General features: G+C 35.0%; 2 protein-coding genes and 2 long non-coding RNA genes across 5 annotated transcripts; 2 read left to right on the forward strand and 2 right to left on the reverse strand.

Moving 5' to 3' along the window:
- The first annotated feature begins 10,970 nt into the window (after positions 1-10,970).
- Positions 10,971-14,278, forward strand: LOC110007148 (uncharacterized). Its single transcript, XM_020666468.2, has 2 exons — positions 10,971-11,356; positions 12,750-14,278. The coding sequence occupies exon 2, from the start codon at positions 12,783-12,785 to the stop codon at positions 13,884-13,886; it is 1,104 nt and encodes a 367-aa protein (XP_020522127.1). The 5' UTR covers positions 10,971-11,356; positions 12,750-12,782; the 3' UTR covers positions 13,887-14,278.
- A 2,218-nt stretch (positions 14,279-16,496) lies between these two features.
- Positions 16,497-18,052, forward strand: LOC148781361 (uncharacterized). Its single transcript, XR_016059379.1, has 2 exons — positions 16,497-16,587; positions 17,835-18,052. It is a non-coding gene; the product is annotated as an uncharacterized LOC148781361 (long non-coding RNA).
- Positions 18,053-18,165: 113 nt separating this feature from the next.
- Positions 18,166-55,811, reverse strand: LOC18432933 (RAP release 2, galactose-binding-like domain protein, putative (DUF1997)). Of its 2 annotated transcripts, XM_006843032.4 has the most exons (7): positions 55,335-55,558; positions 54,946-55,136; positions 52,350-52,395; positions 50,190-50,272; positions 49,977-50,093; positions 19,156-19,245; positions 18,166-18,381 (listed from the first exon to the last, which is right to left on the reverse strand). In XM_006843032.4, the coding sequence occupies exons 1-6, from the start codon at positions 55,495-55,497 to the stop codon at positions 19,174-19,176; spliced, it is 672 nt and encodes a 223-aa protein (XP_006843095.2). In that variant the 5' UTR covers positions 55,498-55,558; the 3' UTR covers positions 18,166-18,381; positions 19,156-19,173. The 2 variants fall into 2 exon arrangements, with proteins under 2 accessions (XP_006843095.2, XP_020522107.1); XM_020666448.2 differs by lacking the exons at positions 18,166-18,381; positions 19,156-19,245 and adding an exon at positions 19,313-20,410 and having other exon boundaries at positions 55,335-55,811.
- LOC110007143 (uncharacterized) lies at positions 29,261-30,681 on the reverse strand. The gene is made up of 3 exons (XR_002280707.2): positions 30,579-30,681; positions 30,360-30,486; positions 29,261-30,104 (listed from the first exon to the last, which is right to left on the reverse strand). It is a non-coding gene; the product is annotated as an uncharacterized LOC110007143 (long non-coding RNA).
- Positions 55,812-72,089: the final 16,278 nt, after the last annotated feature.

The raw sequence follows: 72,089 nt of genomic DNA on the forward strand, positions 1-72,089 counted from the left end.
TATCCCTTCTTATAATATTATGGAACCAGATGATGTCATTCAATATTTTGGAGGGGATAATATGAGTGTAGAAGATGAAGAGATTGATGAACCCTCACGCACGCCTTTGTGACGTTACGTCACTTTAGTTGGTGGTGATACAAAATTCGGAGGCGGGAGGAGAAAATGGAAATGTAATTTCAGCTGTAGAGACATCCCTTTCACATGTTCATACGTAGGTGTGCGTACTCATTTATTAGGCCTTTCACCTGGGGGAGAAGTCTAAGGGGATAATTCTTTGCCCAAAAATATTAAAAGATGAACGAGATATGTTGAGGCTAGAAGAGTCTGAGGCTAAACGTTTATTTGGTTCGAGTCGAAAAGACAGCATGATGTCACTTGATCAAACTGTATTCACATCATCATCGTAGCATTCATGGATGACACAAAATGCTACAAGTTCAAATAAACGGGCTAGGGGCAGTATAATTCATATGTTTGATGCTCATGCGAGGGAGGATATCTATGCTGTTATTGCTCGATGTTTTTATGCTAATGGAATCCCTTTTAATGTCGTGAAGGGTCCTCGGTTTCAAGAAATGCTATATGTAATAAGCAATGCTCTCAAGGGTTATGTGCCCCCTAAATATGAGAGATTGAGGACAATTTTGCTAGATAAAGAGTGGAGTCGGATTCACTGCGAGCTAGCTGCATTGAAAAGTGAATGGCAAACTTATGGGGTTTCTATTATTTCTAATGAATGGAGTAATGTGAAGAATCAATCCTTGATAAACATAATGGTTGTATCAGGGGGTAAGGTTATGTTTGTGAATGGCTATGATTGCTCCAAAATTGAGCATACTAGTCAGAATATTGCGGATATACTCTTGAAGGCCATTGACAATATTGGACCTTATAATGTCGTTCAAGTCATGACTAACAATGCATCGAATTGCAAGGGAGCTGGTTCAATAAATCAACATCATCATCCCCATATTTTTTGGTCAGGCTGTTTAAGTCACACGTTGAGCCTTCTCATGAAGGATATTGTGGATAAAAAAAAAAGGCACCTAACGGTTGATTTTGTTAGGGATCATTGCAAAGAGGGCAAAAGGGTAGTGACATAAATACACAACCACACAAGGCATTTGTACATATTTTGAACTATTTTGAAACTCGAGCTTCTAAAGGCCAAGAAGACCAAATTCAGTTATTACTACATCATGTTAAGGTGCCTTAAGGAAGTGAGGCTCGCCGTGACGTCCCTTGTCTTGGGCGACCATTGGGAAGGACTCAAACGTGGTCTGGGAGATGCGGAGCATGGTGAAGTTTGCAGAATAGTGATGGATGATAATTTTTGGGCAACAAACAAAAAAATATTAGATTTCACAAGGCCAATCTGGAAGATGATAAAGTTTACAAATAGTGATGAGGCTGTAATTGGAGATATATACGAGCGTATGGATATCATGTTGAGAGAAATATCAGTTGCTCTATATGATGATCATGTGTTATGTTAAAAGGTCAAGGACTTAGTGGTAGCCAAATGGAACAGGGCTAACCTTCCACTTCATTGTCTTGCTTTTCTTTATAGCACTAAATATTATTCTCGTGTTGTCAGTACCAACACCTGGTGGGGAGAGGAGGGTGAAGCCCTATCAGGATATTGAGGTGTCTGCGTGCTACCATGATGCTCTTGATGCGATAGTAAGAGATGAGGTTGAGCGAAGCAGGGAACGACAATAAATAAGTGATTTTATTGGTAGCAGGGGGAGTTCTGCCGACGTTCATAGTTGATAGAGGTACAATGTCATCAGTGTCGTGGTGAGACTTGTATGATGGTGGGGCCCCAAAGTTGTATTTAGTTGCAGTTAAGGTGTTGTCCCAAAGCGCTAACTCTTCATGTGTCGAGAGATGTTGGAGCACGTACAATTATATCCATAGTGTTAAGCTTAATCGACTGAATGCTGATCGATCTAAGTCATTGGTATACATTCATTGCAATGGTAGGCTACTGAGCAGATTGAGTATTGATTACGAGACCAATTACAAGAACTGGGATGCTCATCCTGAAGATGACCACCTTGTTGATGACACAGATGCCTTAGCTGTGATTGATGAGCATTTCGAAGCGAAAGATGATTTGGCTTCTCCCCCACCACGTACTAGACCGTCCCTTCCCCCACCTACTATAGAAGAGCACGATAGCCCTTTAAATCTCCATCAAGACCACGGTTCGCAACCCCATACTCCAGTGCAATCTTCGATTGCGACCCACCCAATCGAGGTGAAGCTTCGCCTTCGACGACTGTCACACAGAGACTGCGAACTGTCCGAAAGGCTCCCAACAGGATAAATATCTAGTTGTGTTTCTCTCTCTCTCTCTCTCTCTCTCTCCCCTCTCCCCCCCCCCCCCCCCCCCCCCCCCATCTTGGGTCTATGTAACATTTGAATGAATTCGTGCCTAAATAAGATTGATGCTTTTATCTCTCACACTCTCTATAGATTTTTTGATGATTGTTATTTCTTTATTGTATTGTCATTGTATATTACAATGACATTTATTATTTACAGCCTGTGTATACATTAAAGTAAGTGGGAATGAAATAAGATTACTAAAAATTGCCTAGAATTTCCCCTACATGCTTGTATTTCAATTCGCGATGAGATGGAGGGTAAATGGATTACACCACGTGACGGGTAAACTTACCTCACGCGGGAGCAAAATTGTCATTAAGTAATAGCAAATATAACAAACGTTGAATTCCCTTGCCTGGCAATGGAAAATAGATCGCACGTTGAGTTGTCAAGTGCGCTCGCGCCCATGTTCAATCTATGTCTACCCTAACATACCAATTTCATATATCCTTGGGTGTCGTTTCTAACTTTCTATAGGGTTGCAACCTTAAACAATCCAATTAAGATGCACCACCAAATTTTATCACGTCATGCAATTTTGGTGTAAAACATTCTTAGGATTATCTTAAAATCCATTTTTATATCTAATTAAAAAAATTTAAACTCCAAAAATGGTTAAAATCAAGTAGATCTATAAACATTTGAAAATTCTTAAAATGGACATTGTAGATAATATGTTGTAAGATGCACAATTTCTGGTACTCAAATTTTTTTATTTTTTTTCATACACTCATACATATTGATGTCGAGATGATCAATTAGAAACTTTTTCAACATTAAAACAATCGTTTCGGATGGATTTTGGGGTGCATCATTAATTCTACATTTTATGGTTGCAACCTTATATAAACTTTTTCCTATATCTTTGATTTTATAAAATACTATATGATTCTCAAATGAGTTCTCAAATTTGGACTTAAATTTCTTCAATATAAGAATTTTCCAAAAGAGAGTAAATATACAATATACTAATGCAGGCCATATCCTCAAAACGTTTCTCTTCAAAAAATAAAGTGGCTTGAGATTGACTTGCCTTTAACAACGTAACTTACATTAGTTGCTCTAAGGTACTACTTATATATATATATATATATATATATATATATATATATATACTTTTTTTGAAATTTTGAATAAATTTATTTTACCATTTTATTACTTTCTAAAAGAAACTTCTTAAATAAAAAATAACATTTAAATATAAACATTAATATTTAATATTTTTAGTAAATTTTCATTTAATTATTTTAACCCAAAAATAACAGTGATGTCTTTTCCAAATTTATGCCTAATAGTAACCATATATGCTTAGGTTGCATCCAAATGGTACCCAAATCCTAGACAATAAATTTTCATGTATACAAATGCCAATGTAAAGCTCATTTTCATATTATGTATGGGATTTGGAACAATATTAACATTAATCATTGATAGAATTGGAAGACTTTATTTCATACTAGATTAATGAGATTTAATTAATCCATGGACATCCAGAATTGGTTGTACATGGATCTAGCTGCATGGGCCATTGCTAGATAGAACAATGGTTTCTAAATTTAACCAAACCGAGTTCGCATTTGTCTGGGAACGGGCTTCCGTGCTTAGTAGGTGCACGAATCCTTGTGTTTGGGTTCTTCATACAAGTGGTGTTCTGCGATAGGGGTGGGGACCACTATTGTCCAAAACATGATCCTACTATGAATAGAGCTAAATCCTAGCCAAATAGGATTGTAGTATTTTTGAGATGGGGGCGAGACTCAACATTAAATGCGATTTCATTCTTGTTGTCGATGGTACCGCAATCCTAATAGACATGGGATCGCGATCCCATTTTACATGGAACATATTCCCATAAAATAGGGATCTCGATCCCAATGTATCAGGATCTTGCTCCCTATTAAATGGGATCTCGCTCCCTATTTGAACAGGATCTCGGTCCGTAACTACATGGAACGTGTTCCCGTTAAATAGGGATCTCAATCCCAATATATCGGGATCTCGCTCCCTGTTCAATTGGGATCTCGATTCATAACTTCTACCCTCACCAAAACTCGCTCCCTGAGCTCCGGAGCTATGGGCAGCCGTCGATCCAACGCTCCCGCTCTCGAAAAGGGAGCCGTTATCGATAACTATGGTTTCTATAAGGTTTCAACCTTAAACAATCCAATTAAGGCGCACATCCAAATTTTACCATAACATGTAATTTTGGTGCAAAATGTTTTTAGAATTATCTCAAAATCTATTTTCATATCTAATTATAAAATTTTAAACTCCAAAAATGGTTAAAATCAAGTAGATCTATAAACATATGAAAATCTTGATAATGGATGGTCTAGATAATGTGTTATAAGATGTACTATTTTTGGGACTCAAACTATTTTTTCAAATCTTTCCACAAAGCCCACCTTGTTTCCGATGTTCTAGACCCAACCTTGTTTCCACAACGCATTAGTGTCCGATTTTAGTTTTCTAGACCATCGGACAGGTCTAGAACATCGAACTAGTTTTCTAGAACACTGATGTTTTTTATAACATTCTAGAAATACACAGATCTAGAACATTCTAGAAATACAATAGTTTTCTAGAAAACACAGGTCTAGAACATTCTAGAAATACATTAGTTTTCTAGAAAACACAGGTCTTAAACATTAGTATTTCTAGAACACATTTCTAAAAATATAGGTTTTCTAGAATGTTCTAGAATGTTATATAAATGTCTAGAAATGTGAGACGTTGGGTTTTCCAAAAAACAATCTAGAATGTTTAAGAAATGTCTAGAACCCAGCAATTCTAGAATGTTCTACAAATGTTCCTCTCTCTCTCTCCCCCCGTTTGAGAAATGTTCTAGAAATATTTTAGAAATCATTCGTGAATGGCTTCTAAAATTTTGAGTTTTAGAATTTCTGGAATGTTATGGAAATCAAGATTTCTAGATTTTCAGATTTTTAAAATTTCTAAAAAATTTTAGAAATCAGTTTTAAAAATCTTTAGAACATTTTAGAACAGTTTAAGATTTCTAAAAATCTAAAAATCTAGAATTTAGAAATTCTTACATCTAAATTCTAGAATTTAGATTTTGGAATTTTTAGAATGTTTTTAAAATTTCCAAGAATTCTAAAAAACTTTAAAACTTAAAAAAATTCTAAATTTCGTAAACATTTTTAGATTTTTCAAATTTTTAGAACTCTATGATTTCTAAAATTTCTAAAAAAAAAATTACATTTCAAAAATTTCTAAAAATCTAAAAAAATTTAGAATTCTTAGAATTCAAAAAATCAAAAATTCTAAAAAATTTAAAAATATTTTATATTTCTAAAAATCTAAAAATCTAAAATTTCTAGAACTTCCAAAATCTAAAGATTTTAGATTTTAATTCTAGATTTCAGAATTTTAGAATCCAAAATTAAAAAAAAATTAGATTTTCAGATTTTAATTTTAGATTTAAGATTTTAGATTTTAAATTTTAGATTTTAGAATTTAAAATTAACTTTGGATGTAAAATTAAGGAATTTAAATTTTAAATTTTAAGTTTTAAATAAAAAAATTCATTTTAGATCTACTTTCAAATTTAGAATTTAGAATTTTCAATTTCAAATTTTAATCTAAATTTAAATTATAGATATAAAATTTTAAATTTCAAATCCTAGATTTTGAAATTTAAAAATAAAATTTAAATTCTAAAATTTAGAATTTAAATTTCAGAAATTCAATTTACACTCTAAAAAAAAATTTAAAATTTAAAATATTTAATTTGCAACTAAAATTTCTAAATTTTAGATTTAAACTTCTGAGATTTAAGAAAATTAGATTTCAAAAATCTAAAGTTTCTAATTAAATTAAAAAAAAACACAAAAAATCCAAAACTTTACATTTCTTAGAAAGTTTAGAAATTTAAAAAATTTCTAAAATCTAAAATCTCAGACTTTAGATTTTAAAATCTGAATTTTAGATTCTAAAATCTAAATCTAGTATTTTCGATTTTAAAATCTAAACCGTAGATTTTAAAATCTAAGATTTTAGAATCTAAAATCCAAAATTTTAGCCTTAAAAATCTAGATTTTAAAATTTTAAATTTCAGAATTCAAATTTTAAAATCTAAAATTTATTTTTAAAAAACTAAAATCAGAATCTAAAATCAGATTTTAGATTTCATTCTAGAATCCAAAAGAAAAAAATTTAAAATTTAAAATCTAAAATTTTGAAATCTAAAATCCAAAATTTTAAATTTTAAATTTTAAAGTTTTAAAGATTTTAGATTTAAAATTATAAAGTTTTAGACTTTTGAAATTTTAGAATTTAGATTTTAGATTTTCTAAAATTTTAGAATTTAGAGCTTTAGAAATTTTAGATTTTCGAATTTTAGATTTTAGATTTTAGATTTTAGAATTTTTGATTTTAGAATTTTAGAATTGTAAAATTTTAGATTTTAGAACTAAATCCAAAATTTTCGATCTAAATCTAAATCTAAAAAGTTTAGATCGAAAATTTTAGATCTAAAATAATCTAAAACCTAAAAAAAAAAACTTTAGATCCAAAATCTAAAAAAAGTCGAAATTTTTTTTAGATCTAAAATTTAGAATAAAAAATATAAAATCAGAAATCTAGAATTTTCGATCTAAAATCTAATATTTTAGATCTAAAATTTCAAAAATCTAAAACTTTAAAACTCTAAAATTTAAGAATTTTAGATGTAAAAATCAAAAATTCTATAATTTTAGATTTTAGAATTTCTAAAATCTAAAATTTCAAGAATTTTAGATTTTGGAAATTTCAGAAATCAACAATTAAATCATTAATTTTATATTTTAGAAATCTAACACTTCAAAACATTCCATAATTTTAGAAATCTAAAATAAAAAAACTAGAATACTAGAAATTTAAGATTTTAAAATTTTAGAATATAGAATCCAACAATTAGATTTTTGCGTTAGAATTCAGAATTTAGATTTTATATTCTAAAATCTAAGAATTTAAAATGTAGAATCTAAAATTTTAAAATCTTCAGATTTTAGAATTTAGATTATGATTTAGAAATTTTAAAATCTAAAATTAAAAATTTCAGAATCTAAATTTTTAGAATTTTAAAATCTAAAATTTCATTTTAGAATTTAAAATTCTAAAATTTTAAGAATATGAAATTTTAAAGTTAAAATATTCTAAAATCTTTAATGTTTAAAGCCTAAAATTTTAGATTTAAGATTTTAGATTTTAGATTTCAGAATTTTCGAATTTCAGAAATTTAAAATAAAAAATAAAAAAAATTTTTGATTTTTAGATTCTAAAATTAGTTTTAAATCAAAAATTTATAAACCTTTACATTTTAAATCTATTTCTTTTAATTATAGATTTTAAATCTCAAATTAAGTTTAGATTTTAATTTTAAGTTTTAGATTTTAAATTTTAAATAAGATCGAAAAATTTAAATTTAAATTATTTTTAAAATTTAAAATTTACATTTAAATTTGCATTCACATTTACATTTATATTTAAATTTAATTTTAGAATTTTTTTTAAACCTAAAAGTAAATTTAAAATCTAAATTAGAAATTTAATTTTCGAAAATTTTAAAAATTTCCCATTTTAGAATTCTAAAATTTCGAAAAGTGTAGAAATCTAAAATCTTAGATTTTCGAGTTTAAAATCTAAAATCAGATTATAGATTTAGATTTTTAAATTTTATGTTTTAAATTTTAAAATCTAAAATTAGATTTAAAATTTTCGATTTTTAAAATTAAATCTAAAATCGAAAAATTTTAGAATAAAAAATTTTAAATTCTATTTAAGAAATTTAGGTTTTAAAATCTAGAATCTAAGATCTAAATTTTAGAATTCTATGATTTCTAAAAATTATATATTTTAGATTTTAGATTTTTTTTTAATATCCAAATTGTTTTAGAAATTTCTAAAAACATTTTTGGATTTCTAAAATTTTTAGTAAACTTTAGAAATTTCTCTGATCTAGAAATTTCTAAAAAAAATAAGAATTCTTTGAATTTTAGATTTCTAAAACATTTTAGATTTTAAGAATTCCAAAACTTTTAGAATTTTTAGAATTTTTGAAATTTTAAAATTCTAAATATTTTTAGAAACTTTTAGTATTTTCTAAAAATCTAAAATTTTAAATATTTTCAGTATTCTATAAGTATTAGAAATTTCAAAAATTCAAGAATTCTAAAAATTTTGGATATCAAATTTATGGAATTCTAAAATCTAAAAAGTCGAGTATTTTTTGAGTTTTCGAATTTTAAAATTTTAGATTTTAAATTTTTTAGATTTACAAATTTTAATTTTAGATTTTAAAATCTAAAATTGTTAGATTTTAATTTTGGATTTCAAAGTTTAGATTTTAACTTTAAATTTAAAATTAATTTTAAATTAAAATTAAGAATTAATTTTAAATTTCATTTTGTATTACAATTTTCAATTTAAATTTTAGATTTTAAATTCTAAAATAAAATTTAAATTTTAAATTTTAGATTTTAGATTCAAATCTATATTTAAATTTCATAAATTTAAATTTTCGATTTAAATTTTAATTTTAATTTTAATCTAAATTTAAATCTAAATCTAAATTTAAATTGAAATTTAGATTTGGATTTAAAATTTCAAAATTTAGAATGTAGATTGTAGAAAATTCTTAAATCTAAAATTTCTTAAATTTTAGAAATTACTAAAAACTATTTTAGAAATCTAAAATCTATGATTTTATATTTTCTAAAATTTCTGAAATCTAAAATCTAAAGATAAATCTAAAATCTACAATTTCCAAATTTAGATTTTCGAAAATTTTGAATTTTAGGAATTTAAAATTTCTAAAATCTAAAATTTAGTTAGATTTTTAGAAATTTAAATTTTAATTTAGAAATTAGAATTTGAATTTAATTTTTAGAAATTAAGATGTAAATCTAAATTTAAATTTTAAATCTAAATTTAAATCTAAAATTTAAATTTAAAAATTGTTGGAATTTCTGAAAATTGCAAAAAAAAATGAAAAATTTTTAAAAATTCTCTAATTTTTAAAATACTTAAAATTTTTAGATTTTAGAATTTCTAAAAATTCTAAAAAAATATAGAATTTCTAAAACATTTTTTTAAATCTAAAATGTTTTTAGAATTCTGAAAATTTCTAAAAATCTAGCAATTCTAAAATCTAAGAATCTAAAAATCTAAAAATGTGCTAAAACTTTTCTAGAAATCTAAAGAAATCTTAAATTTCTAAACATTCTAAAATATTCTAAAAATATAGCGAATCTAAAAATTGGTTGAGAAATCTTAATTTTAGAAAAACATTTTAGAAATCTAGAAATCTAGATTTTGTGAAGCCATTCTAGAAATCTAAATTCTAGAAAATTCTAGATTCTAAAACTCAAAATTTAGAAGCCATTTTAGGATGTTCGAGAAATGTGGTACATTGGGTTTTAGAGAGAGAGAGATGGAGTTTTGAGAGTCCCTTTTCTTCTTGTACTTGTTGATTTGGAGCTCAGCTATCTCAATCATATCCCTCTTTGAGAGAGAGAAAGAGGGAGGGAGAGAGAGAGGAGAAAGAGACGATGATAAGTTGGGTTTTAGAGAGATATGGAGTTTCGAGAGAGAAAAAAAGTTTAGATAGGATATTATTTGTGTTTTTTTTAGTCAAAATTTTACGATCAAAGGGGTCTACGGGGTTATAAGATAAAAAAGTTGAAGACTTTTTGCTTACAAGTAATATTTTCAATTCTAAAATATTATAAGATATAAAAGTTAAAAATATAGGATAAAGGACTATTTTCCCTAAAATAAAATAGGAAAGAGAGAGAGGGGCAGGCCCTTTATGCTTCTCCTACAACATAAAACTTATATACTTCCCATATCCAACCATCCATTTTGAATGGACGGCTTAGATGACCCAAATTAAAATGTCATGTCTCGTTTTATTTTTAATATTTTTTATACAAAATATTTTTACACCAAATTTTGGGTGTCCACCTCTCTCTTAAACTCGCACCTACAAAAATATTAAAAAATATTCCCACCTAAATAAAACTGACCAAAATGCACTTGAAAGTTTCAGAAGTATTTTGGTTATTATATTTTAGTTAAAATATTTTTTTAATATTTTATTTTGGTTCGACCTAATGAAATGATGACACGTGTAAAATTTTGTATTCATATAGCTAGTAGAAAAATAAAAATAAAATATTATGAGGCGTCATGTCTAAATTGAACGGTTAGTGATTCGATCTAAATTGAACGACTGGATGGAGGGGGAAGTATATGTATTTCATCTAGGCAGCAAAGAAAATTTTATAGCTAGAGGTGAAACTAAATTTTTAGGCTGTTACAAAGTTTTCGGTGCTAATGAAATATCATCGTTTGACCATATATAGAGGTACGCCTCACTTTGGTTTTTTAGAGCCTCAACCGTATACAAGCCGGACCCTTTTTTACGAGGGATTATTTTGGCACCTTTTTTTGAGCCGGTGCGCTTTACACGACGTCCATCTTTGAGATGGACGTTGAAGGATCAGCGGGCTAGTAGAAAACTTTTCCTTTATTATTTGAAAAGATTCTAATTGATCCAGTTTCCTGAATTTTGCCCCCAACGTCTCCCGTTCCCGCCACTAGACCACTAACCCTAACGTCTCTTTTTCCCTCCATTAAACCGCAATGCCTCTCTCTCTCTCTCCTCCATTTGGGTATCTCTCTCTCTCTCTCTCTCTCTCTCTCTCTCTCTCTCTCTCTCTCTCTATTCTGCTGCATTAGGACTGCGACTATAAGTCTCTTTCTCTTAGGCTCTCTATTCTGCTGCATTAGGACTGCGACTATAAGTCTCTCTCTTAGGATGCAACAGGAGACCACCCAAAAACCAGAAAACACACACTCTCTCTCTGGCCTCTGCAGAAGGGGCGGCCCCAAAACGCCGAAGTCCATCTTCCTCTCTCTTCCCAAAATCGTGTCCCTCTCTTTGTGATACCAACAGGTATGTTCTTCCAAGGAGTTTTTCAGTTTTTCCTCATGGGATGAGCATTATACTAGAAATTGGGGTTTTTCCTGTTAAATTGATTTTTCTTTTAATATTTCGATCTTCTTAGTTTAGTGTTTCAGGTCTCATTTACTGTTTTATTTTCTCTTTTTTGTGAATTATTCACAATCAGAATGAAGTTAGATTCATTATTAACCAGAAATTGGCTCTTATGTTCAAAACCAGTATTTAGTGCTTTGAAATAGCCATTTAGTGAGTTGCAGGCAGTGTCCTGAAATTGAATCAGACCTGAATTACTTGGGCATGTCCGAGTAACTCGAGTATAGCCCTGAGATTTCAATAACCACCGAACATTGACCACAGTTTCTTCTTGCACATTACTTGCCATATTTTGTGAAATTTGGATACCATCTTCAATATTGTTCCAGTTGACTTCTCCAAATGCGAAAGTTGGATTTCTAGTTTGAACATTCTAAAGTTGGTATAATTATTTTTTTGTTAACTGAGATCTGCTACTTTCGAAACCAGCATTCAGGTCTAAATCTCCATAAGTGTCTTGATTTCTTTTTAAGTGAAAGAATTCCTAAAAATTTCAGAAATCTGAAATTATTTTGTAGAAAAACAACAAATCATTTCATAATCGCAACTCTTTTTTTGTGCCAATGCCAACCACGTGTCCTCTATAGCTACTCATGTATCCTAGAAATCCATTTTTTTTCTTTTATCGGCTGAGCTACTAATTGAGGTCTCTAAAACATGCTCATAACCAATCCAGTAATGATCTGCGAATGTATATTAAACCAATTTCAGAGGATTGTTGCAACAGTTATGTTTCCATTGCTTTACAAATCTAAAGATTATGTGAAAATGTCACAGAAATTTCAGGTTATCCAAACACATGCATCGACTGCCTTAGGAAAAACAGGGTGTAGCCACTTGAAATTCTTTTTTGAAGCATTTCCAGATGCAGTCTGTTGAACTCAAATCCTTGCATACAATTTATAGTTGATTTGAAATAGCCACTTGAAAGCCTTTTATTGGAAATAGCCATATTAATATACAAAATGTGTATTACATGGGTGTACGGCAAAACTAGCCTAGTAACTCGGCCGAGTCGTGCTACACTGGTTGCAGGTCTTATTTACTATTTTATCTTCTCATTTTGTGAATTATTGCAATTTGAATGCAATGAGATTCATTATTAACCAGAAATTTGGAAAATTTCTGGAAAATTGGGTCTATACTCTATAAAATATTAAATTGGCAAATTGTGAAAACATGGAAATTTTCACTGAATTTGACCGGAAATGTGGTGAATAGTTTAGATACCCTGTTCTATTCAAATCCTCCATTTCCTAAATTGGTTTGTTTTTTGTTGCCATCATTCCAGGTTCATTACTGGTTCTTTACTTGATTGTTACTGATGACTCATCGAAACAAAGAGATAACAAGGATCTCTGACAAGAATAAGAGACATGTCTCTTTCTCTAAAAGGAAAGGGGGCCTATTTAAGAAAGCTGGCAAACTCGCATCACTGACGGGCGCTGAAGTGGGTATAATGATAATTTCTGAGGGAGGCAGGTTGTTCACCTATGGAAGCCCCTCAATAGATGATATTATAACCAAGTACCTGCAGGGGCCCCAATTACTGAATGAGTCTCACAGGAAACACTTGCAATGCTTAAGCACCCTACACTCTAAAATCCAAAGCCAGTTTGAAGATGCGACAGAGCTATTTAATGATCTCCAGACTTTAAAAGAGAAGTGGGTAAAACTGGACATGCATTCTAAGGATATATTTGAAATGGAAATACAAGAGTTGAAAGAATATGTTTCCTTCCTCCAAGTGTTGCGAGAGAAGGCATTCATGCTTCCAGAAAATGGTGACAATAATGTTAATTTGGACTGTGTGGAGTCTAGTTGTCAAACTTTGTATCAAGAGAATTCACATGAAGACTTGACGAGCACATCGAGTTTGCCAAAACATCTGATTCATCAACAAAGAGTCAAGGACATGAATATTCATTTGTGTAGTGGAGAATTTGGGCCAAAACATTTATATCCAGAATATGAGAATGTCGAGATGGGATGCTCATTTGGTTTATCTGAGGTCAGTGATCTGGATCATCATGGAAGCATAAATGCCATGAATGTTTGTTTCAGTAATGGAGAGTGTGGGCCTCTATTTTTGTGTCCACAAGATGAGGGCATAGAAATCAGCAGCTCATTGGATTTGTCTGAGACTTGTGACTGGAATCATCTAGGAAGTATCAAATATATGAATTCTTTTTTGTGTAATGGAGAGTTTAGGCCAAAAAACTTATATCCACAAGATGAGAACTTCGAGATGGGCTGTTCATTTGGTTTATCTGAGATCAGTGATCTGAATCATCATGGAAGCATAAATGGCATGAATGTTTGTTTCAGTAATGGAGAGTATGAGCCTCCATTTATGTGTTCAGAAGATGAGGGTATAGGAATGAGCAACTCATTGGGCTTGTCTGGGATAGTAGCTGGAATCATCTAGGAGCAACAAGGATATGAATTCGTATTTGTGTATTGGGAGGTTTGGATCTCAAATTTGTATGAACAATTTGAGAATGTTTTAATGTCTAATAACCAATATTCATGCTTTGTTTTCTTATTCAGAATGGAGACAGATTCTGCTCTGCAATGTTGGGCTTGATATGATTCAATGTGGCACAGTGTGCTCGTTCCACAATGTGGTGAAATTTTGTGTACTTTCGTAGGATGGTGGTTTATCTGAAAAGTGGAGTAGTGGTACAGGACATGTACTGAATATTTATTTACAGGACATGCGCTGAATTTTTATTTATTTATTTTTTTGACATGTTAATGGTGGGAACATCCCAATTTTGTATACTCATTTCCAATAAAGATAAATTCAGGTTTTGTTTACATTTTCTTTATTCAAAAAATATCCTATTTGTCAAGTACCTCAATATGAATCCTCTCTCATGAGATTGTGTTTTATTCTGCATTAGGGTTTTCTCATGCCATCTTAGTGAATATCAAAATGTTTCAAGCATTGTTAAAGTAAATCAGATTTATAGATTGGTCTAAGATCGGAATGTCGAAAGGATGCGTGTCATTGCATATGTTGTAAATGAGATCAACATACATAACAATGTGCCTATGGTCAGTAACTATATTCAATGATTAAGAGCAACCTCCGGATATTGTAGTTCTCATTTAATGAATTTGAAGTTGAGGTGATCAGACTTTGTTTCCACTTCAACAGAAATCTTGACTTGTGAATATATCATCAGAGGACCTCAAATTCACTTTGTTTTTCATGAATCTTTAATTCAATGAAAATACAACTGGTTCAACAGACCCTTTGATATCAATTTTATATAAATTTCCTGAACTGCTGCTCATGTTTTTTATATGAATTTAGATTGTGCCAAAATTAGATCAGTAAGTGAATCTATTTGTGTCTCAACCAGATTTCTAAGATCTGTACCAAGCATTAAGAGCAGATTGTTATTTTCATATCGAACCAGTGATTCATATGAACTGATCTATGTCCAATAATTGTAGAGATTCAGATCACTTTTTATCTGAAGATTTGTTGTAGAAAGTTATATATGATCTGAATGCCTTTTATCTGTCTCTAAAATACTATCTCTAGTACCTTTCTCGTGTCCTACTTTCCTAATGGTATATTGGTCCTCTGCAGATGTAGGATATCGAAAGTCAGGTTGATAAGGGATGAGGCTTGGGCACCAATTTTAAATTGTACACAATAATCTGAAGCTTGTAATGCTAAATGCTCAGTTTTTTTACAAAATCCAAAACTTTACTTGAGAACTCGCTGTCATTATGAAGAACTATAATCCATGAAGCACAAACAAAGACATTTGCAGCTTCAGGATCTTGAGTCAGAAACAAAGAAAATTCAGGGCCTACCCTGATTGCAGAACACTAAACCTGAGAGTTATGTTTGTTGAGGTAATGAACAATGGCATTTTGGACTGATCATCCCACCGTAATGGGTAGCACAAGTTTTGGGTGCCAAAGACCATCCACTGATGCCTTTCTTTATTTGTGACTAAAATACTTGGGTATCTACAACTCATATGAACTTGTGGTTGTTATTTTGTTTATAAAGAAAATTAGTTTATGCTAGTATTTGGGTTTCAATCAGCTCATTTCACACACACTACTGTCTAATGTCAAAAATGGAAGGCCGGGGAGGTGCTAGCAAACTTTTTGACGCTAGCATAGTATAGAATTTGGAAGTAAGTGGGATTGTTTAAGATTGCAACCTTATGGAAACCACGCCCGTTCGGAAATCTAAGTCTCGAATTAAGATGTGTCCGTTTTTGCCAAGAGACCGATTTGCAGTTGAGAATGGCCCGGGGCTTTAGCGGTAGTAATGCTGAGTCTCATGGTGAGATCCTGACTCCATTCTCACCAAAAAGGTAGGACCCAAAATCCCCACTTGCTTACCCAAAAAAAGTCGGTTTGTAGCTTCAAGTATAGAACGACTAATTTTGTTCTGCTTCCCAATTGCGCCCCTTGTCCTTTTATAGTCTGAAGTCACACTCTGCTCCAAATGGCTTGTGTCGACCACAGTGTACAAATGCTTTCCTCAGGGATTTTTATGCCTTGAAATTTTTAAATGATATTTTACTCAAATTTTAAAAATTTCATAAAGAAAAAAAAGAAGGAAAAATTACATGCATATTATATATAAATATGGTAACTAGAGACGCTTATATTTTCATCGAAATATTATGCGCAAGTTCACCAATCCAATATTTAAAACATCCGAACGATGCCTCTTCTTTTTTTTAAACATTGGACGCCCTTTATTTCCTAATTTGCCCAAAAGTTTGATGATAAGAACTTCATACTAACAAATTCCCACATCCTTTTTAAATTTTGTTAGAGGTGTTGGTTGTCCAGTACAACCTTTGATATAAGCTGTTTGGTATTTGAAATATCGAACTTATACCTCTCCATGTTAAACATCAATTTAATATTGAACTAATCAGTTTTCTTATCGATCCAAGGTTTTTCGACATTGTTGTGTATATATCGTCTGAAGCAAGCCGAAGCCTTGAAGTTTTTGAACCATTTTAGACCAATTCACACCGAGACTTGATGTTTTTGGACCAATTCACAACGTTGGAGCCGTCGAACCGCACACCAAGCACCAAGCCCAAAGATCAGAGGCACTCACGAGCATTCGAATCTAAGTATGTTTCTATTTTTTAATTTTTTTTTTTCCTTTCTTAAATCTTTGAATCCCTAATCCTAAAATCCCGTGACAAGATTCCATAGGCTTCACAGTTTTATAAAAATTCTCAAAAACCCCAAGCCCTAAAAGGTTGGTAAAGATTTTTCTAAATTTTGCAAACCAATCTTCATGGAAATTGTGAACAATCAAGACACTAGATGCAATTCTCAATTTAAGCGAAAATCCTTGAGAATTCATGCTCCTCTATTGAATCATGCTCTTTGAATATTCAATTTTTGTGGGTTTTAAATTATTAGAAATTGAAATTTACATTCAATTGATGAGGACTAAAAGTTATAGAGTGATTTCTTATGAGAAATTTTTTATGAAGGGTACAATTGTTGTCATGAAAACCACCAAATAGTATCAAGATTTGGGTTTTACTTATGGTGAAAGATTTGGGTTTATTATCAAGATTTATAACAAATTAAATTGCTTCCAAAGATTTTTTATTATTTTTATTTCTTTTGGCTGCGTACCTACATTAGATCTCCTGTGATGGTGCTGATTTTTCGCTTCATTTATAACATTGCATATATATATATATATATATATATAAGAGAGAAATTTCTATACTTTGCCTTAATTTATAACATTGTATATATATAATTTTAAAGGAAAGGTTTCTATACTTTGCCTCCAGCATAGAAAATCTATGCTTCCCCTACCATCCAGCCATCCAATTTTGATCAACAGAACCACTCACTGTTTGATCTTAGATGCGACGTTTCAAAGTATTTTATTTTTAGTTTTTTTTTATACAAATTGTATGAATATAAAATTTGGTACATGCTAACTTCTCATTGGAGCATACCTATAAAAAAATATTAAAAATAATTTTTTGATAAAATATAATAACTAAAATACCTCTTGAAACTTTTAGAGGTATTTTGATCATTTTATTTTATTGAAAATATTTTTTATATATTTTTCCCTAGTGCAAGTTTAATAGAGGATTAGACGTGCAAAATTTGGTGTCAAAATAGTTTATAGGAAAAAAAATTTAAAAATAAAATAATGTAGAGATGTGACATTGTGATTCGAACAATCTTAACCCTCCATTCAAAATGGAAAGTTGAACAAGGGGAAGTACATAAGTTTTGAGAAGCATAGAAAGCTTGTCCTAACTTTAATTGTACGTCTGAATTCAATTATTAATTTCTTGTCACATAATATTGAACATTGTGTTCCTTATTTAAAATGCAGAACAGCTGGGAGTCTTTTTGCCATTCGGTTGTGAACTCTATAGGTCTAATTACAAAAATGCCAATGATTGTTCTGCCTTTGATGCCAAATAAGAGCAATTCAGGTATTTTAAAAAAATTATTCCAGACATATATGAAATGAGAAAAGAAAAAATCTGACCACTTTAATGATATTGTAAAAGGTTTCATCCCTGTTAATGATATTTCCCTATTTTTATTTCCCTGTATGGCACAAAATCTGCACAGTAACGACCGGCCCTCTTGGGTCTATAGCGCAATCTATCTCTTGGCTTTTCTTAGTGCTTTTTATTGTTACTACCAGCAAGCCAGGATTGAAAAAGCATTTAGATGTAAAAAAAATTAAGAGTACCATACACGAAGCTAAGCATGGTTGGTATGTACAATAAGGGGAGAAGAAAACAAAAATAGACAAACCCAAAAGTCCATACAATAAATGATCCCATGCAGAAGGAAATAATGTCATTGTCCCTCCAATTCTCCCCTATGAAGTATCTTATTGATACCTAATAAACAGAAGAACAGCAGACCTGCAAAAAGTATCAAAATAATACAATTGAGTTTTGATCATATGCCATGACACAATAGAAAAAGTGTCAAAATAGCATCATCACAAAAAGAAGAAGTGTCAAAACAATAGAACTCTGTGAATATCATACAACGAACAAATAGAAAAAAACCTTCACTTACAAACTTTAAACTTTAGAGCAAATCATACTCAAACCCGAAGAACCGAAGAGAAATGTTTCCCTGGTTTTATTTCAAAAATCAGGTGACAAGAAAAGAAAAGCTCCCTGAAATTGGTGCAGTCTTCAATAGAAAATTCTTCGGTCCTGTTCCGCTTGAGAAAAACAGGGACGTTTTGCTGTTTATGCAACATCCAGTCATAGTTCTTCTCTTCTTTCAAATACTATCATTTTCTTTTTTTTTTTCTTTTTTTCTGTTTCTTTAAAGCAAATGACAATGGCACGAGCTGTTTGATACATCTAATCCTATGACCTAAATCTCCACTGTCATGTTGCTACCCCAGAACTATGATCACTTGGGTATCCTACACTGTCCTAGCATCCCTCAACTAGTGAATGTTAGCAATGGACAGTTGGGATGTGATAGTCCTCACCTGTAATTGTTTGATGGACTTCGAGTCAAGGGGTAACACACCCCAACTGTCCTTTTGTTGCAATGGATGATACAGGGTGTGTTAGGAGACTAAACGCAAATGATAGCATAAAATACTTGTCCTATAAACCACAAAAGTGAAAGCAAAGGGTATTAAAGGCACATAATAAGAGGAGGCATGTTACAGCATTTATAATGAAGCTTCACATTTCTCCAGTCCCTAGAGGCTGCCGAGAAGCATCACCAGAAGCCCAAGCTTTGTAGTCTTTCTCAAGCTGAAAAGATCATCAAATAATTGGATGGAATAAATATTAAATCCAGGCAATAAACAGGTAAAAAGTACTAAAAAAAACCACGTCAATATCCACCCATAAGCATTGTTGTAAAGGGAAATGAGCCGACATTTTCTTTTAAAATGCCAATGGTCATGTGGTAGACTTTCATAAACTACATTAACATCGATATGTGGATGAGGATTGTTGGCTGCCACTTTTTCCTGATGTGGAGCTCTCAATTGAAACTCACCGAAATTTTCACCAGACACTGAAATTCAATGAACATACATCATTTCTTTTCCTTTATCTGAGAAGATCTTCACCTCTCTCAAATGTTCACATCCCTCTCTCACAATCTCCTCTCTCTAAAACCTCTCTCTGTCTAAAAATCCATTAGGTAATATAGAGAGAGAAGGTCTAGAGTATTGTCAGTTTTGAGAGGGGATAGCAGGGTTAGCTCTACTTTTTCTTCTTGTCCTGGTTGATGTTCTGATATGGAAGGTTCAGGGTCCTTTTGGGGTTCATCTGGTTCCATATCTGGTAAAATTGGTGGTGGTTCAGGAGGTTCTAGTTGGGAATTATGTGTAAGCCATGGGGTGGAGCCAGGGGCAGAAACTGCAGACATAAGGAGTTGCAAAAGAATGAAAAGAGAGACAATTGTAAAATTGGGGAATTCAGTGAAAGCAAGAGAGGGAGAGGTGTAGAATTTGATGTGATTTGCATAAATTTCAGGTTTATAGGGTCGCTCGAAGATGTCAGAGGATAGGGTTAAAGAGACATCCACCAGAATAACAGACTCTCTGTGGATTGCACTCTCATTCTAGGTTATAGTCTCTCTCTAAGGAATTAATTAGGACAGGTTTGCAGTCTCTTTCCCCCAAGCCGCCCCCCCTCCTCCCTCTCTCTCGGTTGCAGCCTCTCTTTCTGTGTAGGGTCCAGTCTCTGTAAGGAATTATGACCCATCAGGCGACAGCTAGGTCATGTCTTGAGCACTCTCCTCTTTCCCAAACCAAATTTAACCTATCACCTGAACCATAGTAAAGCACCGAGGCATCTATGCTCAAGGCCGGTTGATGGATCTGCGTCTTTCTAGCATGGCCACAAGCTTGTCGTTTTTTGGCCCCTTTTCTCTTTGCCCAAACCTTGATTCATTTATCTGCAGAACCTGTGTATGAAGTGCGAGAGAAAAGAGGCAAGGAGCGGAGAGATATAAGAGAGTGGGGATTTGAGGTGAGAGAGAAATTGCAACTCATGAGGAACTTTTTGCAGATAAAAAAAGAAAGGTCATGACATCTTTTAATTTAGTTTGTGGTTCTGGGGTAATTTTGTGGGTGAAGTTCCGTTTAAATGGGCCATCAATATAGACCATCTTAAAAACAATTTTGTTTTTGTTTTTGAAAAATAACTGGCCTGCAAAACTCCCCCAAACCACAAGTGTTGGCTATTCAAGTCTCTTCTTTTCTTTTTTTTTGGTAATTAAAAAAAGTGAGTATGTCAATGGGGATTTGGTCCCCTACTTTTTGGTGAGAATGGAGTCAAAGACCTCCTCATAAGGCTCAGCAATACTACCACCAAGGCCCCAGGCCATTCAGTGGGGATTTGGGCCCCTACCCTTTGGTGAGAATGGAGTCCGAGACCTCACCATGGGGCTTAGCAATACTATCGCCAAGGACCCAGGCAAGTCTCTTCACAAGTGAATAGTTTTATTTTATTTTTTTATATTTTTCTATGACAGAAAAAGAGGAGACCAGATGGGCTCACTGAGAGCTGCCAATTTCTGGGGCCCAACTTTTAAATTGGTTATTGGTTATTAGTTTTGACCATAAGAAGAACAGGCTTTTCATGTGGGTCACTCGAAGTCTGCAAGCTCTGGACATTGACTTGCAAAGTGTTTACAGGTTTCTATCAACTTCCTTCTAGGTATAATTTTGATGAAATACTACTGAAACTCCATTCACTGTTTTTGTTACTTGATGATCAAAATAATGTTCAAAATAACAAACATTACACATTCATGTCGTATCCATAGAGGCACCACATGTCCAAACATAATAGACGAATATGAGAAGGCTGGATGCCAAGGTCATTAGTATTCCACACCAAGATACTTTTTAGAGGTGTTTTGATTCTTTGTTATATGAAATCATGAATGATAATGTTTTTGCACTGGAATATCTTGTTCTCACTCAAGTAGCAGAGATCTTGCTTGGGTTTTAATAACAATTCAAAAGGAGTTCCAAAATGAAGTCATAGGAAGACTCAAGAAAGGGGTACCATATGTCCCACTAGTTTTATCATTTACTCAAAAGAAACAAGTCCCATTAGTATTCTTAAGTAGGTCATATATTTTGACAGGTGCACAAAGTTACAGCTTGGGCAACAACATTCTGTGCCACTGCTTGTGCTTTTATAATCTAATGAGCATAGTCCTTAACTACTTCTGATATAGTCATGGTACTTCATGCAATTCAAATTTAATGTTAGTAGCATAAACATAGTTGCAAAGTTACAAAACTATAATGTGCTCATTTGGAATTCATGAAGCATTTAGAACTTACATTGTAAAGCAAGAAACTTCAACATCATATTGAGAAAGGCAACTATAATATAGGCCAATTTTTTGTCCAGTGCCAAATATTTTAACAATATACCTTTCTCTGTATTTGGCCATTTTGCACAGAACTTCTCATTAAACAATGAAATTGCAATTCATGGTTTTGGAATTAGTTTTAAGTACACTGCAACTATTAATATTTCCTGCAACTATTAATATTTCCAAAACGAAATAATACAATAAATGAAAAAATGTTGATCATACAAACCTTAAAAAACAAAGAAAAAGAAATAAAAGAAAGGAAAGTAATGAAGTGATTAATAACATATAGTTTCAGAACGACCATGAAACCCTCAAAGGTAAAAAGATGTGTTGGTGAGTACAGATGAACAGACTACAGAACAGTGTATTCATAATGTAAATGTATATTAACACTGCCCTCAAAGCATAACATCAACAGAGATGAGCAAAAAGCTGTTATGTCTCATGTTAACAAATTGTTAAGCAAAGATGAAACATGTTCCATTAGCATTATATAAATACTGATAACAAAACCGACTAGCCTGTTTCTAAAATGGCACTACATCTTAATTTGCATTATCCTGCCATAAGACACAATGATAGAAGCAAGCTTAATCTATATAATCTGGTTTCTATAATGACAGTTCGACTTTAACATGCTTCACTTTGTCATAAAACACAATATTTGAGCACAATTTTCAATTTGGAGTTTCCAAAACATCATCCGATTATTCTCTTTACTGGTGAAGAGCTGTGCTATTTTTTTGCCAAGCAGTGAAGAGATGCGAAAGGGCCAGAAACTTAATTTGGATGTAATGATGATATTTCCCTTAATCAAGATGATGACCATGCTGCGGTACCAGATTCAACATTTGTCCTATGTTAATTTTGAGTTATAGACTAATCATCCTCTCATTTAAGGGAGGCTTGGGTACCATCCTTAAGCCACACAGGTGAGAGTCAACATGCAAACATTTGTAGCTTCCTGGAGCTCCTTTTCTGTAAGAATGCCTTAGGTTTGGTAAAAGTAGGAATAGTTTCTTCTTTGGATTAGGTTTGAAGTCCTGTACTCGTAGATCTATGACTGGTTTTATGTATCTTTCTTGGAATATCAATTATATCGAGAAGGACAATAAACAAGAGAATGTCTTCAAAGCTAGCAGAAAAGAGGAGATATATGCTGTCTCACATATATAAATTTACTAAAAGAGAAAACTCCTCTCATATGCAAAGATAATGTTTAGCTTACATGCTCCTCCCAGTGACCTGGGGTTCACTTGGCTTCTCCAAGATTTTTCTATTCTAGCAACATGTGTGCCAAACTGGGGTTCAATTGTCATTTCACTAGGAAGAAGATACAGTAGGTGGTATAAATTTCCTCAGAATATAACAGCATCACATATATCCCCATGGATGCTTTGGCCATTTTGATCCCATTTGTTCAATTAACCAGAGTTGAATTCCTCATGTACTATAAATTAAATCTACTTTTCATCATCAAATGAGCCGCAATCCCAATCCCGCCACCCTCAAATTGTAATATGTAATTGCTGCAAAAAGTGTAGCATTCTAAAAGACACAAAAAGAGTATTGGCTAAGAGGAACAAGTGCTAGAGAAAAAGGAATAATATGGCTGAAAGCATAATGAAACTAAAGTACAATTGCCACACAAAAGGAGAACATGAATTGCTGACAATATTTTCTAGGTGTGCCCACAATTTATTTGGCACCGAGCACTCAGACACGAATGCATTATAGAGATGGATGAGGGGAGCATACATAGAACTCTGCATTTTACAGTATCCAGGATATGGATACAGAAGGGATTATCCTAATCAAAGACATTTAAAGTTATTCACATAATATTCTAGGTATATCATATGAGAAAATATAAGATGAGACCATTTACTTTTGATACAAGGAGGTCACACTTATTCTTAGCCATCAAATGTGTGTGATATTGATTATGCACAATGCTCAATAAAAAATTTCTAGAACTTTGTGCATTGTTCTTAGTGTCCAAATTTTAAATCTAGTGACTATAAATTATTGTGACCTCCTTGTACTAAACATAGATGGTCTCATAATATACATTCCCATATCATATTACATGGCTATATAGACATAAGTTCTACATATGCTGCTTCATGGTTTACTTATATTGTTTGTTTATAGCGGTATCATTTTAAACTTGCAAGTACCCTAGGAGTATCAGGTGCTGCACTTGATGTCATAATGTAGATCAGTGTTTAGAAACATGGCTGGGGATTCGTACTCGGCCCCTAACCAAGATGAGTTACTAAGGTGCAATGAACGAAAATCCGGCCGCCTTGCCACCTAGGCAGCCTGGCCGACAAACTGCCAAGGCTATCTGAACAGACATGCCTAAGGCGAGCGCCTAACCAGTCTGGGCACCCAAAAAAAAATCAAAACAAACTCAAATCCATCCAAAAGGAACTAAGCCCTTCTCCCTCTCTATCTCTCTCTCTCTCTTTCTTGGGTCCATGTGCGCTCTCTACATATGAGAAGAAGAAGAAGATGGACTCCAAGTGTTCGATGTGCAGCCTCTCTCTCTCTCTCTCACACACATGCACACACACACAAAGATACACATGGACCCATACACTCCCTCTTTATATGTAAGAAGAAAACAAGAAGAAGATGACCTCCAAGTGTTCGATGTGAGCTCTCTCTCTCTCTCTCTCTCTCTCTCTCAATCTCTACGTATCCTCCAAGTGTTCAAGACCTCTCTCTCACAAATACAGATTCATAAAAAAAGATAAAAAGAGTCTCTCACAAATACAGATTCATAAAAAAAGATAAAAAGAGGATGATCTTTAAGAATTTCATGCGAGACCTCACACACACACATACGTGTGCATGCTCATGCACGCACACACACACACGACACACATTCACAACACACACACACAAAACTACATATGGCCCGCACCCCAACAATCCCTTCCCTTAGGGCCGGCTTTGTGTCTGGACATCGCCGCCTAGCCAGCCGCCTTGTTGCCTAGGCGGCCCAAAACCTTGACCGCCTAGGCGGCCGCATCCACATTTTTTTAACCTTTCTTAGGTGACTCATCTCAGACTCAGCCATGTCACGCCTGAGCAAAGGCAAGGCCCAAAAATCCACCAAAAAATAGGGGAAAATGATAAAAATACCTTAAAAAAGAAAAAAGGAAAGTAAAATCCTAAAATTCACATAAAATGCTAAAAATAAAAGCGTACACATCATGAAATGTTAAAAAGGTCGATGTTATTCACCTGAAAAACAATAAATTCATAAAAAATATGGGGAAAAAAAGGAAGAAAATAGCAAACTAGAAAAATAAAAAGAAATAGAAAAGTAAGAACTAATTATAAATCAATTATAATTAATCTTGTAAAAAACTCAAATATGAATTTAAATTCACAAATGAATTTTTTTTGAGAAATAAATTAAAAAATGAAATTTACCGAAACGTTTAAGCCGATCTCCCGATCTTCATGCTCAATACGTATCGATGACTCCGATCCTTATGAGTTTATACGGCTCATATCAAAATCCCCGAACCTTCAGTTTTGAGTTCAATCTAGGGAGCTCTTGACAATTTGGACACAGTAAATCCGAATCTTAAATCTATCAAAAATCTAAGATTTTTGTGTTTTTTGTGGAAAAAGAAGCATAGGCTTGGATCAAAAACCTAAAAATAGGCATGGGTTCAATGGTCTTCAAGAATCAACCCAAATTTGTGAAGAAAACACGAATCTTTCAAATTAAGTCAAGCCCTTACTTTATATCTCAAAAAACTCTAAAATCTGATTGTTTTTCTCTCGAATCCAATGTTTCTAATGCATAGATCAAGCAAACCTCTAGCTAAGGCTCGAATTTTGGCAACAATGGGGGACTCTAGGGCTCAAAATCAGAAAATGAAAAAGGATGGCGGAATTTTGTCCTCCTATTTTATATTTAATAGCGTACAGTACTCAGGCTACCTCCTTGCCCGAGTACTACACCAACTTGCTTGAGTAGTAGAGTCAGCCCAAGTCTATACAATTTAGGGTGCGTTTGTACATACTCGCCCAAGTACTATACAAGGTAACCAGGGTGCTTGTCTGACTCACTCGAGGCCGATTTGACTCAGGCTAATTCTCGAACACTTGTGTATCAAACCATCAAACAAATATCTAATTGTTTTAGTCAGAGGCTGCCCAAGCGTCCTTGTTTACTTGAATGACTTATTATGGCAAAGTTCCTATTCCTCACTAATGTCCAAAAGCAAGGCATTTAAATTACCAAAAGATTGCCCATTTTGTGTTTCAGATTTAGAATCAAATATGTTGACTGCTATTTTGTATAGTGAATAAGGAAATCCAAAGACTGCCAGCCTGACCGAACCTGGAAATAGACCCTGCCCCAGACCTGTTAAGATCGGACCATGTCTGGGTCCATTGGGCCTGAACGGGTTCTGGCCCTAGTCAACCCAACCCAGACCCGACCAGCTTGCAAGCCTAATTATGTTGGTTACACTTAATTCTCAATTCAACTGCTCAAGAAATTTTGAGGTTATTTTATCAAATTGTAACAAAAGATCTCCCAAAAATGATCAGCAAGTTGTAGGAAAAAACAAGTAATAGAAACTAGATGGAACATTCCTCAGAAGCTAACTAAACCATGATATCAAGCAGAGCCACCATATGACCACATCAATTTGAATAAAGATGAATCTTCCTCAAGTCTAACTAAACCATGACATCAAGCAGATTGCTTGGTAATCACCACCATATGACCACATAAAATGGAATAAAGATGAATCTTCCTCAAGTCATCATATCTGTATGTATAGTCATCACGACAGGCCGAGACCAATGCCTTGACTAGTCGAGTCTAAAGCAAAAATCTAGTTTGGTCAAAAACAGGTGAAGATTAGTTTTTGATGAGTTTTAGCCAATCTAGCCATCCGATTTTGGCTAGTTTGATCAATTGAACAAATTTAAGAAAGTTTTCCTGATATATTTTATAGTTCAAACTTCTATTCATATTTTTCTTTTACTTTTTTAAAACCTAATCCAAGAAGTTCGACCAGGAGTTGAACCGGTTTTGATTGAACTAGACGCTTTGCCAGTTCGGCAGCTAGTCTGGTCCTCATAACTATGCTCAAATGTATCTTTCTGTAACTACTCGTGCAATTCCATTCAGTTATACACACGAAATTGCGTGGGTCAATGAGGAAGTTGAGGCCCATTCACTTATCCATGGTATTCACCAAGGTCTAAAAAATTGGTGGCACTATCCAGAATTAGGCGATCTGAATTGGGAATCATCAAGACCGCTCCGGATCCGCATAAAAACGGGAACGGTTCGAGTTTTTTCGATAAAAAAAGTGGTTTTAAAAAAAATCACCATTTCATACGAATTTAAGGTGAGTTTCACGGCCTGAACAGTGAAAATAACACGTGATTTCCATTTTTTCTTGTATAATTGATCCAAGGCAGGCTTTGCAGAGCATTATTGGTGACTATAATGCATCTAAACATTATAAAACACAGGATTGAATCACGGTTTTTAAAAACACTTCAGTGTTCAAAACATATCTGCCATTTGATTAATTTCAGGCGAAATAGATAGTTTTTGTGATCAAAATCAAAGGGGTTTTGAAGTTTAAAGTATTATTCAGAGGATTGTAGTTCTATTTTTTCTGATTAAACAATTATTTTGCTCGATTTTTGAAGAAATCGAGCTCTGACAATGTTTCTGAAATTATAGTGTTGATTTCAGCAAAATTATATCAATGGCTTTTTGAAGCTCATGATGTTCTTCATATTATTGTGTGAGTTATTTATGTTATTAACAAAGTTTTGTTCATCAATTTTTTAAGAAAGTGTGACTGATTCACGCGTACCAGAAGAACCCTAAATTTAAGAAAATTTCCACCATTTGATTAATTTTAGGAGAAATAGATAGTTTTTGTAATCAAATCATAGGGGTTTTGAAATTTACAATGTTATTCAGAAGATTGTAGCTCTATTTTTTCTGATTAAACACTTATTTTGCTTATTTTTGAAGAAATCGAGCTCGAACAACGTTTTCTGAAATTGTTGATCTGTCGAATTGTTAATTTCAGCTAAAATTGGGCACCATTTTGGATGATATCAGATGGTTTTTGAAGCTCATGATGTTCTTCAGATTATTGTGAGTTAGTTATATTATTAACAAAGTTTTGTTTATCGATTTTGAAGAAATCGTGACTGATTCACGCAAACCTGAAGAACCCTAAATTTCAAATTGAAAATTTCAATCAATATAAGTTGATTCAAATAGATTTGAGGTATTTATTAGGATCCTCATTATTTCAATTTGTATATCCATTAGTATCATGATTTATCATTTGGTTTTTTTTTATATGAATTTTTGTTGAAAATTCTCTATGGTTGTGACTCAAGTTCGCGTTCATCTGCCATTTGTGTAATTATAGACCCAATTTTGATCGATTTTCTGTAAATTTTTAGGCGTTTTGAAGCAACTGATTTTTTTATTTCTACTTTCTTGTAATTATAATCAATGATTCAATTTTATGTCAGGAATGTATATTATCATGTAATAAAAACTTGTATTTTTTAATTTTATCATCAATTTTTTTAATGCAATAGAATGTATGTTCTTGAATCTAGATACATAATTAAATTTTTCTTGATACATCAAATGTATGTATGTTCTTGTTTCTCTCAGTATAAAATAGATTTTTTTTCTATTTTCTTGTAATTATAATCACTGATCCAATTCTATGTCATGAATGTATAATTATCATGCAATAAAAACTTGTAATTTTTAACTTTATCGTCAATTTTTTTTGTTGTACTAGAATGTATGTTCTTGAATCTAGATACATAATTAAAATTTTCTTGATACATCAAATATATGTATGTTCTTGTTTCTCTCAGTATAAGAATAGATTTTTTTCTATTTTCTTGTAACTATAATGAATGATCCAATTCTATGTCATGAATACATAAATATCATGCAATAAAAACTTGTATTTTTTAATTTTATTATCGTCAGTTTTTTTTTATTGACTAAAATGTATGTTCTTGAATCTAGATACATAATTAAAATTCCTTGATACAAAAAATGTATGCATGTTCTTGTTCCTTTCGATATAAGAATAGATTATTTTATATTTTAACAGTGGTTTAAAAAAAGAATCGGAGCCCCGGATCGGTGAATCGGCGATCCGGATTGGAATCGGCCGAATCAGTCAGATTCAACCTTAAAACAAATCCAAAAAAATTATTAAAATCATTATAAATGTTGTTTTTTAAGAATCCAATAAGAAATGGGGCACTCCATTAAGAACTTTCATTTTTTTGCATCAACATGCCAATATTGAGATGTTTTTTCCCTGCATGAACTATTGTTAACCATTACATTTACATCACACGAAAGGAGAAGCATAGAATTATCATGGATGAACTATATCATCATAATGGACTACAATAAAGCATACAATTCATAAAATAGGACTTAATAATAAAATAAAAGACGACGTCATTCTCCATCTTGATCACGTTGATACCATTGATTGAATTCGTGTGACATTTCATTGACTCGATCTAGGAAAGAATCATCCAAATTAGTGGGCATATGACTATACCCAAATCTTTGAGTATTAGTATTTTGTTGCGCTCCTAATCCAAAATCCTCGAAGCTTATCCATCCTTCATGCACACCTACACTGTCGTACTCGTCCTACCCTCTTGCTGCTGGGACTCGGTATGTGAATAATTTGGTTGGGATAGGTTGGCCTCAAAATCATCACTCTCATTTTCCCTTATACCCTCTTCCCACTCTCCCTCATTAGATGCAATACCACCAACATCTACGACGAATTGTGGATATGTTGGCGAGCTCTTCCTCTTTCATGAGGCTCAACACCTTCTTAAAGATGGTCATCACCGATAGCCTCAAAGAACGCTCTCTTGTGCAACATTGGCTCCTATTCCTCTACAACCCATTGTTTTGCTGTGTCTGTGATAAATATTGGGTCCAAGTCTATCGGTCCCTAGTCTTCAAGCTTCTTTCTTATTTGTCGCTTTCAGAGGTTTAAGCTGTAATGAACGTAGACAAGTTTATGAAGCCTCTCCGAAGCGAGTCGATTCCTTCTAGCAGTGTGCAACAATTGAAACGTACTCCAGTTTCGCTCACACCTATTAACAGAACAAGTCTGGGAGAGCACCTTGATTGTTATCCTCCTTAGGTGAGGTGCATCACTACCAAATATCTCCCACCATTCAACTGGATTAAAATGTAAAAAGCATTGTAAGGGCAAGAACAATTCATAAGATTAAAGATATGAAAGAACAAAATATTAGTTAAAGGTTAACCTAGAACCATTTTAGTTTGATAATTTTTAGCAAGTCTAGTTCCGAAGAATCCTACAGTATCCTTATACATAGAAAGCTAAAAACAAAATATTGCGTTTTAGTGCTTATATTATTCCTCACAAATATAACAACTCAATGAAGTTCTTACCCAAATATTAAATATTACCTCATGTATTGCCGCTACCGTGTTTCGATGGCTTCTGTCCAGCCTGACAATAATGTATCTGACCCCTTCCATAATCTTGTGGGGATGTTTAGGTGTCAAATAAAAAAAATTGGGTTGAAGTAGTAACCTAAAAAATACATAGATAGAGAAAGGTCATTTAAATTTTCTTAAAAAAATATTTTAGAATTAAACATTCTAAGGATATAAACATATATGTACCTGCATAATGAATTGGACGGTCAAATTTGGGGTTCCACCTTCTTTCTGTAATCTCGATCCCTTTACTAGCAAAACTACACTTCTCCCCAATAGCTGATTTGACCCTCTCGATACCTTCGTAAAGAATGCCCATGGTAGCTTTTTTATCAGCATCCACCATTCTTAACATTGTGACCAAAGGGGCAATGGCCTCTATGACATTGGAACACCGAGACCAAAACCTCCTATCTGTGACTATGCCCTCCACTTTTAGCTCATTACTGGACTTCGAGAGACTGTCATTTGACCACTTTTTGCTGGTAAACAATCTCTTCAATGCAGCATGGGATTCTTGAATGGAGTCCACAACCAAGTAATCTGTCACAAAGCAGGTTATGGCTGGCCTGATTATCTCTTTTTTTCTGAGATTGTTCTCTGAATAAAAATAAGATTTTAGAGTGGTTATATATTAATCTTGACACGAACCTCGCTGCCTCTAGAGTCTCCTTCACAATTTTGATCTCGCCTATCTCCTCTAACATAAGATCGATGTTGTGTGCAGCACACGGAATCCATACTAGATGCTTCCTCTTATCCATCAACTTGTTATCTGCAAAAACACAAGCACCTGCATTGTATGTAATAAACTGGACCACATGCTTATCTCGAACTGGACCACATGCTTATCTCCCACCCCCTCCACTATCTGGTCATATAATCGTACCAAGAAGTTTGCATCCCTCTTTTTCCTTGAAAAGTCATTGCTAGACAGAAAGGTTGTACCATTTGGGGAATAGGCCAAGAAGCTAATATAATCCTTATTGCTAACTTTATTCAACCAATCATCACTCATGAGAGTAATGCCTGTTCTTGGTCAACCCTGTTTATATTCTTCAATCCACTTTCTAACTTCCTCCACCTCTTCTTCCAAGATCGGCCCACTGAGCTCATATGCAGTCAAGGGCTTTACCCTGGGACCGGCTCTCTGGATTGTGTTGACCATGTGCGGGAAATATGAGCTATTGGTTGCATTAAAGGGGACCCCTTTATCGTAGAACCATTTACCAACATATCTGCCCAATATGTTCCTTGTACCCTTCACCATGCCTTTGAGGGACATCTATTGTGACTTGAGCTTTGAGAGAAATGGGTTTATACGACCATGATCTGCAATATTGGTGCTCCTAGATAAGTCAGGAACAATTTCTTCAACGTCTGGTGCCTCTGGATACATATTGCCACCAACCCCTCCATACATATTCAAGTTGAGCCCGTCATACATGCTCAAGCTGGCCCCGCCATGCATGCTCGAGCTATGCTCACCAAAAATGATCACCAAAATTTAGTTAATCACACAAATAACACCAATAATCGTCTAAATAACAATGTTATCCTCAAAACCCCTCTGAAATCATTCAAAATGATGAAAATTTCAGTTTGGTAGATTTTTTAATTCTTTTTTCTAAAAAACACAGCCACAACTCCATTTCTTCAAAAAATCGAGCAATAAAAATTGGTAAATCCCATAAATTACACCCAAAATCATATGAAGAACAGTATTAACTTCAAAAACCCTCTGAAATAATTCATAATGGTGCTTTTATTCGTCTAAAATTTATAGTTTGGCTGGAAGAATATAAAAAAAAAAAAAAAAAAAAAAAAAGCCCCAACTGTTCTTGAGAAAACCGTGACTCAATAAAAAATCAACCTCAAATCGAACAAAAAAGATAAAATGGGATACAATTTTGATCAATAACATTATACAGAACCAAAACCCTATGATATGAAGAAAATATTTGCTAAAAATAGATTGGAATCGATTAAATGGTGGAAAAAAAGAAGCTCTTAATGTTTTTCTGAATCCGTGACTTCAAACCCAAATTTGACTTGTAATCGACCAAAATAAGCGAAAATGGTGTATAATTTCTGCTCAATAACAGTATCATGAGTATAATAACAGTATCATGAGTAAGAACCTTCTGATTTGATAAAAAACAGTGCCCTATTTTGTTTACAAAACAAATAATTTGTGATCTAAATTCGAGTTTTCAATTCAAATATAATGGTTAATAAGGCTGAAAAGTGATAGCTAAAGCCTGAAAGATTCGATCCAAAGCCTGCAAGATCCAATAATTGATCAAAAAAATCCAAATTTTGATGATTTTTCATGCTTTACACTGTTCACCGAGTCTTGAACAGTGACTTAGGTGGTTCACTGTAGCGAATCGCCGGTTCTTCTCTAGAACCGAGCAACTCCATGTATTTTGTTGGAATCGACACGAGATGACCGACTCCCGTGTCGACTCGGGTGAGTCTGTAGCAACTCGCCCTTTTGTCAAACACTGCTTACAAATATACTTCTTCACCTACCTTGCTTCTCCCTACCTTTCCTCCCCTTCTCCCCCCTGTACCATTCTCCCCCCTCTACCCTACCCCTCTCAACGTTTCCCCACCTCCTCTTCTTCCCTCTGGGGATCAGGGCACACTCTCCTTGCCCCTAGTGTCCTCTCCGCCCTCTCCCCTACCCTCTCCTCCTCTGTTGCGGCCTGATCCTCCCCTTGCTCCCTCCTGCTCTATCTTTCCCTCTCCTCCCCACCCTTCCTCCTCCTCTCAACCTCTTCCTACCCTTCCCTTTGACCTCTACCCCTCCTATTCTCCGCCTCCCTTCCTCTGGAGCTGGCCTCGGGCTCGCCTGAGACCCTGGCACGCCCATCTCTCCCCCCTTTGCGAGTGACAACTACGAGGGGGTCAACGGGGATGGGCACGACCGCGATTTAAAAAGAATGAAGAAACTTTTTCGCATTATGGGCTTTCAGCATGATGGCCCTGAAGGACCTGCCCACTGGTTCTTCCTCGTAGACACTAAGAGTCAACAAAAGGTGAGCATTAAAGGACAAAGGGAGCTCTTTAACCTCTTCTCATCTATCTCTTATGGTGGCCCCTCTACTGTAGGTTTCCCCGTCACTATCTCCTCCCCACCTTTGAGGCGGTCTCCTAGATTAGCCTCTATCTCATCTCCTTCTCCATCACCATGAAGCTTCTCACCTGGAACATTAGAGGCTTGAGACACCCCTCCAAAAGGGAGATCGTCGACCTAGCCTTGAAATACCGTCCCACTATTATTGCCCTCACTGAAACCAAGCTACCCGAGCCTTCTCTTCACCTCATCCGTCAAGTATGGGGTAGGAGGCCATGTCAGTGGGCCATCCTACCAGCCGAAGGGGCTTCAAGAGGAATATGAGTGATCTGGGACCCCACAGATCACCTCCTACAATCCTCACATATAGGGAATTTTTCTGTTACTACCCTCCTGTCTCGCATCTCAGATGGCTTAGAATGGAAATTCTTGATCATTTATGGCCCCTGCTCTTCATCCCTGCGGTCTCGTCTCTGGACTGAACTGAACTTTGTGGCTTCCCTTCGCCACCCAATCTGGTGCTTGGGTGGAGACTTCAATATTACCTATTGGTGTCATGAGAGACTCCTACTCTCACATCTCTCATGGAATGACGGAAGTCTCGGACTTCATTTTTAGGAATCATCTCCTAGATATCCCTCCTCAAGGAAGCCGCTTCACCTAGTCCAATCACTCCCCCCAACCTACTCTCTCAAAACTCGACAGGTTCCTCCTAGCTCTGAATTGGGAGGAACGTTTACGCCATGGCCTTGCATAAACCCATTTCTGACCACTGTCCCATTCTTCTTTGCACCCAAGCCCTTAATAGAGGTCCAAAACCTTTCAGATTCGAACTAGCCTGGCTTGAAGAAAAATCCCTACCATCCTTGTTTCCCACCTGGTGGAACTCCTTCTCTAGCCAGGTTACGGAAAGAGCAGGTTTCAAACTCCAATCTAAGATTCAACTTCTCAAAGCATCCCTTAAAACTTGGAGTCGGTCCATCCCTGGGAACTACTCTCAAGTCAAGTCCGCTCTTCTAAAGTCCATCCAAGAACTGGACTGCCTTGAGGAGTCCAGTCCTCTGACTACCATTGAAGCATACTTAAGAACCCAAACCAAACTCGATTGTTTCTCTACCCTTAAAAAAGAAGAGCTCTACTAGTTCCAGAGATCTAGAGTCAATTGGCTCAAAGCAGGGGACCATAATACTCGTTTTTTCCATAGGATAGCAAATTATCGCCGGAGAGACAATTCTATCTCGACTATCAATTCAATAATAGCAATCTGATTCAGCTGGGAGAAATCGAGTTGGCTATTCTATCTTTTTTCGAGGCCCTTATGCTGCTCCGCGTGGTCCAAGACCTTCATGGCTAACCTCGACTTCCATATTTTGTCGGAAGAACAGGCTCAATGGCCGAAGCGTCCCTTCCTAGAAGAGGAAATTTTGAAAGCTTTAGATGACCTTGCCAAAGATAAAGCTCCAGGCCGAGATGGGTTTCCCATTGCCCCCTTCAAAATCTTTTGGGAAACCTTTTGCCCTAACTTTATAAAGCCATTAATGGCACTTTTATTGCCTTGGTCCCCAAGGTAAAAAGGGAAGAGGAACTAAAGGACTGTCGTCCTATCAGTTTGCTCAACTCCTCCAATAAAATCCTGGCTAAGGTGCTGGTCTCAAGATTACAACAGGTCCTTCCCTCAACTATCTCATCTTCACAGTCGGCCTTCATTAAAGATAGGCAGATCCTAGACGGTGTGCTAACTGCCCATGAGTGTATCCACTCAAGGCATTTGGCAAAAAAGCCAGGCCTCATCTTTAAGATCGACTTGAAGAAAACGTACAGCCACTTTAATTGGTCCGTTTTGGATGAGACAATGGAAGGATGGGTTTACGAGATCATTGAAGAAAGTGGATGAGAGGTTGCTACTCTCATCCACCTTTTCGATACTCATCAACGGAACCCCAAAAGGATTCTTCCCTTCGTCAAGGGGATTACGCCAAGGGAATCCCCTCTCCCCTCTCCCCTTTCCTCTTCGCTATCTCAGCCGAAGTCCTTAGTTGTTCCTTGTCCCGTGTTTACCAGGCTGGTCTCCTCACAGGTTTTAAAACTTCTCACCATGGGCCTATTGTGTCACATCTGCAATACACAGACGACACTTTGGTACTTCTTGATGCATCTCCCCAAGAAGTGGATAACTTGAGGCTCTATCTGAAATGTTTCCAAGTGGCCACAAGCTTCAAGGACAATATGGAAACATAAAAAATGATGGGTATAGCTGTTGCCAATGCCCAAATCAGAGAGCTCATTCCAAATTGGGAGTGCAAAGTTGAGGACCTCCCAACAATCTATTTGGGTCTACCCCTGGGGCTGGAAAAACCGAAAAAGAGACATTGGTCCCATGTGGTGGACAAGGTTGATAGAAGTTTGGCTGCGTGGAAAGGGAGATACCTCTCTCAAGCGGGAAGAATAACTCTAATCGAAGCAACCTTGGCCAATGCACCTGTGTACCTTATGTCGTGTTTTCAAATACCAACTTCAATGGCTAATCGGCTTGACCAATCATGAGGAACTTTCTCTGGTCAGGGCAGGCCGAGAAAACAAAATTCCATTTAATTTCTTAGAATATGGTCTGCTTACCCAAACAACAAGGGGGGTTGGGGATCACGCTCTTAAGAAAACACAATTTGGCCCTCTTAGGGAAATGGTGGTGGCGTCAGGCCACTCAAACAGACTCTCTCTGGGCTCAGGTACTATGGAGTAAATACAAGATTCCTGAATACACTTGGGTGTCAGACAGGAGACCTTGGACCAATGCATCAAGAGCATGGAAATCTTTCACCTCCTCTCTCGCGTTGTTCAAAAAATACATCAGGCTTCATCCAAGAGAAGGAACAAGAGTGCACTTCTGGTCAGATCTCTGACTTAGACACGCACCATTAAGGGACCTCTTTCCATCCCTTTACTCAATCGTAGCGAACAGAGATGCCACAATAGAGGATGAAATGGTGCCGGAGGGAGGTCGAAGAGTGTGGAACCCCTCATTCAAAAGAAACCTCTCTGCGGAGGAAACAAACTACTCTCTCCTTGTCGACATTATTGCATCGTTCTTTCATCCCTACACAAGGAAGGGATCAGCTGGTATGGACCCTTGCTCCTTCAGGGGTCTTCTAAGTGGCCTCTCTCTACAAGAAACTCATCCAACCTCCCACTTTCCACTTAAACCCCCCATCGGTTCTTTCTCAGGTTTGGCACACTATAGCACCTCCCAAGGTGCAAACATTCAATTGGATAGCGTGTTCCCAAAAGGCACTTGCAGGGATCCCAATCCCCAACAGATGTATCATGTGTTTGTATGAGGAGGAATCCAATCCCCACCTTTTCATCCATTGTAATCTTGCCCACGACCTCCGAAGCCTTTTGCTAGAACTGTTCGGTGTCCATTGGGTAACACCATTGACAGTCAAAGACCTAATAGCTTCGGATTATGCTTCTGCATGGTAAAAGGCGAGAAAAATCCTATGGAAGGCTGCAGTGGCAGCAACCATTTGGGTGATTTGGACATAAAGAAATGGCAGAATTTTCCAAGGACAGGTCTGCTTAGTCCCACTCTTTCACAAGGCTACAACATCCTCAGTAACCTTCTGGGCGTCTAACCAACACCTTTTCAAGGGTATCCCTACGAATTCCTTCCTAAGTCAATGGGAGAATATTCTTGTTCACCGACCAAGAAAGGAGAAAAGATCAAGCATCTCGAAGCCACCTCCAGACGGAGCCATTAAACTAAACTTCGATGGGTGTTCTTTGGGGAACCCCGGCCACGCAGAAGCTGGTGGCGTCTTTAGAGATCACCAACGTAATATCCTCTTCACCTACTCTGAATATCTTGGCTTTCAAGATTCCCAGTATGCCGAATCAATGGCCCTTCTCAAGGGCATGCAAAGCTTCGATCAATCTTGGAGGCAAAACCTAATAGTGGAGGGTGATGCATTAAACATCATTACTTGGGCAACCAGGAGATCTACACCTCCTTGGTATCTTACATCGATTTATGACGAGATTGTATACACCTACAGGGAAATGGTCGTCTTTTGGATACATACCTCAAGGACGTCAAATGAGTTCGCAAACCTCCTGATGAAGGACGGAGCAAGGGCCCATGACGAAGACCAGACCTGCTTCTTGCTTGCTCTGGACCACGGAGGATACACTTAGAAGTGTTCTTTACTACGTATGGGCAACCTTTTAAACCCATTTTTATAAACTCACTGTAAACTTTGTGAGGGGCAATCTTAGAACCCCATGTCTTGTTCAGGGTCTGTTGACCTATGCTTTTTTACCGGGAGTCGCGTCTAGAGGATACTCTCGAATTAACCCAAAACTGTACTCCCTTTCTCTAGAGCAATGCAAAAGTTAACATTAATTAAAAAAAAAGGAATAATTTAAATTATGCATCATGAATGCACATTTTATTACCATAAAAAGTTGACAATAAAATTGAAAAATACAAGTTTTATTGCCTGATAATTATACATGCATAACCAGTGTCTAAAAAAATGGTGAGTCGAAATGGACTCGCTCGAGTCGGCACGGGAATCAGTTACCCTGTGTCGATTCCAGCAAAATACACGGAGTCGTCCGATCCTAGAGAAGAACCAGCGATTCGCTACAGTGAACCGCCTGAGTCACTGTTCAAGACTCGATGAACAATGTAAAGCATGAAAAATCATCAAAATTTGGATTTTTTGATCAATTATTGGATCTTGCAGGCTTTGGATCGAATCTTTCAGGCTTTAGCTATCACTTTTCAGCCTTATTGACCATTATATTCGAATTGAAAGCTCAAATTTAGATAAAAAATTATCAGTTTTGTGACGAACACGAATTTTTTAGGTTATCCATCATTTATTGGATTGCAAACGAAATAGGGCACTATTTTTTTATCAAATCAGAGGGTTCCTACTCCTGATAGTGTTATTGAACAGAAATTACACACCATTTTCGCTTATTTTGGTCGATTACAAGTCACGATTTCAGAAAAACAGGTAAGAGCTTCTTTTTTTCGCCATTTAATTGATTCCAATCGATTTTTAGCAAATATTTTCTTCATATCATAGGCTTTTGGTTCTCTATAATATTGATCATAAATTGTATGTCATTTTATCTTTTTTGTTCGATTTGAGGTTGATTTTTTATTTTGAGTCACGGTTTTCTCAAGAATAGTTAGGGCTTTTTTTTCGTGCCAAACTATAAATTAAAGCACCATTATGAATTATTTTAGAGGGTTTTTGAAGTTAATATTGTTCTTCATATGATTTTGGGTGTAATTTGTGGGATTAACCAACTTTTATTGCTCGATTTTTGAAGAAATGAAGTTGTGGCTGCGTTTTTAGAAAAAGAGTTCAAAAATCCACCAAACTAAAATTTTCAGCCGAATTAGGGCATCATTTTGAATGATTTCATAAGGGTTTTGACGATAAAAATGTTATTCAAACGATTATTGCTGTCATTTGTGTGATTACCTAATTTTGGTGATCAAGTTTTTGAAAAATCGTAATTGTTGGTGTTTTCATTTTTTTTTTAAATAACGTGATTTTCTGAAAAATAGTGAAAAATTGCGACCAAGTTTGATTATCATGAGAAATTAACTTGCATTTTTCAATTTTATTGTTAAATTTTTAATGCAAAAAAATGTATTCTTGATGCATATTTTATAATTATATTATCTTGAATGACTATATCATTGTAAATATTATTTGTGGCATTGTGAATGACTATATCATTGTAAATATTATTTGTGGCAAGTCTACATGTAGTGGCATTGTGGATGACTATATTATTGTAAAATTTTTTTTATTGATACTATATCATTGTAAATTTTTTTATTTTTTTTTCTTGATTCAAAGTTTGGCTTGTACATACTCTTTTCACCTATAATGTTGCATAAATAATTTTTTTTTTGCCAGTACAATCTAATTCATGCTCGTCAAAATGAAGATTTGTGGCGAGTCTACATGTAGTGGCATTGTGAATAACTATACCACTGTAAATTATTTTTATTGATACTATATCATTGTAAATATTTTTTTTCCAGGATTCTAAGTGACTTATACAGACTCTTTTTATCTATAATGTTGCATAAATAAAAATTTTCCCAGTAGGAACTAATTCATGCTAGTCAAAATGAAGATTTGTGATGAGTTTATATGTAGTGGCATTGTGAATGACTATACCATTGTAAATATATTTTTTATTGATACTATATCATTGTAAATTTTTTTTTTTTTTCTTGATTCTAAGTTTGGCTTATACATAATCTTTTCACCTATAATGTTGCATAAATAATCTTTTTTTGTCAGTACGATCTAATTCATGTTTGTCAAAATGAAGATTGTAGCGAGTCTACAGTAGTGGCATTGTGAATGACTGTATCATTGTAAATCTTTTTTTATTGATACTATATCATTGTAAATATTTTTTTTTCTTGCTTCTATGTCTGACTTATACAAACTCTTTTTATCTCTAATGTTGCATAAATTAAATTTTTTTTGCCAGTAGAAACTAAAATATTTTTATCAGTAGAAGTATTTTGCATGAACAATAAAGATAACTTGATAAACTACCCCTACACATTATCAATACACATGGTGATTATTTTTCATGTTGAATTGTCAGGTTCATTCTTAACCATTTACTTCTTTAAACAGTTGAACCATGACAAAATTCAGGGAAGACCCAGCATGACAACATGGGGCCAGACTTGATCCCAACAAAAAAGTTAAAATTATTTGTAATTACTGCCAAAAAGTGATAAGTAATGAGGTACATAGGTTCCAGCAATACTTGGCAGGGGTTAAGGGAGATATTTCTGCGCGCAATAGTGTCCCTATCAATGTAAGAAAGCAAATGGCGGCCATTCTCAATGCTACCAAAGGTAAAAAAGTTGCAAAGCAAAAGATGGATGAGGAGACAACTGGCTTATATACGTCATCGAGCGGCATAGATCCAGAAGAGCAATATAATAATGACTGGGAAAGAATGAGCTTGCACGAAACGTACAAAAGGAAAAGTGGGTTTAACATGCCTGGTGATTGTGACATGGGCATGCATGGTGGGCCCAACCCAAGCATGCATAACAGGCCCAACTCGAGCATGCATGGCGGGCCCAACTCGAGCATGCATGGCGGGGCCAGCTCAAATATATATGGAGGGGTTGGTGGCAATATGTATCCAAAAGCACCGGACGTTAAAGAAACTGTTCCTGGCTTATCTAAGAGCACCAGTATTGCAGGTCATGGTCGTATAGACCCATTTCTCTCAAAGCCCAAGTTACAACAGATGACCTTCAAAGGCATGGTGAAAGGTACAAGGAACATGTTGGAAAAATATGTTGGTAAATGGTTCTACGATAAAGGGATCCGGTTTGATGAAGCCAATAACCCATATTTCTCACCTATGGCCAAGCCCGGCATAAAGCCCCCGACTGCATATGAGCTCACTGGGCTGATCTTGGATGAAGAGGTGGAGGAAGTTAAGAAGTGGATTGAAGAATATAAACAGGATTGGCCAAGAACAGGCATTACTCTCATGAGTGATAGTTGGTTGAATAAAGTTAGCAAAAACTATTATCTTAACTTTTTGGCCTATTCTCCAAAAGGTACAACTTTTTTGTCTAGTAAAAACGTCTCAGGGAAAAAGAATGATGCAAACTTCTTGGTACAACTATATGACCTAATAGTGGAGGCATAGAGCATCAATCTTACGCTAGAGGAGATCGGCGAGATCAAAATTGTGAAGAAAACTCTAGAGGCAGCGAGGTTCGTGTCAGGATTTATATATAACCACTCTAAAATCTTATTTTTGTTTAAAGAACAACCTCAGAAAAAAGAGATAATTAGGCCTGCCATAACCCGCCTAACGGTTGTGGACTCCATTCGGGAATCTCAAACTGCATTGAAGAGATTATTTACCAGCAAAGAGTGGTCAAATGACCGCCTCTCTATGTATACAGATACTGTAGGATTCTTCAGAACTAAACTTGCCAAAAATTCTCAAACTAAAATGGATCTAGGTTAACCCTTAACTAATATTTTGTTCTTTCATATCTTTAATCTTATGAATTGTTCTTGCCCTTACAATGCTTTTTGCATTTTAATCCAGTTGAATGGTGGGAGATATATGGTAGTAATGCACCTCACCTAAGGAGGATACCAATCAAGGTGTTCTCCCAGATATGTTCTACTACTGGGTGTGAACGAAACTAGAGTACATTTCAATGGTTGCACACTATTAGGAGGAATCGATTTGCTTCAAAGAAGCTTCATAAACTAGTCTATGTTCATTACAACTTAAACTTCTAAAAGCAACAAATAAGAAGGACGCTTGAAGACTACGGGCCGATAGACTTGGACACAATATTTGTCACAGACACAGCAGAACAATGGGTAGTAGAGGAATAGAAGCCAGTGTTGCACAAGAGAGCATTCTTTGAGGCTATCGGTGAGGAAGATCTTGAAGAAGGTAATGAGCAGCATGAAAGAGGAAGCAGCCCACCAACATATCCACAATTCATCAGAGATGTCGGTGGTATTGCACCTAATGAGGGAGAGTGAAAAGGGGGTATAAAGGAAAATGAGAGAGATGACGATTCTGAGACCACCCTATCCCAACCAAATTATTCACATACCGAATCCCAACAGCAAGAGGGTAGGGACGAGCATGACAATGTAGGTGAGCATGAAGGATAAACAAACTTTGGGTATTTTGGATTAGGAGCACACAAAATACTAACACTTAGGGATTTGGGTATAGTCAGGTGCCCACTAATTTGAATGATTCGTTTGTGGATCAAGTCAATGAATTGTCATGCGAATTCAATCAATGGCACCAGTGCGACCAAGATGAAAAACGACGTCGTCTTTCATTTTATTATCAGGTCGTATTTTACGATTTGTATACTTTATTGTAGTTTATATATGATGATATACTTCATCCATGATAATTCTATGCTTCTCCTTTTGTCTGATGTAAATTTAATGGTTATCAATAGTTCATGCAGGGAAAGAACATCTCAATATTCGCATATTGACGTAAAAAAATGAAAGTTCTTAATCGAGTACCCCCATTTCTTATTGGATTCCTAAAAAGCAACATTTATAACGAATTTTAATAATTTTTTTGGATAGCCGATTCGGCTAATTCCAAATTCGGATCGCTAATTTACCGATCCGGATGGGTTTTTGAGGTGCCCGATCCACTGTTTGTAAGAATGTGATGTTCCATGCTCACTTCATAGCAGTGCTCACTTCACTACATAATTAAATTTTTATAACAAATAACTTGGAATGGAAATTTGGAAATATGTTTATGTATGGACACTCAACTTAAAGAATACATGATCTCTCCTTGAAGCAAACACTGATGCTGAAAGAGTCATCTAGAACTTGAGATGGGACTCAACATAGATCACTTATTGTAATGAGAACATAACTTTTAAATGAAAAAATATATTTTGGGTTTGATGCCCAAAACACGAATGTCATTTGACTCAAGTGATATTAGTGGGTCACATAAATACCATGATATTTTCTCAAGAATTAAAAACAAATATGATAAAATAGTTTTCACATTCCAGACCAACATTCAAAATGATTTTTTGACCATTTGCATACTCAACAGTTATCATGTCCAAATCTAAGGAAGACCCTGCATGGCAACATGGGATCAAAGTAGATCTAAACAAAAAAGACAAAATAATATGTAAGTATTGCAAAAAGGTTATAAGTAGTGGGTATAAATCAGTTCAAACAGCATTTGGCAGGGGGTTAAGGGGGAGGTCCATGCGTGCAACCATGTACCTTCCAAAGTCACGAGACAGATGTCGGATCTCCTCAAGGCTTATAAGGGTAAGAAAATAGCCAGAGAGAAGATTAATGACGACATGGCCAGCCATTATGTGCCATCAGGTGGGGCAAATCCAGACCGACAACTCAACAAAGACACGGAGGATGCAATGAGAGCCAGTTTGGAAGAAATACACCAACGAGAGAGTGGGATGGGTATTTATGAAGGGCATGGTACAAGAATGTATGGAGGGCCTAGCCAAAGCATATATGGGGGGCCTGACCAGAGCATGTATGGAGGGCCCAACTCGAGTATGTATGGAGGTCCCGGCCCGAGCATGTATGTAGGGCTCGAGCTGAGCATGTATGGAGGGCCCGACCCAAGCATGTATGGTGGACCCGACCCGAGCATGTATGGTGGACCTGACCTGAGCATGTATGGAGGGCCAAGCAGAGGGGCACCTGGTGCGACTTCAAGAGCTGAGGGGTCGTCAGGGACAACCTCATCCCACGATATAGAGGAGATTACTCATGGCTTGTCTAGCATGAGAGGAGCACACAGTAAATCGGTGAAGCCAATGAGGGATGAGGTTGATCCATTCACCTTAAGGCATAAAACTCAACAAATGACCCTAAAAATCTTGATAAAAGGTACACGTAAAAGAAAGGCAAGAGGCATTGGGAAGTGGTGGTTTTCTAATGCAATCCCCTTCCATGCAGCTGATAACACATATTTCCCCTCTATGATCGCTGAAATTCAGAGTGTTGAGCCTGGGGTGAAGCCTCCTATAGCATATGATCTTAGTGGGGCAATCTTGGATGTAGAAATGGAAGATACTAACAAATGGATTATTGATCTTAAACAAAGTTGGCCGAGAACGGGCATCACCATCATGAGTGACAGTTTGCATGACAAAACCAATCAGAAAGACTTCCTGAACTTTCTAGCTTATTGCCCACGCGGTACGACCCTCTTATCCAGTGTAGGATGTGAAGTTCCTGACACAACTATTGAATTAGATAATCGACCAGGTGAGAGAGAAGACTACGGTCCAGGATCCTGAAATGTTACCTCAAGTTCTAGAACTGATGCTGAAAGAGTCATCCAGAATTTACTGATGCTGAAAGAGTCATCTAGAACTGATGCTGAAAGAGTCATCCCAATTAGCAGCACTAACTGAGGTAACATTTAACAATTGTTGTAGCCTATAAATATTTTATTAACCTGATGCACCTGAGACATAATTAAAGCCCTAAAGCATGATGTCTTTCTCAGATGTCCATGTATAAGGATGCGGAAGGCTCGTTTGTAAGAATACTTGCGATAACTTCTTGAAGTACGATGGATCCAGGTAATCTATAGGTGTGAGAACAGGTCGGATCGGAATCGAATCCGAATAGCATGCATTGGATCGGGGTCGGATTAGGGTTCAAATCCGATCCTGGATATTCAGATACATCGGATCTGGATCATCAAGATCCAGATCCAGATTATATATATACCATTTTAATAAAATTATATATATAAAATTAAAATTTACTATTTAAAAAATCTGAGTTGGATCTGGATCGGATCCACCTGCACGCGGATCCGATCCAAATTTCAATTCGAACCTAACTTTTGGGTCCCAATTCAGATTTTGAATCCAAATTTTGGGTCCATACCCGGATCCGAATAGGATCCGAAATCCGGGTTTCGGATTCGGATCGGGTGAATTTTTCTTATCAAATATTTCGCCTCTTTCTTACAACACATATTACATTTTATTTCAGCTGAATGGTGGGAGTGTCATGGTGGAGACGCACGTCACCTAAAGAGAATAGCAATCAAGGTGCTCTCCCAGACATGTTCAGCTATTGGATGGGAGCGGAACTGGAGTACCTTCCAACAGACACACACCCCAAGAAGAAATCAATTGAGTTCCGCCCTGATTCATAAGCTCGTCTTTATTCATTACAATTCAAAGCTTCGACATCGAAATATGACAAGGAAGCTTGAGGATTACATCCCAATCAACTTGGACTCGATATTTCTCTTTGATACAGCAAAGGAGAAGTTGTGGAGGAAGAGCCTCGAGTGCTGAACAAGAGAGCATTCCTCGAGACAATCGGTGAGGAGGGTGAAGGAGAAGATATTGATGAGCAGGGAGGAGGGGGGAGTAACAGCACGTTCCCCCCACAGACATTTGAGCAATTTCTTAGAGATGTAGGTAGTGTTGCACGTGTTGAAAGAGAGCAATGGGTAGGGGAGGAAATGAGGGATATTATGATTTTGAGGCAACCCTATCCCAACCAGGATATATACAACCCGAGATACAGTAGCAAGATGGTTGGAACGGGATAGAGTATGGGGAGTGAGCAAGAGAGTAGAAGCCATCACGAGGGCTGGCAAAGCCTTGGGGACTACGGGCAAGGAGCGCAGCAGTCCTCCAACCCTAAGGGATATGGGTATTGTCAGGTTGGCACCAACCCAGAGGGATATGGGTATTGTCTGGTCGACACCGGTAATTCTAAGGCGTTCATGAATCGACTCAATGACTTGTCGAGAGAATACAATGAGATGCAACAATGAGGAGCAAGGAGATGCAACAATGAGGAGCAAGGACAAAGCCGCCTTTCGTTTTGGTATTAGGTTGTTTTTTGGTTGTTGTATGCTCAATTTGAACTTTGTATTTCTGTACTTGATTATTATAGACTCTTTTTTTCAATGATATGAATGAATTGTTAATACAACAGACATCCAGGCAGGAAAATAATGACTCAGACTCTCAGTATTCACTTATTTTTACGAAGTAATAAAAGTACATAATGCATCACTCTTAATTATGTTTAGAAACTAAAAGAACACTATTTTTAGAGATTTATAGTGATTTTTTGAAAAACTTTTGAGACAAAAATTGCCGATTCTGCTGAATCTCTGATCCAATCCACCGATTCTCTAATCCAACATGGGTATAAGTGTGACTGATTCGAGTCACCGATCCTTTTTCTTAAACCTTGGTATTCACAATGACAAAAGTCATGGATTTCTTAGTATAATGGTTAGATCCCATTCACAAGTCAAGGGAACATGGTGAAACCAAGGTTTAAAAAAACGGATCGGTGACTCGTATTAGTCACACCCATACCCATGTCAAATCGGAGAATCGGTGGAATCGGCAATTTTTGTCCCAAAAAATCACTAGAAATCTCTAAATATAGTATTCTTTTAGTTTCTAAACGTAATTAGGAGAAATGCATTTCATTACTTTGTAAAAATAGGTGAATACTGAGAATACGAGTCATTGTTTTCATGTCTGGATGTCTGTTGTGTTAACAATTCATTCATATCATTGAAAAAAAGAATTTATAATAGTCAAGTACATAAATACAAAGTTTAAATAGAGTATACAATAACCAAAACAAAACCTAATACCACAATGAAAGGCAGCTTCATTCTTGCTCCTCATCGCGTAGTTGCAACTGATTGTATTATTCTCTCGACAAGTCATTGCGTTCGTTCATGAATGCCTCAGAATCGCCAGTGCCGACCTGACTATACTCATATCCCTCAGGGTTGGTGCCGACTTGATCATACCGATATTTTTAAACTAGGAGAAATAAGAACATACATACATTTGATGTATCAAGGAAATTTAATTATGTATCTAGATTCAATAACATACATTTTAGTGTATTAAAAAAATTGGTGATAAAATTAAAAACTACAAGTTTTTACTTACGACCAAAATTGAGGCCATAATCAAACAACCACTAAGTATTTTCAACAAAAACTTCATATAAAAAAAAAAAAAACCAAATGATAAATCATGACACTACTGGATATACGAATTGAAATAATGAGGATCATAATAAATGTCTCAATTCGAACTAAATCGATTTATATTGATTGAAATTTTCAATTCCAAATTTAGGGTTCGTGTGAATCAGTAACGATTTCTTCAAAAATCGATGACCAAAACTTTGTTAATAACATAAATAACTCACACAATAATCTGAAGAACATCATGAGCTTCAAAAACCCTTTGATATCATCCAAAATGGTGCCCAATTTCTGTTGAAATCAACACTTCGGCGGATCAACAGTTTCAGAAAACGTTGTCAGAGCTCGATTTCTTCAAAAATCGAGCAGCACAATGTGTTTAATTAGAAAAAAATAAAAAACAGCAAAAGAACTACAATCCTCTGAATAACACTTTAAACCTCAAAACCCCTCTGATTTTAAATACAAAAACAATCGATTTCGCCTGAAATTAATCAAGTGGTGGAAATTTTATGAAATTTAAGGTTCTTCAGGTACGCGTGAATCAGTCACGCTTTCTTCAAAAATCGATGAACAAAACTTTGTTAATAACATAAATAACTCACACAATAATCTGAGGAACATCATGAGCTTCAAAAACCCTCTGATATCATCCAATATGGTGCCCAATTTCTACTGAAATCAACACTTTGGTGGATGTACAATTTCATAAACGTTGCCAAAGCTCGATTTCTTGAAAAATAGAGCAATGTATTTAATTAGAAAAACAGAAGTTCAATCCTCTAAATAACACTTAAACTTCAAAACCCCTCTGATTTTGATCACAAAAACTATCTATTTCACCTGAAATTAATCAAATGGCAGAAAATTTTTGAATGCTGAAGTGTTTTTCAAAACCGTGATTCAATCCTATGTTTGATAATGTTAGATGCATTATTGTCACCAATAATACTCTACAGAGCCTGTCATGGATCAATTATACAAGAAAAAGTAGAAATCACGTAATATTTTCACTGTTCAAGCATAAAATCGGTGAGACTCGCCCAAATCCATGAGAATCGACGATTTTTTAAAAAAACCACCGGTTCTATGGATTAAACTCAGATGGTTCCCGTTTTTTATGCGGATCCGATGCGGTCTCGTCGATTCCCCATCCAGATCGCCCGATTCTGGATCAGGTCACCTATTTTTAAAACCTTGGGTGAAACCATAAATAAAATGTGTGCTGGGGATGGGTGTAAATGATCCAATAGAAACATCGAAACATGGCTTGTTTCAAAATCTCACCTTTCTATCGAGAAGAAAAACAATGTAGATAAGCTTGCCATGTTTGGAGTACCTCTCATCAGCCTCTCTTGCTGATCTCCCACCTTTCTAAATTATCATGAAGGATCTCCACCTTCCACATAATGTATATCCACAAATTGCTTGGTTGTAATTTTTCGAAATGTAGCTTCATGCTTTTTTCTCTTATATAAACAGGTTATTGGCATCTTGTATTAAGGAGAGGCCAGCTACTCACCCATGCAACAAAGAAACAAAGAAAAAGAAAGGATGTGAGGCTGCTAGAAATCCCTGGCTTCCGACCTGCTTAATTTGCACTGAAGCTTTAGAGAGGTGGGCCAATAGTGATTGTCAAATTTACAACCCACACTAGAGAGAGAGAGAGAGAGAGAGAGAGAGAGAGGATGTCACTATGCCCCTAACCATCAGTTTGTGGAGCGTGGAGCCACTATGCCCCTGGTTTAAAGAACAGGACTGATTTCACACAAAATTCATTCTGGAGCTCACCAGGATGATCTAAGGTTCGCAGCAGTTTTTTGTCCTTGTGTTTTTGGATAGTCGATGTTTTAAGCTCCCCTAGAAACCAAAAGTGAGATTGTAATTCTCCAGTTCTCCAAAAATTGTGATCAGCACATCCACCATTGTCTTTCTATTTATTTTTCTGTATATTAACATTTCACTTTCCTACCTGACTTGGTTGCAAGTCAACATTGATCCTGCCATAAACCTATAATCTAAAGTTCTAAACTGAAGACAGACTAAAATCTGCAAGATTTTCGTAAAGCAGCAAGGAAAGCAATAGTTCCAATGTTCAGCTTTCTAGCTTAGGATAAAACCCATTCTGCTTTTCCAAATCACTATTCATTTTAGATCAAGGAAGACACTCATAAGCACAAATTCAACCAAAATATTATTCATAAGCAACAAAAGCAACAGTTCAAGTACTAAGGGAATAGTCTTTTCAAAATATGGTCCAAGAAATTTGGAGGATTTCTTGTACCAGTTGTCCACATGGCGGCAAACATCTATAGTCCATATTGTGAAAATTAGGAAGTTTTTTATTCTAAGCATCAATTTCCAGGGCGATGGTTAGAGCAGTGTATCAAACAAAATTTTGGGTATTCTTTATGACCCCATTTCAGAGATCTTATGCCATTCCCCTAAAGGTGCAGGTGTGGACGTGGCAATAACATAGCCACAATAAAACTGCACAAAACTCATGTACGTGGATTCTTGCATGTTTGCTTAAAGCACACCTCAGTACTATTGCATCTAACTCAATGCTATTATATCTGCACAACAAATGGATCATTCTTAATGGAAGCGAAGATGTCCTGAGCCAAATTAATTCAATTAAAACCAACATTGACAAGAATCTGTTGCAGTAAGAAGATACCATAGAAATTTCAATTTGGTATTCTCTGTATTGATACAATACAAGAGGAAAAGTTACCTTTAATGTATTGGATATATTTTATACACTGTTTAGAAGTACTAATACCAAATACTCAAGAATGTATTTCACAGTTACAAAAGCAAATAAATAACATACACCAAAAGATTTTGCACTAAAAAATTAGGCATACGATGATATATGACAAACCACAACTCAAGGTACTACCCAAAAGGTCATCTACCTGAGCCATGAATCGTGGAAGCATGATCCCAAGCAACTGTTCTAGAACTCGATTTCCCGTTGATTCAATCAATTCCTCTGGTATTGCTCGAAAAGCAAATGGTATCTCGATGACAACCTGAAGAATTCCATAGTTAAAAAGATATATTAGAAAAAATATATGTCCCGTGGCATGCTTCAGATTCCAACTGCAAGAATGATTACCAATAGCCACCTCTATAGTTGTCTCCGATTTAAGTTGTTCAACTGATGAGTTGCCGTTACTAGTACTGCAGGAAATTTTATTCACCATAGAAGCTGCATTTTGCATTCAAGATAAAGGGTCAAATGAGCCTTAATAAGCATATATGGTAAAATAAAATCCTATCTAACCGCTTTTTTTATTTATTTGTAGACTGTAATTGCTGAAAGTGATGGCCACTGGAAACTTCAGTAAGAACTTAGTGAGAATGGATGCGCACCAATAGCTACAGAGTGGCTCTCGCAATATAATTCCCAAACGTCAAGAGTTTGACTGTCCACCAATGGTATCAATGTAGAGGAAACTTGGATAGGAGATGGAATTACACAAGTTCTACTCTAGTAACAAAAATGATTTTTAAGAGCTGAATTGACATGTTGTCCACAACAACCACACAGCAATGGGGATTCAAAGCACCCAATTACAAGAAAGTGAGGATGTGCAAGAAATCAAGAAGAACCAGACCATAGTAATGATTATAGTTGCATATAGCAGGCAATGGTCCTTAGCAAAGTATGACGATTATAATATTAGTTTGTAGTTCTAACAAATAATGATGTTAATTGTCAGTTTGACCAAGAAATCAGTTAATGCACGCATCCACAATGGAAGCTTGGAAATGCATTTGTCCATATAAGTTTTAAGAGGGAGATTAGAACCAGAGGCTTGCAAAATGAGAATACTTATTCAAGTTCACATGCTAAGAATTTTAAATAAAAACACCCAGATTGAATTATTTGGGGTCTCAAAGTTTTTAGTTTTTTCTTTTTTGTCTTTACTTTGTGTGTACCTGACCCAACCGCTCCCTTCCCCCTCAACTTCACAAATGGATGAGCAAAAAAATGGATTCAAGTAAGTTTGGAAATGAATTTCAAAATATGTTTTTCTTTGATAAATCCTGTAGTACAATGGTGTTGGACTCAACCAAGTCCCTAGGCTTACCTAGGTCTCACAGATTCACCTAAATTCTATCCAAGCACCACAAGTTAATCATGAAGAACAGATATTCCCACAAATCATCTAGATGAGAGATATTTCCACATATCACCTAGACTGGCTAGTTGAGTCAACTTGAAAAGCACCATGTCAACAAGCCACATTTCCAGACTTTGATCCATGTATGCCTCTGAAAACGAGGTTTGCAAATTGATTCTCGATGACCCTTATGTTTTGAAACCACTGGAATTGGGACACAATGAGCACAAAGTCATTGGTGGTCCATCATCACAGACCTTAAGATTAAACACAGGATTTAAACAACCAAAAAGGTTCCCTTCTATAGTAAAATAATCAAAACATCTTAGTGCATACAATGTTAATAAAAAGCGCGTGCTTGTTTGGAGATCACAGTTTGAAGCACTGCAGCTCACCAGATTATTTGGGGACCAACAATTTTGAAAGCATTATCTCAAAGTTAACAGGGTATAAGATTTATCAAGTCAAATACATGGACACTTCCTTGTATAAAATGAAATAAATTGAACATTGACAAATCCCCCCCAGAAAAAACATAGTTTCGGTAGGTTGAAGTGGAATTGTCAGAGGCTTCTGTGGACATTATCGAGCAATTTTTACTTTAAACATGGGCATCTCAATAACTATAAATAAATTAATGAAGTACTTGCAAAAGGGATCCTGCTTTGGATTCAAGTAAAATCCTCTTGTCCAGAGAACGAGCAAAGTATTTGGGCCTCCACAGCAGATCACATAAATATCATGATGCCTGGGTTTTGTTTATCAACACAAACGGAAGTGGAACTCAAGTGATCAATTTTTATTGTCCGAGGATTCAACTATCTTTTGGTCTAGAAGATAACAATATGAAAACGAGTAACAAGAAGTTGTATGCGAAAGGTAATACCTATATCTATTGATTTCAGCTATATGCCCACAGACCTAGTTTCCTCCCACAACAGACAGAAAGAAAGATTGATTAATGGCTTCAGATTACAATTTTCAACCAAAAAAAACAAAAGAAAATAAGAATCGCAATAACAAGCATGTCCATTCATCAGTGAAGAGGTGCAAACCAATATAACATTTAGTGGATATATGAGAACACCATAGAGAAAAAATCTCTCTCAAAAAAAAAACTGGAGAAAAAAATATATAAATGGAAAGAGCAAACCATACCTGAGAATTTTTCATTCTGTGCAACCACAAAAGGGGAACCTTCAAGCTGTTCGCCATCCATCACCCAACAGTAATGAAAAAAGAAAAACCCGCCATCAGAAAAACAATGATAAAAGTGATAAATGAAAAATAAGAAGATGACAAAGAAAATAAATAATGGCTGCATCTAAACAATCTTCCCCTTCTTTCTTCTAGGGAAACAGTTATCAAAGAAACTAAAAAAAAATTGGGTATTTAGAATACCAGATTGTGAAGCTAGGCTGCATTAAATAATATACAAACCTCTGCCATGCGAGAAGATGTGTAGCCATCAAAGCACTCGTGACCATGGCAGAGGCAGTAACGAGAAAAGAAAACCAGTGGTAGCAAGGAAGAAGCTGTGAAATTGTGTATATTTTTCTTTCTTTTATTTTGTAGATAGATACCCTTTCATTGATCATATTGGCTGTATTAGGATATTTTTCTTTACTATTTTGTACATCACACAAGCTATATAATGTACACCAACATATATGGGATTTTCTCCCATAAGGAAAATACAAAAAAGACAGGATTTCTCACATGTTATCAGAGCCTGGTGGTAGACCTCTTTGTCCAGGATCAGTCACCGGCAGTGTGAAACGGTTCACTGTACCCAGTCCCTAAAATACCCTCAAACCACCATTTGAATCTAACGCTCTACAAAACAGCACCGACCGAAAAAACCCATCTTTCTCTATTTCATTTTGGTGGTGCCATCATAGGGGTACCAAAGACTGTAGCGTTATTTGCCTCTTGGTCATTGGTCTGTTGCTCTTTATCTATCTCAAATAATCAAACAAATAATGAGAATCAAAAACACAAGTGCTTGCAAACCACATTGAGCCCCTTGTCCTCTTCAAGATTCTCCATGAAACATATTTGGCATTTGAGGCTACTGTTTTTGTCTTATTGAAGAGGGAAGACTGAGTAATGGAGTTTGGAATCCTAGCTAGGACACCATCTCCTGGTTAGAGTTGTGGTCTTGGAAAAGACGCAGGGCACTGCTTCTGAGCCATTGATTAGGGCAAATCTAGGCCACAAACCTCTCCCAAAGGAACCTTGAAAAAAAACATCTACAAAGAAAGACCTACATCTTGACTGCTAGAGAGATTACAGGATCGACGATCACCCATCTGATCTGAAGCACTCTTAACTCGGCTTGAATTTCTTTGAACATAAATGGCAGGGTCATGATGGCTCTGCTGAAAACTTGCGGAGACAACTGTATAACTGAATTTTTAAAACCAAGCACAGGGAGCTTGTTTAAGCCCATAGAGTGCCCGCCTTAGTCGGTAGACTCTATTATTAAAATCGAAAATCCAGGAGGTGACTTCATATAAACTTCTTTTGCAAGATTGCCTTTAAGAAATGCATTTTTGACATCGAGTTTATAGGGAGGCCATTGGAGAGTAGCAACCATAGAAATCGCGGTGCGCACTGCAATCACGTGGCCAACAAGAGCAAAGGTTTCAGCAAAATCAATCCGAAATTGTTGATTATAACCTTTAGCCACAAGTCGTGCCTTATAGAGCTTGATGTTGCCATCAGCTTTTGTGTTCATTTTGTACACCCACTAGCAACCAATGGCACTTTTATATTTTGGAAGAGGAACAAGATCCCATGCATGCATTTTATCAAAGGGGGTCAATTCTTCTACGATGGCATGTTGCTAGTCGGGCTATTTGGCAGCTGCTTTACGCATTATTTGTTATATTCGAGACCTACTTGATCGTGCTATGTTGTTCTCTTCGCCTTCTACTCTTAAGTTTCATGCTTACACTAGCTCTGATTTTGCGAATGCCATTTCTAATCGGAAGTCCGCTACAGGTTTTTGCATTTTTCTTGGAGATTCCCTTCTTTCTTGGAAGAGTATGAAGCAAAAATGTATTACTCAATTCACAGCCGAAGCTGAGTATCGAGCTATAGCAAAAACAATGGCTGAGATTGTCAAGCATCATTGGTTTTAGATGACCTAGATGTGAAGCTTGTTGCACCAACGCCCTTATATTGTAATAAACAAAAGTGCAATTTATATTGCCAAGAACCCAGTTACATGAGCGCACCAGGTATACTGAAGTAGATAGTCCTTTTGTTCAATAGGAATATTTAGCGTTGACGATCCCTCTTCCATGCATCCCATCTTTTGCACAACTTGTTGAATTCTTTACGAAAGTGCTAATTGTTTCTCAAGCCTTGTTTCCAAACTCTCAATGGTTCGCTTTCAACCATCACGAGTTTGAGCGGAAGTGTGAAATTAGGTATATTTTTCTCCTATTATTTTGTAGATAGAATAATCTTTGCTTGATCATGTTATATGTATTAGGATATTTTTCTTTCCTATTATGCACATCGCTGTATAATGTACACCTCTGTAACATACATGGGATTTTCTCCCACAAGGAAATTACAGAAAAGACAAGATTTCTCACAGAAGCAACATCATAGGAAAATAAAGTGCATACAAAGAAGCATGTAATGCAAAACATTGATATAAGTTCCCTCTCATTTCTTCAAGCATAACAAACACATTATAAAATCAAAAAGAAGAAAAAGAGATAGAGTGAGAGAGAAAAACCTTGCAAGAGAGTAGGCGAATGCAGCACCCTTTGGGCTCCTCCTCAACTCGAACCAGAAGAACAGGGCAAACTTCAAACGCAAAGAACTTGAATCGATATACATAGCAACGAAAGGTATTGTCATCGACACGCTCGATTCTCTCTGCATCCAACACTGAGTACTGGCTAGCCGGGAGGCTCATGTAATCAGCTGCAATTTCCCCAGCAAACCCAAAATGAAAATAAAAACTCATTCAATCACGCAAAAAACCATTATTACCCATTTCCTCTCCAACCCATTTTTTAGTGTCTTTTACTTGCTTAAAATGGGTTTTCAATTTATATCTCTATATATTAAACAAAGAGCAGAAGAAAGAGAAAGAGAGAGAGAGAGAGAGAGATGGTTGACCAAGAGGGCGCCGGAGCTGACGAACTTTAACAGTCTGTGTTCGACTAGCGGAGAAGCGAGCTCTTGGTTCAATGCCAACTGGTTGTTTCCCAATAGAGGAAGAAGAAGCGTCTCTAGGGAATATTCTGCTCCTCAGAGGGTCAAAAGAAGCACAAACACGCATGGCATTTCTTCTGCTCCTTCCGCCATGGAGCAAGGAACATGGAGGTAGCAGAAGCTTCGTTGTTTTGTTTATAGGGAGTGACAAATTCATAGCCATTTCCTACTTTCCAACGCAATAAGAGGAGAGAGAAAGAGAGGGAAAGAGAGAGGTTTTAGCAGAAAGAGAGGGCAGTTTTAGCCCAAAACAGAAGGTAGACGTGTGTTTCAGAAAGAGTGGGAAGAGGTGCGGTTTTCATAAGAGAGCGAGAGGCGCGGTTTAGACAGCCAAATTGTGGGTTTGAGAGTGGACAGGGACTGAGAGTCTCAGATGCACCCACCAAATCCGATCCGAGACCCGCCGGGTAATACCCGATACGGGTTCCGGTATGGGTCCATGGTTTAAAAAACGGATCGGTGATCCGGATCGGGCTTCCAGAAAACCTATTCAGATCGGCCAATCGGCGATTCGGATCGAAAATCGGGTGAATCGGTCAGAATAAAGTTTAAAAAAAATTCAAAAAAATTATTAAAATTCATTATAAATATTGTTTTTTACGAATTTAATAAAAAATGAGGGTACTCCATTAAGAATTTTCATGTTTTTTAATAAATATGCGAATATTGATATGTTCTTTCCCTGCATGAACCGCCATTCAACATTTAATTTACAGCATTTCGTGCTCATCCCTACACTGTTGCTGTTGGGATTCGATATGTGAATAATATGGCTGGGATAGAGTGGCCTCAGAATCATCATCTCTCTCGTTTTCTCTTTGAATAATATGGATTAAAAAAAAAAAAAACAAATTTTCAAAAAAATTGATCATGGATTAAAAAAAAAATCACAAATTTTCAAAAAATTCTATCATGGATTACAAAAAAAAATTCGATCATGGATTAAACAAAAAAAATCACAAATTTTCAAAAAATTCAATCACGGATTACATAAAATTCGATCATGGATTACATAAAATTCGATAAAATTCGATCATGGATTACATAAAATTCGATCATGGAATACAAAAAAAAACAAACAAAAAAAACAAACAAAAAAAACAAAAAATTCAATCGTGGATTACAAAAAAAGAAAAAAATAGTTCGATCATGGATTACAAAAAATTCAATCATGAATTACAAAAAACTCTATCATGGGTTACAAAAAAAGCAAAAAACAAAAAATTCAATCATGGATTACAAAAAAAAAACAAACATTTCGATCATGGATTACAAAAAAAAAACAAACATTTCGATCATGTATTACAAAACATTCGATCATGGATTACAAAAAATTCTATCATGGGTTACAAAAAAAAAAAAAAAACAAAAAAATCGATCATGGATTACAAGAAAAGAAAACAAACATTTCGATCATGGATTACAAAAAATTCTATTATGGGTTACAAAAAACCAAAAAATTCGATCATGGATTACAAAAAAATCGATCAAGTATTACAAAAAAATCTATCATGGATTACAAAAAAAAAAAAAAAAAAAAAAAAAAAAAAAAAAAAAAAAAAAAAAAAAAAAAATAATAATAATAATAATAATTCCGAACGGAATCGCCGATTCACTGTTCGGACTCGCCGATTCTGTACAGTGAATCGGCGATTCACTGTACAGAATCGTCTGGTTCTCTCTAGAACCGGACGATTTCCGTTTTTTTGGGCGATCCGGTCCCTTTTCACTATTTCCGAGTCGAACCGGGCGAGTCCGGTTCGACTCGGCGTTTTTTAAAACGCTGGGTCCAACATTACCATCCGGTTTCGGTTCAAGGCTTACACTCAAATACAACTCAAAGTTTAGGTCCGGATCTAGTTGGACCTAACCCGTACTCGTAAACGGTTAGATAAAATACTTCAAGCTTATTTAATTAGGTTCATTGAGGATCGTATATAGTAAGAACTCGTAGTTATCTTTAGATATTAAACGATAAATGAGACGGCTTAAAATCTAGTGGTGGTTATTTGCGACTTTGTTGTCAATAATATGGGTATATGATGGTAAAAATAGGGAAAAGTAAAAAATTAAAAAACAAATACCAATAAAAATAAAATAAAACCCTCTTAATGAGGGTAGCAAGGACCTCCACTAGACTCAGGACCCGAAGGGTATGGGTCCAACTTTTAGACTCGATGGATCGGGTCCGAATCCAAAACCTGGACCCGAATACTTTTCGGGTCTAGGTCCGAGTCCTGTCGAACCCGACCTGTTACTACCCCTAACCTCCATTCATCCCCTTTGATAATATTATCCTCCCAAAACGTGATCTAACTCTGGCCCTCCATCACCAGCCATCCCAATAATCCACATGAACTTGTTTATATTGTCACCATATGGACTATATTGTATTTTCTTTCTATCAAGTATGTTGGTATTCTAGGAAAAGAGCTTGGGCTTAATTGGTTAGTGTTTGATGATTTGCAACATTATGTCTTAGGTTCAATCCCTATCAAGAGTAAGGGCCCTCTCCCCACTGACTCACCCAAAAAAAAAGTATGTTGGTATTTTTGTAGCTAGGAAATTATGATGGGTCATTCCACCCTCCTGATCTAGATCTGGACCAGGATCCACTCTCCTGATCTAGATCTGGACCAGGATCCACCCTCCTGGTCTAGATCTGGACCAGGATCCACCCTCCTAGTCTAGATCTGGACCTGAATACCAACATACCAAGTCCGACGATGAGGGCATCCAAGACCTTATCGAGTTAGGCGTGGTCAGGAAGTGCTTTCATGCAACGATTGTATAGTAATGTAATAAAGCAATCTTCAAAAACCATAATTAAGCACCCTAATTTTTTAAATAAACATTTATATAAGTGCAAGGTTTTAAACAATTAAGTTAGGCGCACCTCAAAAAATTCATTAGAAGAGATTGTTTTGATGCTCAAATATCCTCAAATTGATCATCTTGACCTCAAGATGCATGGACATAAGAAAAAAATAGATTTCAAGTTTTGAAAATAGTGCATCTTGTAATACATTTTCGGACAGTCAATTTTCAAGATTTTCAAGTTTTCATAGATATACTCGATCTACACTATTTTTGAAGTTTTAAATTTAATAATTAGATATGAAATATATTTTAAGGCTATCACAAAGATTCCCAATATTGAAACCACATTTCTCGACATTATTTGAAGGTGTGTTTTACTTTGAATGTTTAGATCCTCGGCTCTATACAAACTGCACCCTATTTTTAGACCTATACTATTGTTATTTTGATGAACAATCACACGAAAAAAAAAAACTTTAAAATGCGCCCAAAAAAATATTTTTTAATCCACTTGATATAAGCTATCCATTTAATGAGATGGTTGATCTAGGCTTTAGAAATAACTTTTTCATTTTCTACATCTTGTAGATAGTTTTGTTTATCATTAGATAAATAATGCTAAAAAGTGATAAATGATTTTAAGTTCCAAAAGAACTAGATCTTAAAATTCACCAAATGAATAGTCTAGATTCACTAATAGAGGGAACACACTTTGACTATATATAAAAGGGCCAATTGGATTTCATTTTTTTCTAAATTGATTGGTGGGATGAAAAGAGTGACTATGCAAAATTAAGGTCATAGAAATTCCATAAACTAAATTTTCTAGTAGTGTGGTTCCTTATATTAATAGTTGAAAAATTGATCTATGTGGGCTATAGCATAGTAGCCCACATAAAACCTCTACCGTCCAACTTGGTTGGATGGTGGAGATTGCAAGAGCCAACTAAGTGGGACAGTGGTGGGCTAGCTCGCATAAGAATCGTATCGTCAATAGTTTTAAAACGAGTTTTTTTCTTCTTCTTTTTCTTGAGTCAATCGGTGGGGAAGACAGACTCCTACTCATTTTTTCAAGTAGATTAAGAGTTAGCTTGTTGAAAGTATTAATATTTTTTCAAGTAGATTAGGAGTTAGCTTTTTGAAAGTATTAGTAAGGTGAATGAAAACCATGATGTGGTAACTAAGATATGAAGGTGCTACCATCCTGACCCAGCCCTATTCCCAAAACAAGTTCAATAGAGGCAGTAGAAATCTCCCTATGTGAGACTTGAGAATGAGTTTTCCAAACGCAAAGAAACATCATATTTTTTATTATTTTAACTTCAAAAAGTGTCTTAAAACACACTGATCCAATTTAGTAGTAGCCAATATAGAGGATGAAAATGATTCCTAGTTAAAAGTGGGGATTGATATGGTTTTGATAGGATCATATTGTTCTACCAAGGAACTGGGAGAGTCGGATATGGACATATCCAATTGTCCGATTTCCAAACCCATTTTATTTTCGCTATTATTTTCAAATTTTATTTGTAAATTTAGAATACTATTATTATTATTATGATTATTATTATTGGAATTGATTCCCACATTAACCGTCCCGGATCAATAATCCACATTAGTCCAATGATTGATCGAATTTTGCCTCCCTAATCCAAGTTTTAAAACATTGGTTTCAAATAAAAGTAAAAATTTAAAACTTTCTATGAACATTGTATTTAGAAATTTAACATTTTTTAGACTAAGGGATTTGACGAATATTATGTTATTTATTGAGTCTAGCTTTCCTTGAATGTACCAAGACTGCAATCAAATTCACATCTTTCATTATTTTACTTTTATTTTGAAGTATAAATAAAAAATGTCATTTCCTAATTTTTATTTTAAATTATACTTATGGTTACTATTTTTAAAAAATTTAATGATGGATGAGGTTTCATAGGGCCAAGGCTTTATGAAAACAAAATAAAGTCTCACCTATCAATTTCGGCAATGAAAATCTCCATAATGGCTCTAAAATTAAAGAAATTCAAAACTCAAAAACTAGTACAAATCTGACAGATCTATGAACACTTACTTTTAGGGCGAAATGAATGGTCTAGATAATAAATTATATTATAATATAATATTAGACATATTATATATTGGGTGTGATTTGTATAGAGTCGAGGAACTGTGTGACATTTATGTGTGATGGTGACCTTCAAAGACGGGGGCCAAAGCCTCATCCACGAGCCATAACACGGCATGCATAATGATAGGGGTTTCAGGAAAATGAATCAGCTTTTAGGGTGAAGCTTATATGTACGAGAGATACCCATTTGCACCATAGGAGCTATGGTCGCATCAGGTCTAGGTAATCTTCGTACGTCTCTAGGGGAGAACTTGAAATCCACAAACTGGGATTACGACCCCTTTGCTCATTGGCTAGACTTTGGTGACCTACTAATGAGCCCCTGCATGGATTGTGGGTCATGGGAAACACTGAGTCGGTTTGATAAAACAAATGTGAATTGTGGTCCACAATTGAAGGTGGAGTGCCCCAACGCTTATTTATTTCATTCCTAGACCATATGGATTATTTTTTCATCTAATGAATTTAATTATGTTTGTTTGTTTCAATGATATATGATTTTTAAAATTATTATTTGAATTTTTCTAGATCTCTGGATATTTTATTTATCAAATTTGGATTATAAAAACAAAGATATTGATTTTAGATTGATTTAAATATTCAAATTTGATTTTATGGATTTTTAAAAATTATATAATTAATCTTAATAAATTTAATATTGCATACGATGCCCAATATGTTAAAGGACCCACCATTGCATGTGAATGGGACCCATGAAGTACCACCTAGGATGACACACCCCACCATAATGAAACTTTCATTGTGTTAGTACAAGCTTTGACTTGAAGAAAAAACTTTAAAGTGTTTTGGAAAGATTTTGCCTTGTAGAAACTTTCAAAGAATTTTTGAAATGCATGTTAAGGCTTATGCATAAATTTGGTAAGCACTATATTATGAATGAAATTATTTTATTTAATTTTTATTGATGGGAAAATGGTTTAGGAATAGAGAATAAATGTTTTAGCACCTTCCATAATATTAATGGGTTATTTATGAAATAAAGGGCTCAAATATCTCACCCCACAAGTCACCCAATATCAATGGTTCATATTCGATCTCATAAGAAAAAGCAAACCAAGGAAAACTTTAAGAAACCCTAATCTTGTTCAAGCACTATAAAAATAGGATTGATCCCTAACCAAAATCTCTACACATTTTCTCGTATACCTAATTCCCATCTCTATCTTTCACATCCCACAAAAGGGGTAAACCCCTCTTAGAATATCTCTTTCTCTCTTAAGAAAGTTTCTCTATCTCCCTCAAGAAACTCAAAGGGGCACACCCTACTCTCTCATCTTTGATATTTCTCTCATGATGGTTCTCTTAACCCCCTCATGATCTCTCATCTCTCATTGGGGTTTTAGACTATAGGGTTGTAGTAGAAAAAAAAAGTATTTCACCCAAACTAGTTTGTTAAGGGGATTTACCTAAGGGTTTGATATTTGTGATGACAGAGTTCATAGTTTCATTAGAGGGCTTGTCCTAAACTTGCTTTTTTAGTTGAGATTGAAGGTTGATCGCTGATCTCCCACCATCAGATGGTGGTAACTCAATGTAGGGTGTAATAAGCCCGGTCTAGGTAATCTCCACACTCTCTTTTTGTTTCTTGTCATATTTAATTATATTATCTTTATATTCTCAAGCACAATAATTGTGATTTTTTTTTTTTTAAAGAAAATTAGTTTAATGGCATCAAGGTTTTCATGATCTTAGATTTGATAGTTTTATTTTTTTTGAAGCAATAGTTATTGTAATAAGACTACTTGTAAGTGATCTTTGCCAAAAGAAATGAAAAAGAAAAGAAAAGGGGTGAAAAGAAGAAAAATAAAAAAATATATCTCACGACAAGATCACATTAGTCTTCCATTAATTGGCATCAGAGTTATTGATACTTCGTGTCATTAGCTGTCTTTTCTCTTTGTTGAGTCTCGATCAAGCTTGAGAGTGAGATATAAGAAAACTAATGACCTTTGTGGTCACGTAATACATCCACGGTTAAGAATTATTGGAATATTTAAATACGAAAAGACACTATGCAGAATGGGTATTCTGGACAATTTTGGAACTGTGATATGAAAAATATAATGTTGTATTTTTCTATTGCATACTTCAGTGATATTGTGTGTATTTGAGAGTATTATCGACCTGCAAAATTCAGTGGGGGATTCTAAGGGAATTGAGTGTTATGGACTCGTCAATGAAGGGTGTCAGTTCAAACCCTGCAAATCCAAGAATTATCCATTGAGTTCCATAATTTTTCCCACCAATCAGATAATTTTATTTCTAATTGAAATTTGGCTGTAACTTATTAAATTGAGTCTAATTTCAAGCTAAAATAACTTCTGTAACTTATTAAATTGAGTCTAATTTCAAGCAAAAATAATTTCTTCAAGAAATTCCTTGTGATTTGAATGATATGATCTATTTATTGAAGGGTGCACAAGTGTTGTTTTATGAAACGAAAACTATTTTAATGACTTGGAAGTCATGAATTTATTTTCATTCTTAACAAAATGTTTTATAGCCCACAACTGGTTTCTAGACTTCAATTTTGAGTCTATTTTCTAATAAAATTTATTTAAGAGAGAAATATCTATCAGAAGAGATGAATAAAAATTTTGGATTGAAGAGATGTCATCTTGAATTTTCTGCAATTTGGTGTGTTCTTCATTGAGACATGGATAACAATATTTTTCAATCCTAATTAATAGAGTGATATGAAGCTCGTAGAAACATAGGTGTTACTATTATGTGTTTAATTTCAAACAAAATTAGTTTGAAAGGGAAATTTCATGAGGGTAGAGAGAAGATATAATTTTTACTACATAATGTTCATCTTTGAATTCTGCAGTATGATTTATTTTGTGACATGAATGCCAATTATTTATTTCTCTAAATCAAAGTATTGTTTGGGAATCACACCATGATGTTATGATTTGGTTTTGATTCTAGTTTTCAATATAAAATATTTCCGGAATAAACAAATTTTTTATTGAAAGGAGCTCAACATGATTTTCTACTAAGAAAATTGCATTGTGGCATAAATATCACTAAAATAAAGACTCACTAAATGGTATGATCTAGGGATGGAACTAAGCATTATTTTATATTTTTTGAGTCTATTTCAACACCCAAAGGATTCAGATATAAACCCTTTATGAGTTGCGAGATATCTTATTTTTATCATATGATGCTCATGTTTTATTCTACAGTAAATTAAAAGACGTGGTATGTCAAGGCACATTGGATTCCTTATAATGGAGAACATTTTTTTGGGGCTCATTTAAAAATATTTTATTGTGTGCCATGAGTATGGTTTATTAGAAAAAAAAAAAAAAAAAACTTCAAAGAAAGGTAATACAGAGTTAGCAAGATATGATACTCTATGTGAAGAGTATTCGATCTAGGAATAACATAAAACAGAAGAAACATAATATTTATTAAAGCATCTTAGTTTCTTCAAAATGAAGGGATATAAATAGAGGCTTGGTACTGCATAGAAATGCTAAAGATAAGTGGGAGAATCGAATTTGTGATATTTGAAATGATGAGATGAAAAAGATTATTTCTTCATGGTGTGAGAAAGAGAGAATTCAAGTGTCGAAGAGATGGACACTTCGTGACATGTGAAATTAATGAATAATATATTATCTATCAGTTGTGTGCTCTTCGAATATCACAAAAGCTTGTCAAACAAGTAAAAACAATAAATCAAGAATGCTTATGTATCATACTACATGATCTATCTCACCTTACATGGTAATGTCATATAGGGAAAGATGATTCAGTAACCCTTTATTTTTAAATTTCATATACTTCTTTAGTTTTTTGGCTATTTGTTTTATGAATATATATGGAGTGTATGAACGTTAGGTAATAAATGTTAATAAATTTGAAAGAGCCAGTTTTGAATAACCTGTGTTTTTGTGCCTTATTGTGCTTGAATATGAACTACTCAAAGTAGTGATTTGATTGAGGGCTTTGAGCCTAAGTATGAAACATGAGACATGGGTGTAGCTCATTCAAATATGTAAGCACGAATGAAGTGTTACGATGAAACTCGGTCTTAGTGACTATCATCCTAATAATGTCTCTAATATGATGTGTTACATATGATAATGATCTCTTGATAAAGTTACCATATTTGTCAAAAAATAAGTATTTTGTCAAACCTTTAATAACCATTCTTTAGTCATGCTTTATTTTGGATAAAATTATAAGATGATATTTATGATTTGTTTTTGTGGCCATGAACTTGACTTGGTAGAAAATTAATGGTGAATGCGGTAAAATGATTTATGAAGGCTAAGAATGTATTTTAAAATTAAATTGGATGATTTGAATAAAACTTAAGTCTATGAATATAGTTTTAAGATAACCACATAGTCTTGTAAGGTCCACTAAGTATTTATGAAAAATCATTTTAAACTATGATACGATTATCTCACTATTGCTTGTGAATGCATATATATATATATATATATATATATATATATATACGAAGTCAATAGTTCAATAGTTTTTCTATTAAAGAGAAAAACATTGTGTCGTGAAGGTATTTATAAAAGTAGGAGAAAAACTGTCATACACTAGTTTTTAAATACCCATATGCCTTGATTCGTGTTTCTAGTTATTTAGAATCCTCGATTACCTAAGACCTTGAACCACAGTGAATGTTGTAGGATTGTCAACTTGTTAGGCTTCCTTGACACATGTTGTGTTGATCAGATAACTTTGTTTGTATAGATTTACTACCAAGACAATTAATGTGGTTGAACCTTTGTGGTTCATGAAGGTTTTGCATATTGTGAAACCAACATGCATTGAATATTACATGAGACTTGTCATGCTATCTCATAATATATACATAAGAATGTTGAGAATATATATATTATATGTGCAATAATTGAGTGGGAGTTGTTACAGTCCCATGTTTCTTTTAGCTGTTTGGATATTCAGATATACAAATACAAGCTATCTCACGGATCCAAATAATGCGAAATCTACATTTGGATACATGTTCATGCTTGGAGGGGGTATCGTTTCCTAGAAATCAAAGAAACATAATGTGGTAGAATTGTCCACCATGGAGGTAAAGTACGTGACGTGCTGTTTGGCGATCAAGGAGGCCGTATGGATTAAAAAATTTCTTAATCGACTTGATTTATACCTCGTATGTTGTGAGGCAGTAAGGATTTTATGTGACAACACAACAACGATATGCGTGTCAAATGAGGCATGATTCCATAAGAACTATAAGCATATAAAATCATATTTCTATCATATTGATAAAGGAGGTGATATTAAGAAAGATCCAGATAAACTAAATATTCTAGTAGGAGCTCCGGCTAGTATTTGACAGGCCATCTGAAACAACAGACTATAATGTTATTCACCCATTGAACCCAAATGTGTGGCGTTGGTTGTATAGCTACAAAATGAAGCAGCTTGTTTGCAGAACTCCTTTGAGTCCATGAACATACGGCCCCATGCAATGAGGGTACATAATGATCTTCTGTGACAACATGTTCATAATTTACGATGCGATATGAAAGATGAACTACGACCACTTTTGGGATGAGAACCGAGCAATAAAGAGAAAAAGGCGTTGCCTCTATAAGTCTTTTTGTGAAAAAATTGATGACAAAAGCCATGATTAATATAATGAGAAAGAATAAATGAAAAATTGGGAGAGAGATGGGGATGCGAGAACATGAGGAAGAGAGAATGTAAGGCCTTCAAAGGCCAAGTGGGAGATATTGAGTGAGAATGGCCATTAAATGTCTTATAAGTGCTTGTAAAATAAAATGATATAGTGGAAAATGAACTCAGTGGGAGTGTGGCCCCTTGTGGACTATACTAAACAAATGATGTTTGCTGATATCGGACTGAGCTTGACGAACTAAGTCAGTCGGTTGGGAAAAACCTATGTTATATGGGCATAGAAAACTATTCGATAAGGGTTCTAATAAGTCATCCTTTGATGAGGTCGGAGTATGCCTGGATGAGTGAGCCGAAGGACTATGTGACCCTTGTATATGATGGTGGCCTTTATAGATGGGGCTAAAGCCTCATCCGTGACCCATTACACAACATGCATAATAATAGCCATTTTGGGAAAGCAAACCATATTTTAGGGTGAAGCATATGCATGTGCGAGAGATATTCCTATACGCCATAGGAGCTGGAGTCGCATCAGGTCTAGGTGAACTTGGTACGTCTCTAGGGGAGAACCTGAAATTTACAAACTGGGATTAAGATCCTTTTGCTCATTGGTCAGACTTTGATGACCTACTAATGAGCCCCTGCATAGACTGTGGGTTATGGGAAACACTGGGACGGTTTGATACAGCAAGTGTGGACCGTAGTCCACAGTTAAAGGTAGAGTGCGTCATCATTTATTTATTTAATTCCTAGACTATATGGATCATTTTCCCATCTAATAAATTTAATTATGTTTGTTTTAATGATATATGATTTTTAGAATTATTATTTGAAATTTTCTAGATCTCTGGATATTTTATTTATCAAATTTGGATTTACAAAAACAAAGATATTGATTTTAGATTGATTTATATATTCAAATTTGGTTTTATAGATTTTTAAAAATCATATAATTAATCTTAATAATTTTAATATTGCATGGGAGGCCCAATATGCTAATGGGCCTAGCATAGCATATGGGTGGGGCCCATGAAGTACCACCTAGGGTGATACACCCCACTCTAATGAAATTTTCTTTGTGTTAGTATAAGATTTGACTTGAAGAGAAAGCTTTGAAGTATTTTGGAAAGATTTTGCCTTATGGAAGCTTTGGATTTTGAAAATGAGCAATTTGTCACCATATTAGTTTTTTCTGAAATTTTAATAAAATTAGTTATATATGCAGTGGCAATCAAAATATGATATTAAAAAAAAAAAAAAAACAATTTACATCAGTTTTGCTTAAGGGGATTTAGATACTAGCTTTATTTCTTTTCCCCTCAATCTGAAACAGAGTTTTGAGTAGACTAGGACTTAAAATCTATGTTAAATGATGTAATTTTCCTATAGATATTATCATCTAATAATTCTAGAGAGAGCTAGGTTTGTAGTGTAGTGAGAGATTTGGTTTTATTTGTCCTTGTGCACGCATGAGAGAGAGAGATGTTTGTGCACGTGAGAGAGTGTTGAGTCGCGCAACGGAAATTCACGTACACAAAGAGCATCCATCCATGCACATTTGGAAATACACAAACGATACCAAGCAAACATCCGAAACCTAAGTGGAGTAAAATTTTAGAGGGAGAAACTTGTATACATTAATAAAAACAACAGAGTACAATACACACACGCATCATATTGGCTACAATGGTATAGCCTCTACATGCTCACTGTAATTGTACACGCTCTACATTACTAACTGCCAATTGTAACCTGATCCTCACTCTATTGAGGATGGATTCCACATCCAATTAAATTAGAAACCTCGACTAATCTTATCATCTATTAACTTCTAATTTGTCTCTGTCTCCTACACGATCCATCTATCTCCACAGAGAGTCCTACACGATCCATCCATCTCCACAGAGAGTCATGGACAGAGTGAGAGATAGAGAGAGAGTTGTGTGTGAGAGAGAGATTCTAATATATTTGAAACTTGCATAACAAATTTAAGAGGCTGCTCCAGGCTTCATTGGCATTTTTCTTTGCCAAATTCCTTGATTCTGATGTTTGCCTCTTTTGAATCAGTTCAAATTCTCTTGTTTAATGTTAATTCATGGCGCTCTCTCTCTCTCTCTTTATACAAAAATATTATCTCTCTAGATCTCATAAAAAGTTTATATAAGGGCGAGGCCCTAAACAATTAAATTAAGACGCACCTTAACAATTTACTATATGAGATTGTTTTGATGCTAAAAAGCCCTCAATTCCATAATCTCGACCTATACATGAGACTTGTAATGTATCATCTAGACTGTCGATTTTCAAGATTTTTCAGTGTTAATAGATTTGCTCGATCTACACTATTCTTGAATATTTAAAATTTATAACTAGAGACGAAAATAAATTTTCCGGCCTTGAGAAGATTTTTGATACGGAAACGTCATATTTCGGCACTATTTAAAGGTGTTCCTTACTTTGATTGTTTGGAGTCTCAGCTTTATACAAACTACACTGGCTTTTGCTAAGAATACCTCTCTCTATCTCTTATTGTTGTCTTTTATGAGAACTGCCCTGTTTCTTACTCTGAGTTTTCCTTGAGAATTAACTCCCTTTCTGTGAAAAGAATGGTCTCTCTCTAGCTCCAACAGGCAGTTTTTTTTATGAAAGTGAGAATGCCTCGTTGTCTCTCCGTTGCTTTCAATGGATGTTTTTTCGTGAAAATCTTTCCCCCTCTCTCCGGTTTTTCAATAAATGCCTATTTGTTTCACCATTGCTCTAAATGGATTGTTTTTCCATGAAAATGAATACAATCTCACTCTCTCTCATGAAAATGACTATAATCTCTTGGGGGTGTTTTTGACAAAGGATGACGATTCTATTGGGCTAGGCTTTATAGAAACAAAATAAAACCTCCCCTCAAATCCACATCCGGAAAGTCCTTAGGGCATCAAAAGTCTTCATGATGGCTTTAAAATCGATTTTCAACACCGACAATAAATTCTGAAACTAAAAAATTGGTATAGATCCTAACTCTTATTTTCAGGGGGAAATGGATTGTCTAGATGATTTGTTGCAATATACACTATTTTTAGAACTTAAAATCTTCTTTTTCTTTTTTTTATAACCATAATGTTCAAGTTGAGATGATTGATTTAAATATTTTTTAACACTTAAATTACAATTTTTGATGAATTATGAGGTGAGGCTTTACTTATTTTGATAGGGCTTCTGCCCTATCAAAACAAACCATTTTCCTTTGAACAAATTGTTTTTTTTATTTTTCTCTCCTTACCCCAAGATTCTAGAGAGAGACGGTAAATGTGTTCTCTCGTAGCAAAGTGGTTATTTGCATTTAGGGGGTTCGGATTGGGTCGGGTATTTTGGTCGATGCCGATCCAGACCTGATCCAACTAATTATATGTTCGACCCAGAACTAATCTAGGGTCGGTCCGGGTTCGGGTCTTGGGTGGAGCTTGGGAATGGAAATAAAATATATATAGCAACATTTTATATACTTATTAGGGTTTTGTTAAGCTGTTGTATACCCTTAAATTTCTCAACATGTTTAGACATGTAGATACTTTTGAATTGTAATACAAAATTTTTCAAGTAAAGGTAGTTTTGGTCATTTAGAATGATAGAGTGAATATTTCTATAAAAAAAATAGTGGTATTGTATTAGTAGTTGAAAAACAATTAATACATACACCATGGCTGTTGTGTCATTATCCAATATTGTTAATGATTGTTTTTGTTTATATTAGGAATTTTTGCTTTATTCTTGACTAATTATTTAAAATACCCCTAAATAAAAAATTACAACACTATAGAATAAGAGCATCTAAGTGTTAAAAAATGATCATGACATTAAAGGTATACACCATCAAATAATGTAGCCTAACAAAACCCTACTTAATATTAGTAATCGATACTAATATATAACAGTTGGGTTGGATTGACACTGACCCAACTCGACAAGATCTAAACCAAACCTCTCAAGTTTGAAATATGGGCCTAGACTCTAACCTAGTCAAGTTGGCCCACCAAGTTCACATTTCGACCCGACCCGTACCCACCTCTATATGCCCTTCTTGAAATCACCTAAAAGACACCTAAGGGAGGTCCACAATCAAAATACAAAGGACTTGACAATCGACAATATTTTAACAAAAACATTTTGGAATTTGTTTTAATTGGTCTTTAAATCTTTGTTTGAAACCGGGGCCGACAATTTTTTTTTTTTTTTAAGATCTTCAAATCGGCATTTTAAGATAATTTGGAAAAATAATAATTCATGAACACTAATAATCCCAAAAAAATGATGAGCACCAATATAATTAAAAAGAGTAGCATCAAAATTCATATCATAGAGACCATAATTTGACAGAAAATATTTCTGAGCATTAATAAACCCACAAACAAATTATGAGCACCAGTAGAACAAAAAAGAGTAGCATCAACAATGAATGCACATAAATCAGAAAAATTGGACAAAAAATATTGGTGAGTTCTAATAATTCCACATAAGAATTGATGCACGCACATCAAATTTAAAAGAAGAAATATATAATGCAAAAAGGGTTAAAGAAATTAAAACTTTTTTTTAATGTCCAAGAAATTAAACCCTACCTTGTTAGAACATGAGATGAAGGTTTTCTTTTTTAATGGCAAGCCCACGTCACACAAAATAATACCAATAACTCATGCTAATTGATCGCGGAAAGAATCCATGCTAATTAGGATAAATGGGGCGCACTACCCTGCCCATAACATAACATAAAATTCCAACTTAACTCCCGTAACAATAATTTAAACCCACTTTAATCCGTTTCCACTTATTAACCCAAATTGACTAAAATCAAATAAAAATTATGACACGGTTTTTATGAGTCCACGGACTCACATGTCAAAATGCGGGCTCTTCAATTATTTTTGAAATAAAATTTGATCCTAATTGTTAGAGAACATATAATGTTTAACATGGACAGTATTAATTTATAAAGACATATAAATTTAAAAAACTAGAAATTATACTTTTTGGAGAAAAAAATTGAACCATTGATTTTACTTTTTTTTTTTTTTTTGAGGACTGTTATTTATGGGTAATAAGTGTGCACTTGGGTACCAACCAATTTTCCTAATTTTAAAAAAAAATATTCAGGCCATCTCCCTAATTGGCTTGAACATAATATTCATACCCTAAAAAACATACATCACAAAAAAATTGATAAAAAATGAAATTCAAAGAGATTGGATAATTCTACAAAAAATTGACAAGTATATCATCATCATCAAAGCCTTTTCCCAATTAATTGGGGTGACAAATTGATGAAGGCATATATCACAATAATTCAAACAAGAAAAGAAAATCAAAGAGCAGTAGGAATCGAACAAAAAATTGCTGAACACCAATAAAATAGTTTGGAGATGTAAATCAAGGAGGCAAACCTTGTATGGCACGTGGGCTAGGACAGAAAGCCATGAAACCAAAAAATCAAAAGCTTTTGTCTATAGAGATGAAGCTGAGAGAGAGAGGGACGGAGACAGGGGGAGTATAATACCGAATGAATTGTAAAAGGAGTTGAAGGGCCTTTAAATGATGAAAAGGAAGACATGGATCCCATGCGTCAATCTCTTTTGTTATAGGTCATCTAAGTTGGTTATGAAATGGAGTCCTAAAAGGTTTAGGTTTAATGCTTAACAGAGTCATACTAGGATTTATCTTACTGAATTCTCTAATAAATATTTGAATATGCATAAATAGGATATTGACATATAAATTTTCAATTAAATGTACAAATATTCATAAATTAGATATTATATAAATTTTCAATTATGTCCAATCATGAATCTAAATCTTGCTTCTCTACTATTTTTCCTATTAGAAATTCAAATAGAGAATACAGCTTTTATTTGTAGTAGTTAGTTTTAGTGTAGCAATTTTAAACAATTATCAACAAAAGGGAAAAAGAAATTGCATGAAATTAAAAGATTTGGATTAAATTGCATATTAGTCTCTCTTTAAGAAAGGGAGACACAAGCAAATTTTAGTTATCTTTTCAT

This window comes from Amborella trichopoda, chromosome 7 (assembly GCF_054954075.1).
Source record: "Amborella trichopoda isolate Santa Cruz 75 chromosome 7, AtrichopodaSantaCruz75HAP2 v2.0, whole genome shotgun sequence".
In the NCBI taxonomy this organism is placed as follows: Eukaryota; Viridiplantae; Streptophyta; class Magnoliopsida; order Amborellales; family Amborellaceae; genus Amborella; species Amborella trichopoda.

What these genes read in the sequence shown, in the direction of transcription:
- LOC18432933 (XM_020666448.2), bottom strand. Translation starts at nt 55,593, where the DNA reads ATGGCTATGAATTTGTCACTCCCTATAAACAAAACAACGAAGCTTCTG. An exon ending in TCAGCTCCGGCGCCCTCTTG is followed by an intron (nt 55,137 to 55,334) that starts GTCAACCATCTC and finishes GGGAAATTGCAG; the next exon opens with CTGATTACATGAGCCTCCCG. An exon ending in ACAGAATGAAAAATTCTCAG is followed by an intron (nt 50,273 to 52,349) that starts GTATGGTTTGCT and finishes TGCAAAATGCAG; the next exon opens with CTTCTATGGTGAATAAAATT.
- LOC110007148 (XM_020666468.2), top strand. Translation starts at nt 12,783, where the DNA reads ATGACTCATCGAAACAAAGAGATAACAAGGATCTCTGACAAGAATAAG.